Source organism: Bos javanicus, chromosome 15 (assembly GCF_032452875.1).
Source record: "Bos javanicus breed banteng chromosome 15, ARS-OSU_banteng_1.0, whole genome shotgun sequence".
Lineage (NCBI taxonomy): Eukaryota > Metazoa > Chordata > Mammalia > Artiodactyla > Bovidae > Bos > Bos javanicus.
The window spans coordinates 55,235,885-55,296,832 of NC_083882.1; the positions used below are offsets into that span (position 1 = coordinate 55,235,885).

General features: G+C 45.2%; 4 pseudogenes; 2 read left to right on the top strand and 2 right to left on the bottom strand.

Annotated features, from left to right (window-relative positions):
- Positions 1-663, bottom strand: part of LOC133261391 (lysosomal enzyme trafficking factor-like) — a 1,200-nt pseudogene extending 537 nt beyond the window's left edge.
- Positions 1-1,650, top strand: part of LOC133226873 (2-acylglycerol O-acyltransferase 2-like) — a 15,634-nt pseudogene extending 13,984 nt beyond the window's left edge.
- Positions 1,651-13,634: 11,984 nt separating this feature from the next.
- On the top strand, positions 13,635-32,011 carry LOC133226872 (2-acylglycerol O-acyltransferase 2-like; annotated as a pseudogene).
- A 21,927-nt stretch (positions 32,012-53,938) lies between these two features.
- On the bottom strand, positions 53,939-56,358 carry LOC133226868 (serine/threonine-protein kinase MARK1-like; annotated as a pseudogene).
- Between the last annotated feature and the right edge of the window lie 4,590 nt (positions 56,359-60,948).

Below are 60,948 nucleotides of genomic sequence, written 5' to 3' on the forward strand. Positions count from 1 at the left end.
GGAAAAAATGATGACGGATTTTATGTGTCAATCAGTTGTAGTCTGCTGATCTGATTAGACCCCTTGACAAATGCTTGGTGGCGATTGCATATAACTGCCAAGCATATGGGAATAATACAGTAGCCCACCATTTTGGGCTTGTACAAGAGTAAAGGAATAAAAACATCTGTAAGTAAGGTATCAGAAAAACAACTGTCCAGAACCAAAAAGGCAGGGAGAGCAACCGAGTTTTCAAGGAGTGTGTCCACGTGGTTCCTTCAAGGGGCTCCTCTGGGTGCTGTTGAATGTGTTCCAAGGCCAGCCTGTTGTAAGTCTCATTGATTTCAAAAACGTAGTAAAATGCTGCTGCACTTGCTAATAGATACAGTCCCACTCCGATCCATCCCATCCGCTGACGGAAATTCATCATTCTCCATGCTCTGTGCAGTGGTCCCGAAAATCTTCCTGTTCCCACGGCAAGCATTAAAGAGTCACTCAGTTCTGAATAATCGGGTGGCTTTGGCATTTCAGAGAAAAAGCCACTATAAAAGAAATCCCCCGGGGTCACCGGCTGGGAGAATGGTGAGCACGGCCAGCCTGGAGCAAAGACTGAGTGTGATTAAGCACAGCGTGACTGCAGCCGGTCACGCGGGGGGCTGGCCCCCGTCGCTGCTGCCCGAGCCCCAGCCTGTGTCGGTCGGCCCAGCCGGCAGGCTTCCCCCGACACCTGGGCCTTCCCTGCAGCCGGCCCCGCCCCCGGTCGCGCAGCAGGGACGGCAGGCCGCGACCAGGGCTGCGCAGGCGGCTCCAGACCCGGGCCTCTCCGCCTTGCAGCGCCGAGAGCCCAGTGCCGGGCAGCGGCCACCGGCCGAGGCTGCAGAGCTGGGCAGGTCCCGGGTCTCATCTCCCGTCCCATGAGGAAGGGTTTTAAGGAAGGTGGCCAACTGTTCTGTACTTCTTTCAAGTGAATGTGTAGTAGACAAGGAGATGAGACCCAAAGAAGCATTTCCCACAGGTCTGTGCTTAGTGATGTGCTTGGTGGGAGAATTGGGAAAAGGGAGTTCCCTGTTGGCAGGAGAGTCGGGTAGAGCCCAGGCAACATAGTCCTGAACCGTGCTTGCCGCCTTCACTCTGCAGGTGACCACCTTCCTCTCTCCCCAGGGCTGGTCTCATCAGACAAGGAGAGCACTGCTCACATCCTGAGCAGGAAAGGAGGCAGCAACCTGCTGTCCATTGTTGTTGGAGGCGTCTAGGAGTCACTGAATGCCACGCCTGGAGCCTACAAGCTGGTGCTGCAGAACCGCAAGGGCTTCATCAGGCTCGCCCTGATGCATGGGTATTGGGGAGAGGGCTCTGGGTTCAACTGGAGATTGGCAAGGATTGTAGTTTGGAGGGAAGACTGCAGAGACAAATGCAGATCCTATTTTGGCAGGGAGAATCTCAATCCATTGACAATGAAGATTGTATGTTGATGATAGATGCACTGTCTCAGGCCCAAATACCCAGAGAAAATTCTAGAAAGAAGATTTTGTGACTAAAGGGATTAAGTCTCAAAGGTCATATTGCTGAAAGCTTGCATTACATCTGAGACCCAGAGAATCTGGGTGAATGGAATTTGGGGCACGCTGAAATGTGAAGTCAAGTGGTCCTTAGAAAGCATCACTACAAACAAAGCTAGTGAGGTGATGGAATTCCAGTGGAGCTATTTCAAATCCTGAAAGATGATGCTGTGAAAGTGCTGCACTCAATATGCCAGCAAATTTGGAAAACTCAGGAATGGCCACAGGACTGGAAAAGGTCAGTTTTCATTCCAATCCCAAAGAAAGGCAATGCCAAAGAATACTCAAAGTACCACACAATTGCACTCATCTCACACACTAGTAAAATAATGCTCAAAATTCTCCAAACCAGGCTTCAGCAATACATGAACCATGAACTTCCAGATGTTCAAGCTGGTTTTAGAAAAGACAGAGGAACCAGAGATCAAATTGCCAACATCTGCTGGATCATGGAAAAAGCAAGAGAGTTCCAGAAAAACATCTATTTCTGCTTTATTGACTATGCCAAAGCCTTTGACTGTGTGGATCACAATAAACTGTGGAAAATTCTGAAAGAGATGGGAATACCAGACCACCTGACCTGCCTCTTGAGAAATTTGTATGCAGGTCAGGAAGCAACAGTTAGAACTGGACATGGCACAACAGACTGGTTCCAAATAGGAAAAGGAGTACGTCAAGGCTGTATATTGTCACCCTGCTTATTTAACTTATATGCAGAGTACATCATGAGAAACGCTGGACTGGAAGAAACACAAGCTGGAATCAAGATTGCTGGGAGAAATATCAATAACCTCAGACATGCAGATGACACCACCCTTATGGCAGAAGGTGAAGAGGAACTCAAAAGCCTCTTGATTAAAGTGAAAGTGGAGAGTGAAAAAGTTGGCTTAAAGCTCAACATTCAGAAAACGAAGATCATGGCATCCAGTCCCATCACTTCATGGCAAATAGATGGGGAAACAGTGGAAACAGTGTCAGACTTTATTTTTTGGGCTCCAAAATCATTGCAGATGGTGACTGCAGCCATGAAATTAAAAGACACTTACTCCTTGGAAGGAAAGTTATGACCAACCTAGATAGCATATTCAAAAGCAGAGACATTACTTTGCCAACAAAGGTTCATCTAGTCAAGGCTATGGTTTTTCCTGTGGTCATGTATGGATGTGAGAGTTGGACTGTGAAGAAGGCTGAGCACCGAAGAATTGATGCCTTTGAACTGTGGTGTTGGAGAAGACTCTTGAGAGTCCCTTGGACTGCAAGGAGATCCGAACAGTCCATTCTGAAGGAGATCAGCCCTGGGATTTCTTTGGAAGGAATGATGCTAAAGCTGAAACTCCAGTACTTTGGCCAGCTCATGAGAAGAGTTGACTCATTGGAAAAGACTCTGATGCTGGGAGGGATTGGGGGCAGGAGGAGAAGGGGACGACAGAGGATGAGATGGCTGGATGGCATCACTGATTCGATGGACGTGAGTCTGGGTTTACTCCGGGAGTTGGTGATGGACAGGGAGGCCTGGTGTGCTGCGATTCATGGGGTCGCAAAGAGTTGGACACGAATGAGCAACTGAATTGAACTGAACTGAGAGAGCTATTCTCCTATCTTTAAATATCTGTGAAAAATACAAGCAAGCCAGGGCAGAAGAGATTTTGCTAGAAACTCTGCTGATGTTTCAAATCTGGGAGGACTTTCACCAGTATTGTGGTCTCCCTCTCATGATCCTGTAAACTGAAAGGGTTAATTCTGAATTTATAATGAATCTACTTCTTTAATTTGCTACTTCTTGTTAGTGTAGTAATATACATAATGATCTGCCTAAGGGAGATAACCAGAGTTAAAGGAGTTTTGGGGCCTAGAAAAGAAAACAACAATCTCAAAGGCTCTTGCTGAATTATCTAACTTCAGAGAAAACAAAACCGAACTTTAGGTCCCGCCCTGACCTGATGCTCCAGGCCGGTTGTATCTATCTGGGACTTATCACCCCGTGTCCAGAAACCTTCCACCCCATACACCTGCCAGATACTTATCACTCCCTGCCCAGAAGACTTATCACCCCCTGCCCAACTACAAATGCCATCTCAACTAAAGAATACCCAAAACATCCCGCCTGACTAACGTTTCCCTTATGGCTTCCACAAATCTCCCTTTAAATATGAAGCCTCCCTGATCCCTCTTGGGCTCAGCCTGGCTGTTAGGCCGACTGTTGCCCCTCCTTGCCTGAATAAAGGTAACCTACTTCCGTTGAGGTCATCTCTCCTTTTCTGCCTCGGGGGAAACTATACCTTATATTCTTGGTGCAGAACCCCGGAGAGGGCGAAGCGCTCGTCTCACTCTCTCTCTCTCTCTCTCTCTCACTGTCCCTCCCTCTCATTGTTTTCCCTTTTCCAGGAGTCTGGGAGCATGAACACCCCAGAAAGTTCACTTTCTGCTGGGGCTTGTAAGTTCCCCTTGGGGACGCTAGTGCCTTCGTGAGCAGTACAAGCCTTGTGCTAAGGCTTTATTGGTGCTTCGAGTACCCCCAGGCCTTGGCTCTACCCCCTTCCTCTCTCTCGGACGACCTCTGGAATAGGGAACTCTTGCCATTCAACCACTCTACATGCAACACTCCTCTCAAGCAGGCCCCTAGATTAAGGTAAGATCTGGACAGTGCTCTAGAGGCGCCTAGAACTCAATCCTCTCAGGGTGCCGGGAACCCCCAGCCTAGGGCCACTCTGTAGGTGACGGTGGGGGACGCTCCATCTAGCACAGAGCTCCCTTCTCATAACTCCTACTGCGACTACGAATAGGACCCTTGCTTGCCTTCAATAGGCTCCAATAGGAGCCTCTGCTTGCCTTTCAATTATGGGGTCTGGCCAATCTGTCCCAAAAGATTCCCCTCTGGCCTGTGTTCTCAAAAATCTCAAATCGCTCTTACTCACTGAACTCAAAGCTAACCACTTAAAACAACTCTGTATACAGATCTGGCCTCAATACCAATTTGACAATCAAGACTGCTGGCCTGAAGTTGGCACATTTGACTTTAACATTCTTCAAAATCTCACCGACTTCCTTAAATGGAATGGCAAGTGGTTGGAGGCCCCATATGCCCAAGCCTTTTGGGCCCTTTGGAGCAGGCCCTCCCTATGCAAGGCCTGCTCCACCCACGAGGTCCTTCTATGCACCTTGCCTCCCAAGCAAAAGGGCTCTTCTTCCTCAACTAACAGCTGACCTTGACCTTCCACGCCCCTGGAGTTTGACCCCACGGACGAGCCCCCTCCCTACCCACCACCCCACCAACCCTCTCCTTCCCCCTCACCCAACTCACCTACTGACCCCAAAACCTCTCCTGACTCCCCCTCGACCCCACTACCCCATCTCCCCGACTCCCCCTTCCCCCTTCCCTCCCCCACTGCCACACAGGTCATGTACCCAACACGTGTTTCCTCTGAGAGAGGTGGCAGGACCAGAGGGCCCCACCCGAGTCCATGTGCCATTTTCATTGTCAGACATGAGCAAAATAGAAGAAAAGTTAGGATCATTTTCTGAAAATCCTACCGGATACAGAAAAGAATTCCTGAGACTCTCCCAGGCCTATAACCTCGCGTGGAGTGACGTCTATTATATCCTAAATGCCACTCTCACCCCAGATGAAGAAGACCATATCTGGCAAGCAGCGAAAGCCCATGCTGATCATTTACATAACCAAGACCAGGATAGCCCAGTTGCTGATGAGGTGGTGCCTCAGTTAGATCCTCACTGGACTTACCAGCTTGGTGACCCAGGTATCAGGAGACTCAATCATATGATTACCTGCATTCTAGAACAGAAAAATACTCATATCCATGTCAATTATGATAAAGTCAGGGAAATCACCCAAGGGGCAGATGAAAATCCAGCCTTACTCTTGGCACGCCTCACAGAGGCAGTCCAGAACTATACCAACGTAGATATCATCACCCCTGCTGGGTTACTCTACCTTCATGTTCAATTCATCAGCCAGTCTGCCCCTGACATCAGACACAAGCTTCAACAACTAGAAAAGGGGCCCTGAGACCCCCAAAGAGACCTTCTAGAAGTAGCCTTCAAGGTGTTCAATAATATAGAGGAGGAGGCTAACAGAAAAAAAAAGACCGTGGACTGGTTGGATCTCCTTGCAGTCCAAGGGACTCTCAAGAGTCTTCTCCAACACCACAGTCCAAAAGCATCAATTCTTTGGTGCTGAGCCTTCTTCACAGTCCAACTCTCACATTCATACATGACCACAGGAAAAATCATAGCCTTGACTAGACAAATCTTTGTTGGCAAAGTAATGTCTCTGCTTCTGAATATACTATCTAGGTTGGTCATAACTTTCCTTCCAAGGAGTAAGCGTCTTTTAATTTCATGGCTGCAATCACCATCTGCAGTGGTTTTGGAGCCCCCCAAAATAAAGTCTAACACTGTTTCCACTGTTTCCCCATCTATTTGCCATGAAGTGATGGGACCAGATGCCATGATCTTAGTTTTCTGAATGTTGAGCTTTAAGCCATCTTTTTCACTCTCCTCTTTCACATTAATCAAGAGGCTTTTGAGTTCCTCTTCACTTTCTGCCATAAGGGTGGTGTCATCTGCATATCTGAGGTTATTTCTTGCCGGGAGCCGGCATATTGCATATTGAGTGCATATTGCATATTGAGTGCAGCACTTTCCACAGCATCATCTTTCAGGATCTGGAATAGCTCAACTAGAATCCTATCACTGCCGGGAGCCAGCGTGAGGAGCTCCACCCATGACAAAGGTCATGAGGAAGGAGGCTCGGCATACGCAAAGGCGGGATCGAGCCTCAGGAGTCCCCCTGGAAATTCTCGAACATCTACCCCCAAAACCAGAGTCTGCCTACTTTCTGCTTTGTGCTTTCACCTACACCTCTGACTTTACGGAGGGCTGTCCCCCACTACCTCTCTGAAAAAGAGTTAGCTTACAGCTCCAGTTAATAATTCCTGAGTGTGACAGTGTTTCAACCTACAAACTCCTTTGGAAATCCTCTAGCCTGCCTGAATAGGTTTTTCCGGCCACATGTGATTGTTCAGAGCCTCCCAACTGTGAGAGGAGGGAGATGATCTAAACTGTCTAAATACAGATTCCTTTGAGCAGTTAAAAGATTGATTAGAAATTGTATTGGTGAAGGGTTTTTCACTTGTTGGGCCAATGTTTGCTGCTAAGTTTCCATATCCCTTACCTGCTGTGTCCCTGGCAGTATATTGATTAATATAATTGGTGTAAGTAGTAGCTTTAATGTTTGTAACCTGGGACCCTTGAGTTAATTCTTTTTCTTGTTATAGCCCACCACACCTTTGCTCTGTAGGAATGCAACTTTATCTAATGCTTTTGGAGGGTGGCTCCTGACCAAGCACCTTTAGAGAAAAATAAGTTTTCTGAAGAAAGGGTCTTAAAATGTTAACAGGCCTCCGGGCCAGAAGATGATGCAAATCACCTAAGCTTTTGCATATGATAAGTTTGCAGGAAGAAAGCCTGGCTTGCTGCATGACTCTACCCCCTCCCCCATTATCCTCTATGCATAACTTAAGGTATAAAAACTACTTTGGAAAATAAAGTGTGGGGCTTGTTCACCGAAACTTGGTCTCCCCATGTCGTTCTTTCTCTCACCTTCTGGCTGAATTATTCAGCCTCTTGTCTCCACTGAATTTCCTCACTGAGCTATCCTTATTTCAGCCTCTTTTCTTCATGGAATTTTCCTACTGAGCTATCCTTATTCTATTACTCTTTATATACTTAATTAACGTTTAATTAAGCAGTTGTTTCCTGATCCTTGCCGACGCCGTCCCCGCTTCGAATTCCCTGGATCCACCGGGGCTGGACCCCAGCAATTTCTCCCAGCAATCTTGATTCCACCTTGTGTGTCTTCCAGCCCAGCATTTCTCATGATGTACTCTGCATATAAGTTAAATAAGCAGGGTGACAATATACAGCCTTGACGTACTCCTTTTCCTATTTGGAACCAGTCTGTTGTGCCATGTCCAGTTCTAACTGTTGCTTCCTGACCTGCATATAGGTTTCTCAAGAGGCAGGTCAGGTGGTCTGGTATTCCCATCTCTTTCAGAATTTTCCACAGTTTATTGTGATCCACACAGTCAAAGGCTATGACATAGTCAATAAAGCAGAAATAGATGTTTTTCTGGAACTCTCTTGCTTTTTCCATGATCCAGCAGATGTTGGCAATTTGATCTCTGGTTCCTCTGTCTTTTCTAAAACCAGCTTGAACATCTGGAAGTTCATGGTTCATGTATTGCTGAAGCCTGGTTTGGAGAATTTTGAGCATTATTTTACTAGCATGTGAGATGAGTGCAATTGTGTGGTAGTTTGAGCATTCTTTGGCATTGCCTTTCTTTGAGATTGGAATGAAAACTGACCTTTTCCAGTCCTGTGGCCACTCCTGAGTTTTCCAAATTTGCTGGCATATTGAGTGCAGCACTTTCACAGCATCATCTTTCAGGATTTGAAATAGCTCCACTGGAATTCCATCACCTCCACCAGCTTTGTTCATAAGTGATGCTTTCTAAGGCCCACTTGACTTCACATCCCAGGATTCTGGCTCTAGGTCAGTGATCACACCATCATGATTATCTTGGTCATGAAGATCCTTTTTGTATAGTCCTTCTGTGTATTCTTGCCACCTTTTCTTAATATTTTCTGCTTCTGTTAGGTCCATACCATTTCTGTCCTTTATCGAGCCCATCTTTGCATGAAATGTTCCCTTGGTATCTCTAATTTTCTTGACGAGATCTCTAGTCTTCCCCATTCTGTTGTTTTCCTCTATTTCTTTGCATTGATTGCTGAGGAAGGCTTTCTTATCTCTTCTTGCTATTCTTTGGAACTCTGCATTCAGATGCTTATATCTTTCCTTTTCTCCTTTGCTTTTTGCTTCTCTTCTTTTCACAGCTATTTGTAAGGCCTCCCCAGACAGCCATTTTGCTTTTTGCATTTCTTTTCCATGGGGATGGTCTTGATCTCTGTCTCCTGTACAATGTCATGAACCTCATTCCATAGTTCATCAGGCACTCTATCAGATCTAGTCCCTTAAATGTATTTCTCACTTCCACTGTATAATCATAAGGGATTTATTTAGGTCATACCTGAATGGTCTAGTGGTTTTTCCTACTTTCTTCAATTTATGAATTTGGCAGTAAGCAGTTCATGATCTGAGCCACAGTCAGCTCCCGGTCTTGTTTTTGTTGACTGTATAGAGCTTCTCCATCTTTGGCTGCAAAGAATATAATCAATCTGATTTTGGTGTTGACCATATGGTGATGTCCATGTGTAGATTCTTCTCTTGTGTTGTTGGAAGAGGGTGTTTGCTATGACCAGGGCGTTCTCTTGGCAAAACTATATTAGCCTTTGCCCCGCTTCATTTCGTATTCCAAGGCCAAAGTTATCTGTTATTCCAGGTGTTTCTTGACTTCCTACTTTTGCATTCCAGTCCCATATCATGAAAAGGACATCTTTTTTGGGTGTTAGTTCTAAAAGGTCTTGTAGGTCTTCATAGAACCGTTCAACTTCAGCTTCTTCAGCGTTACTGGTTGGGGCATGGACTTGGATTACTGCAATATTGAATGGTTTGCCTTGGAAACGAACAGAGATCATTCTGTGGTTTTTGAGATTGCATCCAAGTACTGAATTTTGGACTCTTTTGTTGACCATGATGGCTACTCCATTTCTTCTAAGGGATTCCTGCCCGCAGTAGTAGATATAATGGTTACCTGAGTTAAATTCACCCATTCCGGTCCATTTTAGTTTACTGATTCCCAGAATGTCGATGTTCACTCTTGCCATCTCCTGTTTGACCACTTCCCATTTGCCTTGATTCATGGACCTAACATTCCAGGTTCCTATGCAATATTGCTCTTTATAGCATCAGACCTTGCTTCTATCACCAGTCACATTCACAACTGGGTATTATTTTTGCTTTGGTTCCATCCCTTCATTCTTTCTGGAGTTATTTCTCCACTGATCTCCAGCAGCATATTGGGCACCTCCCGACCTGGGGAGTTCCTCTTTCAGTATCCTATCATTTTGCCTTTTCATGCTGTTCATGGGGTTCTCAAGGCAAGAATAATGAAGTGGTTTGTCATTCCCTTCTCCAGTGGACCACATTCTGTCAGACCTCTCCATTGTGACCCGCCCATCTTGGGTGGCCCCACATGGCATGGCTTAGTTTTATTGAGTTAGACAAGACTGTGGTCCTAGTGTGATTAGATTGACTAGTTTTTTGTGATTATGGTTTCAGTATATCTGCCCTCTGATACCCTCTTGCAACACCTACCATCTTACTTGGGTTTCTCTTACCTTGAACGTGGGATATCTCTTCACCGCTGCTCCAGCAAAATTCAGCCACTGCTTCTTACCTTGGACGAGGGGTATCTCCTCACCACCACCCCTTCTGACTTTGAACATGGAGTAGCTCCTCTCGGCCCTCCTGCGCCCATGCAGCCAGTGCTCCTTTGAAGTGGGGTTGCTCCTCCTGGCCGCTGCCGCTGACCTTGGACGTGGGGTAGCTCTTCTCGGCTGCTCCAGCGCTGTCACAGCCTGGCACTCTTGGCCAGCGCCCCTAACCTCGACATGGGGTAGCTCCTCTTGGCTGCGCTTGTGCGCCATCGCAGCAGCGATAAGAAAGCCTTCCTCAGAGATCAATGCAAAGAAACAGAGGAAAACAACAGAATGGGGAAGACTAGAGATCTCTTTAAGAAAATTAGAGATACCAAGGGAACATTTCATGCAAAGATGAGCTCGATAAAGGACAGAAATGGCATGGACCTAACAGAAGCAGAAGATATTAAGAAGAGGTGGCAAGAATACACAGAACTGCTGGGAGCCAATGTGAGGAGCTCCGCCCATGGCAAAGGTCATGAAGAAGGAGGCTCGACATATGCAAAGGCGGGATTGAGCCTCAGGAGTCCCCCTGGAAATTCTCGAGCATCTACCCCCAAAACCAGAGTCTGCCTACTTTACTGCTTTGTGCTCTTACCTACACCTCTGACTTTACAGGGGGCTGTCCTCCACAAGCTCTCTCTGAAAAAGAGTTAACTTACAGCTCCAGTTAATAATAATTCCTGGGCGTGACAGGAGTGTTCCAACTTACAAACTCCTCTAAAGGTTCTCTAGCCTGACTGACAGGCTTGTCTGGCCACATATAATTGTTCACAGCCTCCTAACCATGAGAGGCACGAGATGCTTTAAACCTTTTAAAAACAGATTCTTTTGAGAAGTTAGAAAATTATTAGTGTAGTATATTCACTAATTGTATTGGTGAAGAGTTTTTCATTTGTTGAGCCAATGTTTACTGCTAAGTCTCCACATCCCCTGCCCTTATACACATTAATGAATATACAGAAGAAATAAGTATTAACCTTTGAAATTAATCACATTAGACCTTAGGCTAAGCAAATTCTTTCCTTAATTAAAACCCACTACACCCTCACCCTATAGAAATGTAACTTTATCTGGTACCTTTGGAAGGTGGAGTCTGTTTCAAAAATAATCACCCCTGGAGAAATAAGTGTTCTGGTTGACTGACCGCTGTCACAAGGAGAGGGTCATAAATTGTCAGCAGGCCCCCCTGGCCAGAAGATGATGTAACACCCCTAAGACCTCTGTATACATTTGTATGAAGCACCTGACTTTAATAAAAGTCAGGACTGCTGTCCCTGCGTGACTTTTGTATAACATCTCAGTGTATAAAAACAGACCCTGAAAAATAAAGAATGGGGTCAGTTCCTCGAAAGACTGGTCTCCCCATGTCGTTCTTTCTCTCACCTTCTGGCTGAACCCCCATCTGGAACGTAGAGGCTCATCAAGCCTACTAATTGTGCCTGGGCTTCTAAGATCTGACTGGGGAGGCCTTAGTGTCTCCTTTCCTTCGGGAGAACGGAAGGATGCCTGCGGCGTACGTAGGTGATGTAAATTCCTTGCCTTGGAATTTTACTAGCTTTCCACGTAAACCAAGTTATTCAGCTTCTTTTCTCCACTGAATTTTCCTACTGAGCTATCCTCATTCTATTACTCTTTATATCTCTAATTAATATTTAATTAAAGCTATCGTATCCTGATCGCTGAAGCCATCTCCCCTTCAATTTCCCTGAATCCACCGGGGCTGGACCCCGACAAAGAACTGTACAAAAAAGATCTTCATGACCAAGATAATCACGATGGTGTGATCACTCACCTAGAGCCAGATATCCTGGAATGTGAAGTCAAGTGGGCCTTAGAAAGCATCACTACGAACAAAGCTAGTGGAGGTGATGGAATTCCAGTGGAGCTATTTCAAATCCTAAAAGATCATGCTGTGAAAGTGCTGCACTCAATATGTCAACAAATTTGGAAAACTCAGGAGTGGCCACAGGACTGGAAAAGGTCAGTTTTCATTCCAATCCCAAAGAAAGGCAATGCCAAAGAATACTCAAAGTACCGCACAATTGCACTCATCTCACACACTTTCAAAATAATGCTTAAAATTCTCCAGGCCAGATTTCAACAGTACATGAACTGTGAACTGCCAGATGTTCAAGTTTGATTTAGAAAAGGCAGAGGAACCAGAGATCAAATTTCCAACATCTGTTGGATCTCAAAAAAGCAAGAAAGTTCCAGAGAAACACCTACTTCTGCTTTATTGACTATGCCAAAGCCTTTGACTGTGTGGATCACAGCAAACTGTGGAAAATTCTCCAAGAGATGGGAATACCAGACCTCCTGACCTGTATGCAGGTCAAGAAGCAACAATTAGAACTGGAGATGGAACAACAGATTGCTTGAAAATCAGGAAAGGAGTATGTCAAGGCTGTTTATTATTTAACTTACATGCAGAGTACATCATGAGAAACGCTGGAGTGGATGAAGCACAAGCTGGAATCAAGATTGTTGGGAGAAATATCAATAACCTCAGATATGCAGATGACACCACCCTTATGGCAGAAAGCAAAGAAGAACTAAAGAGTCTCTTGATGAAAGTGAAAGAAGAGAGTAAAAAAGTTGGCTTAAAGCTCAATATTCAGAAAACTAAGATCATGGCATCAGGTCCCATCACTTCATGGCAAATAGATAGTGAAGCAATGGAAACAGTGACAGACTTTATTTTGGGGGGTTCCAGAATCACTGCAGATGGTGACTACAGCCATGAAATTAAAAGACACTTGCTCCTTGGAAGAAAAGCTGTGACCACTTAGACAGCATATTAAAAAGCAAAGACATTACTTTGCCAACAGAGGTCCATCTAGTCAAAGCTTTGGTTTTCCCAGTAGTCATGTATGGATGTGAGAATTGGACTATAAAGAAAGCTGAGTGCTGAAGAATTGATGCTTTTGAACTGTGGTGTTAGAGAAGACTCTTGAGAGTCCCTTGGACAGCAAGGAGATCCAACCAGTCCATCCTAAATGAAATCAGTCCTGAATATTCATTGGAAGGACTGATGCTGAAGCTGAAATTCCAATACTTTGGCCACCTGATGTGAAGAGCTGACTCATTTGAGAAGACCCTGATACTGGAAAGATTGAAGGCAGGAGGAGAAGAAGACAACAGAGGATGAGATGTTTGGATGGCATCATCGACTCAATGGACATGAGTTTGTGTAGGCTTTGAGAGTTGGTGTTGGACAGGGAAGCGTGGCATCCTACAGTCCATGGGGTCACGAAGAGTTGGACACGACTGAGCAACTGAACTGAACTGAACTGTGTATTTATAAATGAGAACCATGGATTTGGCAGGTGAAAGAAGACAATTACTGCAGCAAAGTAATACGGTAGGTGAAAAGAGGGCAGGATTGCTCTTTACTTGCTGCTTCCCTTGCCAAGTAATGGGCAAGATTTGAGCAAAGGTAACCTGGTATTGCCTGAGGAGTCCACGGTACTTCTCTTGCTCTGTAACAAGTTTACTCCAGGCCAGGTAACTTTAAAGATTTTATCTAAGATACTGTTCATGGCCAGGTTGTTGCAATGAGACCCTAGGGCTGGATGGACACCCACCCCCAGCCCTCACAAATGTTTAGCAACCTCTGTCAGGAACAAAAACCGGCAGGTATCTCAGACCACAGCCGAGCTCAGAGAAGCCTCCTGAGCAAGCAGAGGAATCAACATGGTGGAGTTTGCACCTTTGTTTGTGCCCCTGGAACACAGGTTGCAGACCTTAGCGGTCTGCTTGGTCTTGCGTAAGGAAAGCTGAGATGGGACTGGGGGGCCATGTGCACCTGCCACTTCAGGTGCTCTTGGTACACTGATGGGGGAAAGATACAGGTTCCAAGGTGGGTGCTGAACCTAGTGCCTGGGGGTCACCTGGGATGAGGGACATTGTGCTCTCATGGCCTTGGGGAATTTTTGCCAACAGGAGTGTCTCTGACTGTCCATGCCCATGTCAGCCCAGCCTGGGACCTGGGAGTGTCTGGAGGAGGACAGAGAGTCAACTAACCCTGGGCCTGGTGCTGAAAGTGGGAAGAGGGAACCCTGGGCCTGGTGCTAGAAAGAGGGAAGCTGAAAAAAGGCATCTGGACCCTTTGATGCTAGGAACAGATGCTTGTCCTTTATCCCAAGGCAAAGGGGATCCCCAAGACGGCTTTAGGAACAGGAGGTCAAGTCTGTGGGAGACAAGCTGTAATTTAGGGATCTTCTGTGTTGGGGTGCTGGGGGAGAGGGATGACAGGGAGCAGTTGTTACCAAATCAAATTTGCGCCTGCTGTGGGAACACAGTAAAGCCCCTCTACTGACTCTGGGTTGTGGTGAAACAAACTGCAGGTTTTAATACAGGATCCAAGCAAGGAGTCCAGAGAGTTAAGGCTCAAAATGCCTGAAACCCCTCTCATTACCAGGGAATGGTGTGTAGAGACTGGGTGAGGTAGAGATGCTGGGTGCATGATCAGCTCCTAGAGAATCGTCTTATTGCTTGGTGGTGAGGTAACTGGGTGTCACCATCATCAACTTTCTGGTTTCCCCTGGTCTGAGGTCTATGGGCTGGTGAGCAACTTCCTCCACATGCTGGGGGTTCAGTATCTGCAAAACCATTCAAATATGAGTCTCAATATTATCTATGGCTCCTGGGAACAAGCTAACAGTCTGAAATTTGTGGAATGGTTAAACTGTTGTTTATTTTCTTGCTTGACTGTTTTATTTTCTTTTTGTCTTTATTTATGAAATTTGGTGAAGGTTTAGGAAGCTGAAGATTTTCTACAAATAAGAGGTAGGCAGAGGACATGAGGGATATTTTCCAGGAAGACTGCATAGGTCCTGCTTGATTACAAGGTTACAGTCTATAATAGTGATCACTACGTAGACTCATGGGTGAAAACCAGCCCCCTGATTTTTTTTGTATTTGTACAGCCCATGAGCAAAGAATGGCTTTTACATTTTAAATGCTTGCATTTTAAATGATTTTGTGTCTATGTAATATCCTCCAAGTTGCCTCTTGAGCCCCAATATCTGAAATATTTGCAATTCAGCCCTTTCGGAAAGGATTACTTATTTCTGCCTAGGTAGACTGGGAGTGGGTGGAGAGAAGGAGCTCTTTTTCACTGATATTAGGAGGTGAGTCTACAGGGCAGAATGTACAAAATGGCACAAAAGTAGGGGTTTCCAGGGAGCCAGTAAATGCTGCACATATAGTAAACAGATGGTTCATGCTGGGCATAGAGCAGGTGTTTGGGGAGGGGCGAAGAAGTGGCCAGAAAGGTCAACAAAGACCCGTCACTGAAGACTCAGGCCTCAGAAAAAAATACTTTCCAGTGGGTTACTTGTTTAATCTATTTCCTCTGCTCTGTAATTCACATACTCACACAGGAAGGTAAGCTCCTTTCAAATTGTTGGTCTTGTTTTCATCTGCATCTCCATCTCCTAGAAGAGTTGATGTTGCTAAATGTCTGTTGAATGAATGAATGTTGGGATCATGATACGGACATGATAGTAGAATTGAAACCACCACTCATCCCACTAGCTTTCTGTGTGAGGTTAGCCAACCTGAACACCCTCTCTGGGTCTCAGTAAAGTGGTGTTTTGCATCTTTTCTTCTTGGTGTTGTGAGGGGAAAGAAGGTGTTTCCTTTCTTCAGGGACTGAAAATACACCCAAGTTAGGATTTTGCCCGCTGACAGGAATTAAAGGGTGACCCAGAGTGAGAGAGAGTTTAGATGGGGGTGTTGTTTCTGATCAAGTAGAAATGCCTCCATTTTTAAATTCTCTTTTTCCAACTGAAAAACAAATACATGCTATTTTAACACATTGAAACAAAATGTGTGTTCTAAAAGTCAAAGACTTCTCCCAAATCCTACCCTATAAGGACCTGCTATTAACAACTTGGTTCTATTCTCTCAACCTGGATAGTTCTTGTTTCATGGGTACAGAGGTTCAGTTTAGGAAGATGACAAGAGTTCTGAGATAAAGGCTGGTATTGTTACATGACAGTGTGAATTAATCCAATGCCTCCAGATTGACTCTCAAAAACCATTCCAAGTGTATGCCCAGGAGTGGGAATGGTGGATACCATGGTTGTTCTATCTTAGTTTTATAAGAAATCTCTGTACTTTTCTCCGTAAGACCTCTCTCATGAGCCCATAATTTGAAAAGATACAAGCACCCCAATGTTTATAACTTCACATTTACAATAGCTAGGACATGGAAGCCACCTAAATATCTATTAGAATAATGGATAAAGAATATGTGGTAATATAGGTAATGGAATATTGCTCAGTCATAAAAAGGGACAAATTAAGGCATTTTCAGTAACATGTAGAGACATAGAGTTTGCAAAACTGAGTGAAGATAGCCAAAGAAAGACAAATATCTCTTACATACAGAATCAAAAAAGAGGTACAAATGTACATATTTACAAAACAGAAGAAGAAAAAAAAACTTATGGTTACCAGGGGATAAGGGGGAAGGATGAATTGGGAGATTTGGATTGACAAATAACACTACTGTATGTACAATAGATAACAGAAAAACCTGCTGTATATCACAGGGATCTCTACTCAGTGCTCTGTAATTATCTATATGGGGAAAGAATAAAACGAAAAATCAGAGTGGATATATTTATGCGTATAACAGATTTTTTCCCTATACACCTGAAACTATTACAACATTATAAATGAACTATATTTTAATGAAAACTTAAAAAGAAAGTACTGAAGAGTCATTTTGATGATAAGTATTGTGTTAAATCGGAGAAGGCAATGGCACTCCACTCCAGTACTCCTGCCTGGAAAATCCCATGGATGGAGGGGCCTGGTAGGCTGCAGTCCATGGGGTCGCTGAGGGCTGGACACCACTGAGCGACTTCACTTTCACTTTTCACTTTCATGCATTGGAGAAGGAAATGGCAAGCCACTCCAGTGTTCTTGCCTGGAGAATCCCAGGGACGGGGGAGCCTGGCGGGCTGCCATCTATGGGGTCGCACAGAATCAGACACGACTGAAGCAACTTAGCAGCAGCATTGTGTTAAATATATTTTACCACCATAAAAATTAAATAGCCAAACAAAGTACCCCAAACACAACACTGAAGTCAGCACCATGAGGGCAGGAATTCCTGTCCATTGTTCACAGCTATACCACCACCACTTGGCACATTGTAGGTACTCTGTAGAAAGCGAGCCTCTGTGAGCCCCAAACTACTTTGATTTAAGCATTTTCCTACTGCTCAGATTGGGCTTCCCTGGTGGCTCAGCAGTAAAGAATCTTCCTGCAGTGCAGTAGCTACAGGAAATGTGAGTTCAATCCCTGGGTCTCAAAGATCTCCTAGAGGAGGGCATGACAACTCACTCTAGTCTTGCCTGGAGAATCCTCTGGACAGAAGAGCCTGGTGGGCTACAGCCCATAGGGTTGCAAAGAGTCAGACACAACTGAAGCAACTTAGTGCACCTTCAAGTACTATACAGACTGGGTCAAAAGTCTCCTCTGGGAACTTGGCCATGAATGATAGGCCCAGTTTACCCTACTTTCAAATAGACTACAAGTGGAGGGTGACCTTCTTTAAGAGTATGAGCACATGGTGTTTAGTGTAGGGAATGGAATGGAAAAATTCAGTATTCTCTAACAGTGAGGCTCCATTGGCATCAAATTAAAGACAGCCCCACAGACCACCTCACCCTGAGTCAAAGCCGAGATTAGCCTGTGAAAAGGACTCAGAATCTTAAGTCTGAGAGGAATTCCTCACTGCAACTGCTCCTAGAACTGCTGCACTCCTGATGATCAGGCCAGGCATAAGCAGCCCTCTTCCTCCCTCCCTCCTTCACCAGGACAGGGCCTGACAACAGAGGAAATAGTTCAGCAAAAGTTAAAGAGCTCAGGGAGTTGTATCCACACGGAGCAGATTAGTGTGGCCAGAATATGGGCTGCAGGTGGGTGAGTGAGGCTGGAGTAAGAGGAGTCTGACCAGCAGTAGGGAGCTTGAGGCCAGGCTGAGCTGCTTGAGCTGAGCCTCAAAGTTATGAGAAGTCATGAGTGGACTTTAACTAAAGGGGGGATATACATTTCCCTGTGGCTCAGATAGTAAAGGGTCTGCCTACAATGTGGGAGACTCAGGTTCAATCCCTGCGTCAGGAAGATCTCCTGGAGAAGAAAATGGCAATCCACTCCAGTATTCTTGCCTGGACAATCCCATGGACAGAGGAGCCTGGTAGGTTACAGTCCATGGGGTCACAAAGAGTTGGATGTGACTTCACTTTCACTTTCATGGTGGAATTATCTGTGGAAAGATGGGCTGGGGTTAGCCAGGAAGTATACTGGCTAGAAAGAATGGATACCAGAAAGAGTTCATCCTGTTACATTTCCAGCAGGCACTTATTGAGCACCTGGTGAATACGAGAGCGAGGTGGAGAGGCAAGACCAAGTGAGAAAGCAGTCTGCTGCAGTGGGAAAATGTGAGTTTGAATTTGGGCCAACTACAGGCTCTCAATGTGACACTGGTGTTGTTGACTGCATTCTCTCCTTCTTGAAGCCTTGGGAAGCTGATCTCTTCCTCCTAGGGTGAGGACTGGACAGGACAGTGCAGGCTGGGCATAAAAGAGAGCTCGTTCCTTCACACCACTGACCACTAATGGTTCCTGCTTCCCTTCCCAGACTTGGTCTGCTGCGTGGTCTTCATTGGCCTCCTGTTCACAAGATTCTGGATGATCAGTATTCTGTATGCGATCTGGTGGTACCTGGATTAAGACACGCCACAGCAGGGGGACAGGCAGAGTGCTTTCATAAAGCACTGGACCTTATGGAAGTACATGAAGGACGGTTTCCCCATCTCGGTGAGTAAGGGGCTGACTAGGGAGTGGTCAGGACCATCGTCCCCACGTGTCCATGTGGAAGTGTGACCCTGTGTGCAGTGAGCAGAATACTGGGCTGGGAGACAGGTGATGGGCTGTCACCACTATGTGGCTAGAGGAAGAGTCAGTTTCTGTCTGATTATAGTTGTCCGACTTCAGTGAGGTGAGGCCACTATGAGGACTGATGAATGAACAGGATTTGAGGAACCTTGTAGGCCATGTAGTGCAGCACACTTAAGTATCTTACAGGTGTAAAACCTTCAGTAGTCCAAGTTTGGAGTGAAGGAATCTGTAATAAACATACATTTTAAGACAGCATCTAGACCACACTTTATCAGATGATGAGTCTGACATCCAGAGATGGAGGAAGATGTGAGCAAGGATATAGAGCAGGTTCTTTTACTGCTTTTAACGTTTGTGTATTAGCTTTGAGGATAGAAGCAGAACAGACAGCCCTCAGGATATATCCTGCCCCAACTCTGATATGCTGTGTTTCTTTGGACAGAGCTTTGCCCAATCTGAATCTCAGTTTTCCCATGGATCCACAAAACAGTCTGATTACTCCTCTTCTGCCTATCTCTTAATCTCTGATCTCTGACTCTGGGTACCTCATGTTTTTATTTCCAATATTCTGGGAGGTGGGTCATAGAGGATCCTGCTGTGATGTATGTCGGAGAGTGTTTTGCCTATGTTCTCCTCTAGGAGTTTTATAGTTTCTGGTCTTACGTTTAGATTTTTAATCCATTTTGAGTTTATTTTTGTGTATGGTGTTAGAAAGTGTTCTAGTTTCATTCTTTTACAAGTGGTTGACCAGTTTTCCCAGCACCACTTGTTAAAGAGATTGTCTTTAATCCATTGTATATTCTTGCCTCCTTTGTCAAAGATAAGGTGTCCATATGTGCATGGATTTATCTCTGGGCTTTCTATTTTGTTCCATTGATCTATATTTCTGTCTTTGTGCCAGTACCATACTGTCTTTGTATGGTACTGTGGCTTTGTAGTAGAGCCTGAAGTCAGGTAGGTTGATTCCTCCAGTTCCATTCTTCTTTCTCAAGATAGCTTTGGCTATTCGAGGTTTTTTGCATTTCCATACAAATTGTGAAATTATTTGTTCTAGCTCTGTGAAGAATACTGTTGGTGGCTTGATAGGGATTGCATTGAATCTATAAATTGCTTTGGGTAGTATACTCATTTTCACTATATTGATTCTTCCAATCCATGAACATGGTATATTTCTCCATCTATTAGTGTCCTCTTTGATTTCTTTCACCAGTGTTTTATAGTTTTCTACATATAGGTCTTTAGTTTCTTTAGGTAGATATATTCCTAAGTATTTTATTCTTTCTGTTGCAATGGTGAATGGAATTGTTTCCTTAATTTCTCTTTCTGTTTTCTCATTATTAGTGTATAAGAATGCAAGGGATTTCTGTGTGTTGATTTTATATCCTGCAACTTTACTATAATCATTGATTATTTCTAGTAATTTTCTGGTGGAGTCTTTAGGGTTTTCTATGTAGAGGATCATATCATCTGCAAATAGTGAGAGTTTTACTTCTTCTTTTCCAATTTGGATTCCTTTTATTTCTTTTTCTGCTCTGATTGCTGTGGCCAAAACTTCCAAAACTATGTTGAATAGTAGTGGTGAGAGTGGGCACCCTTGTCTTGTTCCTGACTTTAGAGGAAATGCTTTCAATTTTTCACCATTGAGAATAATGTTTGCTGTGGGTTTGTCATATATAGCTTTTATTATGTTGAGGTACTTTCCTTCTATTCCTGCTTTCTGGAGGGTTTTTTTTTTTTTTTTATCATAAATGGATGTTGAATTTTGTCAAAGGCTTTCTCTGCATCTATTGAGATAATCATATGGTTTTTATTTTTCAATTTGTTAATGTGGTGTATTACATTTGATTGATTTGTGGATATTGAAGAATCCTTGCATCCCTGGGATAAAGCCCACTTGGTCATGGTGTATGATCTTTTTAATGTGTTGTTGGATTCTGATTGCTAGAATTTTGTTAAGGATTTTTGCATCTATGTTCATCAGTGATATTGGCCTGTAGTTTTCTTTTTTTGTGGGATCAGGTTTTGGTATTAGGGTAATGGTGGCCTCATAGAATGAGTTTGGAAGTTTACCCTCCTCTGCAATTTTCTGGAAGAGTTTGAGCAGGATAGGTGTTAGCTCTTCTCTAAATTTTTGGTAGAATTCAGCTGTGAAGCCGTCTGGACCTGGGCTTTTGTTTGCTGGAAGATTTTTGATTAGAGTTTCAATTTCCGTGCTTGTGATGGGTCTGTTAAGACTTTCTATTTCTTCCTGGTCCAGTTTTGTAAAGTTGTACTTTTCTAAGAATTTGTCCATTTCTTCCACGTTGTCCATTTTATTGGCATATAATTGTTGATAGTAGTCTCTTATGATCCTTTGTATCTCTGTATTGTCTGTTGTGATCTCTCCATTTTCATTTCTAATTTTTTGATTTGACTTTTCTCCCTTTTGTTTCTTGATGAGTCTGGCCAATGGTTTGTCAATTTTATTTATCCTTTCAAAGAACCAGCTTTTGGCTTTGTTGATTTTTGCTATGGTCTCTTTTGTTTCTTTTGCATTTATTTCTGCCCTAATTTTTATGATTTCTTTCCTTCTACTAACCCTGGGGTTCTTCATTTCTTCCTTTTCTAGTTGCTTTAGGTGTAGAGTTAGGTTATTTATTTGACTTTTTTCTTGTTTCTTGAGGTATGCCTGTATTGCTATGAACTTTCCCCTTAGGACTGCTTTTACAGTGTCCCACAGGTTTTGGGTTGTTGTGTTTTCATTTTCATTCATTTCTATGCAAATTTTGATTTCTTCTGTGATTTGTTGGTTATTCAGCAGCGTGTTGTTCAGCCTCCATATGTTGGAATTTTTAATAGTTTTTCTCCTGTAATTGAGATCTAATCTTACTGCATTGTGGTCAGAAAAGATGCTTGGAATGATTTCTATTTTTTTGAATTTACCAAGGCTAGATTTATGGCCCAGGATGTGACCTATCCTGGAGAAGGTTCCATGTGCGCTTGAGAAAAAGGTGAAATTCATTGTTTTGGAATGAAATGTCCTATAGATATCAATTAGATCTAACTGGTCTATTGTATCGTTTAAAGTTTGTGTTTCCTTGTTAATTTTCTGTTTAGTTGATCTATCCATAGGTGTGAGTGGGGTATTAAAGTCTCCTACTATTATTGTGTTATTGTTAATTTCTCTTTTCATACTTGTTAGCATTTGTCTTACATATTGCGGTGCTCCCGTGTTGGGTGCATATATATTTATAATTGTTATATCTTCTTGGATTGATCCTTTGATCATTATGTAGTGACCATCTTTGTCTCTTTTCACAGCCTTTGTTTTTAAAGTCTATTTTATCTGATATGAGTATTGCTACTCCTGCTTTCTTTTGGTCCCTATTTGCATGGAAAATCTTTTTCCAGCCCTTCACTTTCAGTCTGTATGTGTCCCCTGTTTTGAGGTGGGTCTCTTGTAGACAACGTATGTAGGGGTCTTGTTTTTGTATCCATTCAGCCAGTCTTTGTCTTTTGGTTGGGGCATTCAACCCATTTACGTTTAAGGTAATTACTGATAAGTATGATCCCGTTGCCATTTACTTTATGGTTTTGGGTTCGAATTTATACACCATTTTTGTGTTTCCTGTCTAGAGAATATCCTTTAGTATTTGTTGGAGAGCTGGTTTGGTGGTGCAGAATTCTCTAAGCTTTTGCTCGTCTGAAAAGCTTTTGATTTCTCCTTCATATTTGAATGAGATCCTTGCTGGGTACAATAATCTGGGCTGTAGGTTATTTTCTTTCATCATTTTAAGTATGTCTTGCCATTCCCTCCTGGCTTGAAGAGTTTCTATTGAAAGATCAGCTGTTATCCTTATGGGAATTCCCTTGTGTGTTATTTGTTGTTTTTCCCTTGCTGCTTTTAATATTTGTTCTTTGTGTTTGATCTTTGTTAATTTGATTAATATGTGTCTTGGGGTGTTTTGCCTTGGGTTTATCCTGTTTGGGACTCTCTGGGTTTCTTGGACTTGGGTGATTATTTCCTTCCCCATTTTAGGGAAGTTTTCAACTATTATCTCCTCAAGTATTTTCTCATGATCTTTCTTTTTGTCTTCTTCTTCTGGGACCCCTATGATTCGAATGTTGTAGCGTTTAATATTGTCCTGGAGGTCTCTGAGATTGTCCTCATTTCTTTTAATTCGTTTTTCTTTTATCCTCTCTGATTCATTTATTTCTACCATTCTATCTTCTAATCCACTAATCCTATCTTCTGCCTCTGTTATTCTACTATTTGTTGCCTCCAGAGTGTTTTTAATTTCATTTATTGCATTATTCATTATATATTGACTCTCTTTTATTTCTTCTAGGTGCTTGTTAAACCTTTCTTGCATCTTCTCAATCCTTGTCTCCAGGCTATTTATCTGTGATTCCATTTTGATTTCAAGATTTTGGATCAATGTCACTATCATTATTCAGAATTCTTTATCAGGTAGATTCCCTATCTCTTCCTCTTTGGTTTGGTGGGCATTTATCCTGTTCCTTTATCTGCTGGGTATTCCTCTGTCTCTTTATCTTGTTTAAATTGCTGAGTTTGGAGTGTCCTTTCTGTATTCTGGCAGTTTGTGGAGTTCTCTTTATTGTGGCGTTTCCTTGCTGTGTGTGGATTTGTACAGGTGGCTTGTCAAGGTTTCCTGGTTAGGGAAGCTTGTGTCGGTGTTCTGGTGGGTGGAGCTGTATTTCTTCTCTCTGGAGTGCAATGAAGTGTCCAGTAATGAGTTATGAGATGTCTATGGTTTTGGGGTGACTTTGGGCAGCCTGTGTCTTGAAGCTCAGGGCTGTGTTCCTTTGTTGCTGGAGAATTTGCTTGGTATGTCTTGCCCTGGAACTTGTTGGCCCTTGTGTGGTGCTTGGTTTCAGTGTAGGTATGGAGGCATTTGATGGGTCAATTAATGTTCCTTGGAGTCAGGAGTTTCCTGGAGTTAGGGTTTGGACTTAAGCCTCCTGCTTCCAGTTATCGGTCTTATTTTTACAGTAGTTTCAAAACTTCTCCTTCTATACAGCACCATTGATAAAACATCTACGTTAAAGATGAAAAGTTTCTCTACCGTGAGGGTCACCCAGAGAGGTTCACAGTATTACATGGAGAAGAGAAGAGGGAGGAGGGAGTTAGAGGTGACCCGAATGAGATAAGGTGGAATCAATAGAAGAGAGAGTGGGCTAGCCAGTAATCACTTCCTTATGTGCACTCCACAAATGGACCACTCAGAGATGTTCACAGAGTTATACAGAGAAGAGAAGAAGGAGGAAGGAGACAGAGGTGGCCAGGAGGATAAAAGGGGGGAATGAAATGGAGGGAGACAGATCCAGCCAGTAATCAGTTCCCTAAGTGTTCTCCACCGTCTGGAACACACAGAAATTCAGAGTTGGGTAGAGTACAGAGGGGTTAGGGAGGAGACAGAGGTGACCTGGTGTCTTAGGAGAGTCCAAAGGGAGAGAGAGCAGTCAAGCCAGTAATCTCGCTCCCTAGTGAAAAATGGGTACTGAAGATTGGGTTCTTAAAGGTACAAAATTGGTAACAGATACATAAAAGCAAAAATTAAAAATCTAGAGTAGAGTTTGGAATTTCAAAAATACGATGTTAAAGATAAGAAGATGAAGGAAATGGCAACCCACTCCAGTATTCTTGCCTGGGAAATCCCATGGACAGAGGAACCTGGTGGGCTACAGTCCATGGGGTTGCAAAGAGTCGGACACGACTGAGCAACTTCACTTTCAAGAAATAAATAAATGTATTTATATTGCCCTAAAAAAAAAAAAAATAAGAAGAAGGAAAAGAAAGAGAGAAAAAATGAACAGACAAAAACAAACAAGGTCACGAAAATTATAAAGAAAATATAGGTACAAAATTGATACCTAATACCAAAAAGCAAAAGTTAAAAATCTAGAGTAGAGTTTGGAATTTCAAAAATACAATGTTAAAAAAAAAGGAGAAGAAAAAGAAAGAGAGAAAAACAAACAAACAAAAACAAACAAAGTCGCAAAAATTATAAAGAAAATACAGGTACAAAATTGATAACAAATACCAAAAAGCATAAATTAAAAATCTAGGGTAGAGTTTGGAATTTCAGATATACAATGTTATATAAAAGAAGAAAAGAAAGAAACAGAGGGGGAAAAAAGTCACAGAATTTATTAAAAAAAACTATAGGTACAAAATTGATAACAAATACCAAAAAGCTAAAATTAAAAATATAGAGTAGTTTGGAATTTCAAAAATACAATGTTAAAGAAAAGAAGAAGAAGAAGAAAAAAAACAAGGTCAAAAAAATTATTAAAAATGTATATATGAAGTTTGCATTAAAAAAAAATAGGGTCTCTCTTTTTTTGCAAAGTAATAGGTTATAAAAGTGAAAATTAAAGGGATAATAGAGGATGTAAAAAATTTTTTTTTAATTAAAAAAGAAAGAAAGAAAGAATGATCGTAAAAATAGTAAAAATATATCTAGGACTTTCTCTGGTTTTGTTGTGAGTATTGTGGGTTCAGTTCATTTTTGGCTAGTTCCTTGGTCCGACATATTTCTCAAGATCTATAGGCCCCTTCCTATGTAGTTGGTACTAACCACAGGGTTTTAATCTATTGCCTGTAGCTTCCAAGGTGGTTCCCTCTGTTATAGCTTCTTCTGTTTGCTGGTCTCTTCAGTGTCTGGTTTCCGCCCTGACACAAAGGAGACGTTGGAGGACACTTTTTTTTTTTTTTTTTTAGGCTCACTTGTTCAGTTGCGCTGTGGGGAGGGAGGGAGGGATGCTGCAAACAAATAACACTGGCGTGTGCTCGCAGTGCCTCAGCCACATTGGGTCTGCCCCCGCTCACTGCGCGTGCAGCCTCCCTGCCCACACTGCTCAGGCTCTAGGTTGCTCCACCGGGAACCATCTGTGGCCGGCCCTGGGCTGCCTGCATCTCCCAGGTCCAAGCCGCTCAGGTTCTGGCACTCGGGTAGTCCTCAGAGGTGCAGACTTGGTTGGGCCTGCGTTTTGTGCCCTTCCCAGGTCCGAGCAGCTCAGGTGATGAGGTGTTTGGCGAGCACGATTGCTGCGACTTATCGCCTCCCCGCCGCTCGGTTATCTAGGTGTACAACCGGCGCACCTTCTCAGGCAGATGTTGACCATCCAGACCCCCAAGAAGTTTTAGTTAGCAAAGGAGCCTGCTTACAGTTTTATAGATAATGTCTCTCTGGGGCTGCGATTGCCCCCTTCCAGCTCTGGCTGCCTGTCACCGGAGGGGGATGGTCTGCAGCCGGCTATCTCTGTTCAGTCCTTTGTTCCATGCACGGACCTGGCGGTGTCTTAGGTTAGGGCTGGCTTTTCGCGTGGTAGATATCCCACAGTCTGGTTTGCTAGCCCAAACTATTTCGCTCAGATAGCTCTCGGGGTATTCAGGCCAGATTCTTGCGATGCAACCCACGCTGCGCCTCCCTGCCCAGCCCCCGCTTGCTAATGGCAGATGCAGGTGTCTGCGCTGCTTCTCCACTGGGGGAGTTACCGTAGGGCTCGCAATCTGTGGGTTTTAATTGTTTATTTATTTTTCCTCCCTGTTATGTTGCCCTCTGTGCTTCCAAGGCTCTGCACAGATTTGGCAGTGAGAAGGTTTCCTGGTATTTGGAAACTTCTCTCTTTTAAGACTCCCTTCCCGGGATGGAACTCCGTCCCTCCCTCTTTTGTCTCTTTTTTTGTCTTTTATATTTTTTCCTACCTCCTTTCGAAGTCTTGGGTTGCTTTTCTGGGTGCCTGATGTCCTCTGCCGGCATTCAGAAGTTGTTTTGTGGAATTTACTCAGCATTTAAATGTTCTTCTGATGAATTTGTGGGGGAGAAAGTGTTCTCCCCGTCCTACTCCTCCGCCATCTTAGCTCCTCCTGGGTACCTCATGTTGATTTTTGATACTTACTCTGGCCCCATGTATCAGTCCTTAGTGATACAGCCCCTGAATTTGAGTGAACAGATCTTTGGTTCCTTTCCTAAATCTCAGACAGACTAAACCCTTGGATGTAAGCAGCTGTGATGGTTAATTGTCCAGTGGGGACAGGAAGGGGAGTGCATTTGGGACACAGAGAAGTGCCAGGCAGGGACAAGTGGCTTTCCTTAGGACACAGGAGAGAAGAATGTATAGTCTTCTGCGTATTTGATGTCTGAAGACGCGTATTCGATGTCTGAAGGTGGACATCAAAGGTTCTAATACAGGGTCTGCAACATGCCAGCTGTATGACTTTAGGTGAGTTACACATGCTCTCTGAGCCTCGATTTCTTCATGTGTAAAGTGGGAATGCTGCCACATACATCATTGGGTTGTGTGGATTCCATAAGACATCAGGTGATCCTGGGGCTTCTAAGGACAGCATCTGGCTCTCTTTTCACACTTGGAGCTGCTCTCTGGCTCTATTTCACACCTGGAGCTGCTGTCAACTGCATCTCTGGCAGAAAAATTGTGTGGCATGGCTCTGTGTCTGTCTCATCTACATCTCTTCTGTCCCTCCTCTAGCTAGGTATCTATCTCCCCTGGAGGTTTTGTCAGTTGGGCACTACTGAAATTTTGGGAAAATGAACCTGATTTGCAACAATTCCACCTGCACAGTGTTTGGGATTGTTGGCCAGTGCAGGCCTTTGGCATCAGCACCTGCAGAAGGCAGAGAAAACAGAGGGAGAGATGACATGTAATTTGATGCCTCTGTCCTGGACTGAGGTCTGCAGGTGGCACTGTGACTGGTAAAGAAGTCCCAAGTCATCCACATACCTGAAGAACAGGCCTTGCAGAAATCTTAAGGTGGCAGGAGGTAGGGGGCCAGGGAGTCTCTGCTGTCTACTGAAAAGATATGCACAACCTAAAAGTTATGAGGGGCTTTGTTCTGAGACCTTACTAAGGACAGTAGTCAGGAGATAGCCTCTCAGTAATCTCTGAGGAGCTGTTCCAAAAGGTAAGGGAGAAGTCAGGATTTACAGGTTTTTGCTGAGGAAAAAAAAAGCATGTAGTTAATCATCAGAAGATTAATGCCAGTCAAAGAGCAAACTCAGTAATGATACTAATGGTTTTCTACACATGGAGAGATGCAAAATCTGGGCTCACTGCAATTGTTCCTTTGATGTGCATCCTCACTGTCTATGACCAGTATCCTATCTTCCTCCATCCTGAATTCCTTTCAAGCCCCATTGTCAGTGGCAGCTACAGTGGCTGCTGGCTTGAACGCAGCAAGCGACATTCCTTGTCCTAACAACTCTACTGCAGCTACTCCACATCACAAGTCTTTGCACTCTATGACTCTTACTCTAGAGCTGCCACCTAATGGTAGTTTCTAGTGAAATTAAGAGACTATGTCTGAGCATTGGAGCTTGCTAAACACACCCTATGGGCTTCCTGAGCAGCTAATGGTGGAGAATCAGGTAATATTTTCCCCAGGAAAAGCTGCCTCCACCTCATGCTGAAGTTCAGTCCAGGAGCTGGGTTTCTATGGGAAGATTTCATATCCTGGAGCAGCAGTATCTACCCAGACCAAAGCCTGAGCAGGGATGCAGTGCTGCGGGCAGGCTGTGACCAGGTGTTAGGAAGTGCTGCAGACTTGGCAGGATACCTCCCTGAGCCCTCCCCTCCCATCACTAGGGACTTGTGCCCCACTTCTCTGCCCCCACTTCACAGCACACTGGGGTCTCTTACACTGAGTCACAGGGATTCAGGTGTCAGCCCTCTACCCAGGACTGAACTCCAGCTGCCACTGTTCTTGGAGAGATGCTCACCCCCTCCTGCGATGGTTCCTTCATTCTGTGCGGGCTCTGCCTGGGATAAAGTCTCCCTTCATGTGGCACAGGGGTTTGTGTCCCCGTCACCCTCCCAGGAGTCTTGCCTCTGCCTTGTGCAGGGGCTCTTCCTCCCCTTGTAGGCTGTATCAGCTTCATCCATTCATGGGTCCATTCTCTCCCTCTTCATTCCATGTTCTCCCAGAGCATCTCCTCTGCTCCAGGCCTGCAACAGGAACAAGGATATTCAGACAGGCTGTCCCTAATCTCAGGGCACTCACATTGGGGTGAGAAAGCACTTGGGCACAGGGAGCACATAAAAGAGGTCAGCACAGAAAGTCAGCAGGTGGACCAGCAAGGGCACAAGATGAAGCTCTGATTCACCAGATTGCTGTTCCTTCAGCTGGTCAAGACCACTGAGCTGGACCCCTCCCAGAACTACCTCACTGGCTTCCACCCTCATGGAATGGGGGTGATTGGAGCTTTTACCAACTTGTGCACGGAGGGCATGGGCTTCTCAGTTTTCCCAGGCATCTGCTCACATTTGATGATGCTGAACATGTGGTTCTGGTTCCCTTTCTTCAGGGATTACATCATGTCAGTGGGTGGGTCCTCCTACTCCAGGTATCCCAGGAATTTTGTGAGGGCTGAAGGCATGACGAGGGATTTTAAGGAGGGTGGTCAAATGTTCTGTATTTCTTCCAAGTGAATGTGTGGTAGACAAGGAGATAAGACCCAAAGAAGCATTTCCCACAGTTCTGTGCTCAGTGATGACCGTGGCGAGAGAGTTGGGCAAAGGGATAACACTCAGTGCCTGTCATCAGGGAGCTCCCAGCTGAGGTCTAGAGTAGAACCCAGGCCACATACTCCTGAACCATCCTTGCCTCCTTTACACTGTATGTGACTATCTTCCTTTCTCCCCAGGGCTGGTCTCAGCAGACAAGGAGAGTGCTGCTCACATTCTGAGCAGGAAAGGAGGTGGCAACCTGCTGTTCATCATTGTTGGGGGCATCAAGTAAGCACTGAATGGCAGGCCTGGAGCCTACAAGCTGGTCCTGCGGAACCGCAAAGGCTTCATCAGGCTCGCCCTGATACATGGGTATCAGGAAGAGGGTTCAGAGTTTAGCTGGAGATTGGCAAGGATTGTATTTTGGAGGCAAGACTGCCGAGGCAAATGCAGATTCTATTTTGGCAAGGAGAGTCTCAATCCACTGACAATGAAGAGTCTGTCTTGGTGACCGATGTACTGTTTCATGCTCAAATACCCAGAGATGATTCTAGAAGAAAGATTTTGTGACTAAAGCATTAAGTCTCATGGATTATATTGCTGAAAGCTTGTGTTACATTTGAGACCTAGGGAATTTGGGGAATGGAGTTTGGGGCATAGCTTAGAGCTGTCTCTCATCTTGAAACATCTGTGAAGAATAGAAACAAGCCAGAGCCGAAGATATTTTTCCAGAAATTTTGCAGTTGTTTTATACCTGTGATGTTTCTCGGCAGTATTCTGGTCTCCCTGTCATGTAACTGGGAAGGGTTAATTTTGAATTTATGCTGGATCTGCTTCTGTGCCTTAGACCCTCATCTTGCAGCTTTTGTTGGTGTTCAGTTAAGTCACTCAGTTGTGTTCAACCCTTTGCGATCCCATGGGTTGCAGCAAGCCAGGCTTCCCTGTCTATCACAAACTCCCAGAGCTTGTTCAAACTCATGTCCATCAAGTCAGCGTGCCATCCATCCTCTAGCTAGCATTACTTTGCTAGTGTGTGAGATGAGTGCAATTGTGTGGTAGTTTTAACATTCCTTGGCATTGCCTTTCTTTGGGATTGGAATGAAAACTACACTTTGTTAGTGTAGGCCCACATAATGGCCTGCCTAAGGGAGATAACCTGGGCCACCCACCTGTGAAGGATTGCAAGCAAGTGAAGCTAACACATTCCCCTACCTGAAATTTACCATTCTAGGGGATGTTTGCAAGGATCAAATAGTATTTCTACTTTGTTTCCTCACCTCCTCCCCATCTCTGATCCATAAAAGAACCTGGCAACCAGGCCCTGACAAGATGGTTATTTTGAGGTGCTAGCCTGCCATCTTCTCAGTCAGCCAGCTCCTGAAAAAGTCGATTCCTCATCCCAACAGTACATCTCAGATTCATTGGCCTATCTTTCAGCAAGCAGAGCTTGTACTCAGTAACAATCCCACTGCCAGTTGGTGGCCCTGAGAGGAGCCATGACCTGCCTGAAATCATAAACCATGGCAGGTCTGGGAGACACCTGAGGCCTCCTACTTTTGGTCCAGGGCTCTGTCCTGTGCTTGAGTTTCTGTTCATAGGTCCCTGAGGGAAGTTGGGTGACCAGCTTGTGCCTTCTTGCCCCTCCACACACCCTCTCTCCTGTCTCCCTCTAGGGCAGCTCTGGTGCCGATCTTCTCCTTTGGGGAGAATGACATATTTGACCAGGTTGAGAATTCTCCTGGCTCCTGGCTGCACTGGTTCCAGGACCAACTTCTAAAGACCACGAGATTCTCCATCCCGCTCTTCTATGGCCGTGGAGTCTTCCAGTACAGCTTTGGTTTTATGCCCTACCGCCGGCCCATCACCACCGTTGGTGAGCCTAGACCTGGGCTGGGAGGGGAAGGGCTGCACAACAAGGGGCTTGGGCTTGTGCTTCAAAGGGATGTGGACAAAGGCCAGACACATTCTTGATCTCATGGAACTCATGTTCTAGATTGAGAAACAGACACACAGGTCAATGTAAAGCAGTCTGGGGAGGGAACTCTAACTAAGATAAACAGACCATTCTCCACTGCTGATTTCTGAGCACCTACTGTGTGGCAGGGACTGCACTGGCTCCTTACAAGCAACTGCTCAGTTTTCCCAACAACTTTGGAGGCAGGGACTATCATCCCCATTTTATCGATGGTGAATGTAGACTCAGAGAAAGTAAATCACTTCCAAAAGATCACCCTGCCCTTGAGTAAGGATGTTGAAACTTGAATCAGAATCTACTTGACTTTTATTATGCCAGAGAGGAGGGTTTGATTCTGAAAGGAGAATCGGAGAAGGTGAATACAAGAGAAGGGAATTCCAAGTCTGTTAGTATTGTGCATAAAATAGCAATCAGCAGGCTGTGAATGAGAGCCTGAGGAATTTTCCTTTAAATAATGGGCATGGGCTTTAGTGCATGGACTTAGCAGGATCTCTTCAGCTATTCAGACATTTCTCCTTGCTCTGGGCCACCACTCAGCTCTGTGTCTTGCAGTGGGGAAGCCCATCGAAGTGCAGAAGACACCACATCCCTCCCAGGAGGAGGTGGACAGGCTGCACCAGCGCTACATGAAGGAGCTGAGCAACCTCTTCGAAGCCCACAAGCTCAAGTACAATGTCCCAAAAGACCAACATTTGGAGTTATGCTGAGTACCTCTCCAGAGGAGGGGCTGCCCCAAAGGGCAGGGCTGGCATTAGGGAGGATGGAGGGAGGTGCTGTGATCCCAGAAGGTTTCCTGGAGGTGTCTGTTGAACACATCTCCAGAGCCTTCACTGATTCTTGCATCTCCACCCCATGCCAGGCCCTGGGTCACAGCTAGTTCTGTGGCAAAGGAGACCAGACTCTGGCATCAGTGATTTGCTCTCCTGCACTGACTCCTCTGTAGTGGGCCCTCTCCTTGGTTCTGCCCACTTGAGAAATGGAAGAGATGCTTGGAGAGAATGATGTCTATTTCTCCGTCCTCTGTGGTCCTGTCACTCAATGGGCAGGACAAGAGCAGCTCCATTTGGCAGGTTTCTTTTCCTTTGCCTTGAGTGACAGCACAGAAGCAGCCCCCAGCTGCAATTCTTTCTTATACAAGCGCCTCCATCCTGCAACCTGCCTGTCTCAGCTCCTCCCTCCCTGAGATGAAGAGGAGGGTGAGGCCACACCCCCCTGACTTATCCTTGCACTTTTGAGTTTCTGAATCCTCTGAGCCCGAGTGCCAGCCATAAGGGCCAGGAAGTAGGGAAAGAGGCTTGAGCTCTGTCACTGGATGAGTGACCAGGGGCAGACCTCTTCACCCTCTGTCTGAGCCTCAGTTTCCCCAAGGGACTGTGATGACCTCTGACCTCAACTGTGATGTCACATGGGCTGAGAGCTCCATGATGTGGCCACTACTCCTCATTTGTAACTTCAGCCTTAACCTTGACATAGAAAGGAGCTCCATAAATGTCAATTCATCAATGAAAGGATTGATTCAGTCTTCTTTTCCTCCACCCTAATCCCCAACTGGGAGCACTGGTCAAAGCCTCCCATTTAATCCCAGTCTGGCCCTGCAGCCCTGCTGCCCTGTGTCCCCTTCCCAGATGGTGGCTCAGATGGGCCAGAGAGTGGCATGTTACCTATTCCTCCCTGACCAGTCAGCTCCAACTTACCACCTCTGCCCTGTTCTGTGGGAGACAAGGGGGAGGCTATGTGCAGACACAGGGCAGACCAGCCAGAGAAGGAACATGAGGAATGAATGTTCTGTGACCGCAAGCAGGGCAGACAGTGACATGCCTCTGATGAGACGAATTCTGGGTCACTGGGTCTGCGACACACATCATGAGTGAGGGACAGGATGGTAGGGTAGGGCCAGTACTGTAAACTCTCACGTCTAGAGTAGGAAAGCAAGTTCTTTTCCTTCCAGAAGCTAATCACGCCAATATGTACAAATGGAGGTGGGATTATTTTATGAATGTAAATTTGGGTCTAAGCCTGGGCCAGCCCTTTTCAGTGACTTTGCAAGTCAGATCCTTTTTAAACCTCAGTTTTGTTTTCAGAGAAAAAAGCATCACAATTCATAGCTTGGATTTATGCGTGGGAAAAATAATATTTTGAGATCATTGATCATTCTATGGCCTGTGAGGAGTGATGGGGAGTAGATGTAATTAGATTCTGGTTGTAAATGTGCCCAACATCTCATGATGACATCTTCTGACCCTAAAAGGTGGGTGCTATAGGGTCTCAAGAGAGGCAGAAATCAAGAGCAGTGTGGTTGAGAGGGGGAGTGATGGTTTCCACCAAGGAAGAGGGAGGAAGTGGCAAGTGGGCAGGACCATGAAGGATGGGCAAGATTTGCCAAGAGAGAAGTACCTGCCCACTGCAGTTTTCTAGTACTGGGTATTGAACTGGTGCAGACATTAGTGGCTAAAGAGGGCAAGGATTTGTTATGTCCACATCTCTGTGGATGGTAGGATAGTTATTCTCAGAGTTCCTGCTCTCCCACCTGCAGTGTCCTGGGAACTGCTGATCTCTTTCTTTTGACTCCTTATCTCCTCAATTTGGCCAATCAAAGGTCACCTCCTGGGACTTTTCTGGAGGTCCAGTGATTAAGATTTCATGTTTCTAATGCAGGGATGTAGGGAACTGGGATTATATCCTTGGTCAGGGATCTAAGGGCCTTCCCAGGTGGTGCTAGTGGTAGAGAACCCACCTGCCAATGTAGGAGAAGCAAGAGACGGGTTCAATCTCTGGGTCAGAAAGATCCCCTGGCTGAGGGCATGTAACCCACTCCAGTATTCTTATATCCTGGAGAACCCCATGGACAGAGGAGCCTGGCAGGCTACAACCCACAGCATCACAAGGAATCAAAGTTGACTGAAGCGACTTGGTACATGTGCATGCAGGGAAATAAGATCCCATATACTGCATGACATGGCCAAAATATATAACTGAAGTCCACTTATTGTCAGATGTCAGTGCACTTCCCTTAACCTGAAAACCTGCTCTCCCAGCCCAGTGTCCTATATCACATTTCAGTTCATTTTAGTCTCTCAGTCGTGTCTGACTCTTTGCAACCCCATGGACTGCAGCATACCAGGCTTCCCTGTCCATCATCAACTCCCAGAGCTTACTCAAACTCATGTCCATTGAGTCTGTGATGCCATCCAACCAGTTAGTTACTCATATTGTAGGCTAGCTTGGAGTGAAGAAGCCAAGACAGTAAGTAGGTGAGTCGTCAACTATGTCCCCAGGGAACTGGAAGCACCTGAAGGTTCCAATTCAGTTCACCCAGGAGGAGGCTGTCAACCTGCTCCAGGAGGGGACAGTTGCAGAGCTTAGAGTGGGGCTGGAGGATCCACTCCCAAGCTCTTCCATGCAGTTGCTGGCAGAAGGCTTCAGAGCCCGGCATGTGGGCCTCTCCAACACACTGCCCAGTGCTACTCACCAGGATTCTCCAGAGCAAGCCAGTCACAAAGTAGATAGAGCAAGAGTACTAGAAGGAGACTAACACACGCGCGCACACACACACACAGAAACCACATACCTTCTACAACCTAGTCTCTGAGTCACTCGCCATGAATTCTACCTCACTTTATCAGTTCCATGCAAGGCCCTAAGTCCAGCTCACACTCCATAGGATGGCGTGACACCTGGAGTGAAGTAACTCAGGGTGTATTGCAGGCACTACCACAGCAACAGCCCACGAGCCCTCAGGGATTGAACTAGGCAACCCCAGTGCTGTGGGTGTTGCAGGAGGTTGTCTGCCTGGAGGACACAGGCTGAGATGCCCACACAGCAAGGCCCTGGTGGGTCAAAGGTGTGAGCATGTTTACATTTTACATTTTTAAATGGTCATGTGTTTATGTGATATTCTCCAAGTTGCCTCTTTATTGTCATAGTATAAATATCTTTAAGCAGGATCTTTAAGAAAAGATTACTTCCCCTGGAATAGGGAGACTGGCACTTTGGACAGAAGGTGCCCCTTTCCTGAGAAAGTTAGGAGATGCGTCCACAAGATAGGACTTTTAGGCTACAGGAGACTAAGGGCTTCCAGTGCAGAAGCTAACAGAATACATACATTAAACAGCTGGTTCACACTGGACATAGAGCAGGCATTTAGGGGAGAGGAAAAGAAGTGGCTGGAAAAGTCAACTAAGACTGTCACCAAGGACTCAGGGCCCAGAAACAAATACTTTCCAGTGGGTTATTTTTTGTTTACTGTTTCCTTTCCTCTCCTTTATAATTTACACACTCACACAGGAAGGTAAGCTCCTTTCAAATAGTTGGTCTTGTTCTCAGTTGCATCTCCAGCTCCTAGAAGATTGGTGTTGATAAATGTTTATTGAATAAATTTATGTTTAATGCACAATGGAGCCAAAATAGTAGAATTGAATGCCAGGTTCCATCCTACTAGCTTGCTGTGTGAGTTTAGCCAACCTGCATACCCTCTCTGGGCCTCTGTAAGGGAAAGTTTTACATTTTTCCCCTTTGGTGTTATGAGATAAAAGAAGTGGGTCTCCCTTCCTCAGGACTGAAAGACTCCCAAGTTAGGATTTTGCCTGCTGACAGGAGTTAAAGGGTGAGCCCAGTGTGAGGGCAAGTTTGGGGCAGGGGACCGGGGGTCTTCTGGTCAAGGGGGAATGCCCTGCATGTGGGTGTTTCCTAACATTTTTTTTTTCTAAATAAAAAACTAACACATGCTCTTGTAACACATCTAAACAAAATGTTTGTCCTAAAACTGAAAGTTTTCCCCATTATTAACAACTTGGTTTTATTCTCTAGAGCTGGTTTTCTGAAAGTGGGAGTGGCCCACACAGACTTGATTTTGCCTAAGGGCAGAGACCTAACAAGGCTCTTTATCTTGGGCTTCCCTTGTGGCTCAGTTGGTAAAGAATCTATCTGTGATGTGGGAGACCTGGGTTTGATCCCTGGGTTGGAAAGACTCCCTGGAGAAGGGAAAGGCTACCCACTCCAGTATTCTGGCCTGGAGAATTCCATGGACTATACATGGGTCCCAAAGAGTCAGACATGACTGAGTGACTTTGACTTTTCTCACTGTGGTGACAAAATAAATAAATACAATTCATGTCAAAAGCTGCACATTTTGTCTCCAGTGACATTTTACCTCCTTCCTCCAGATTTGTGGGAGTCAGCTTGAGAAGGCCAGGAATTTCTGCCCATCTACAGTTGCACCACCAGCACCTGATGCATCGTAGGAGCTCTGTGTAAAGTGAGCATCTGTGAGCTTCAGCCTACTTTGTCTGGCTTATGAATCTTACTACTATTTAAATTGAGTCAAACGTCCCCTCTTCCTGGAAGCCTACCAGGAATGACAGCACAGTCTGTTCTACTTTCAGATGGTGTAAAAGTGGAAACTGACCTTCTTTAAGAGTATGAGTGTATGGTGTTGAGTGGAGTGAGTGGGTTTAAGGGGGAGCAATGTTCCCTGAGAATGAGGTTCCACCGACATCAAATTAGTTTCAGCCCCACAGATCCCCCACCTGTGAGAGGAAGCTGGGATTAGCCTGTGGTAGGGACCCAGAGTCATAGGTCAAAGGGAAATTCCTCACTGGGCCTGATTGTAGCCCTGCTTCAGTCCTGGCTACAGGCCAGTGACAGGTTGGTTTCTTTCTCTTTCCCTCATTCAGCAGGAAAGGGCAGGGCAGGCAGAGGAAAGTGCAGAAGCAAATACTAAGAGGTTGAAGGAGCTCAGGGTGTTGTAGGAACACTGAGTAGCTTAGTGTGGCCAAGAGTCCAGGGTGCATGTGGGTCAGTAAGGCTGGAGCAAGAGGGATTCAGGCCAGCTGTGAGGAGCCTGAACGCCAGGCTGAGCTGCTTGGATTGTGCTTCAAAGTTATGAGAAGTTGAATTAGAGGGGAGATCTGGTGGGATTTATCTATGGAAAGATGGACTGAGGGTAGGTAGAAAGGGGCTGGGCAGAAAGAATGTTTCCTTTTTTCTGAGATCCCAACAGTGGAAACTAGAAACAATTAATCCAATCACAACTCCCCTAGTCATTTATTAAGCATCTGGTGAATATAGATTACTTAACTAGACAGAGTGAGATGGAAGGGAAGACTGGAGTGAATAAGCAGCCTTGTGCAGTAGAAACAAGTGAGTTTGAAATTAGATCTACGTGGCTTCAAATCCAGGTTCCCAATGTGACGCTGCCCAGGCTGTGTTCCCTCTTCCTTGAAGTCAAAAGAGTCTGATTCCTTCCTCCTGGGGTGAGGGCTGGGCAGGACAGTGCTGTTGGTGCTGGCATATGGGGAGAGCTAGTTCCTTCACACCGCTAACCACTAATGCTCCTGCTTCCCTTCCCAGCCATTCTCTGCAGTGTGGTCTTCATAGCCCTTCTGTTCACAAGATTCTGGATATCAGTACCCTGTATGCCATCTGGTGGTACCTGGATTGAGCCAAGCTGAGGCAGGGGGGCAGGTACATCAAAAGCGTAAGGTGCTAGGTCATATGGAAGTACATGAAGGACTATTTCCCCATCTCGGTAAGTATGGGGCTGGCTAGGGAGTGGTCAGGACCATAGTCCTCATGAGTCCATGGGGATGTTTGACCCCATGAGCAGTGAGCAGAATACTGGGCCGGGGGCAGGAGACAGGCTTCTACGACTATGTGGCTAGGAGACAAGTCAGCTTCTGTCTGGCTGTGGTTCTCCAACTTCAGTGAGGTGAGACCACTATGAGGACTGATGAAGGAACAGGATTTGAGGAAATGTGTAGGCCATGTAGTGCAGCACACTTAACATATCTTAGAGGTATAAAACCTTCAGCAGCCATGCTTGGAGGTGCAGGTATCAAGTCTTGTCCTTAGAAAACATCTAGCCCAACACTTCTTCAGTAAGAAGACTGTCACCAGGAGAGGGACAAAGGTGTGACCAAAGACACATAGCAAGTTTTTTTAGTGGTTTTAAAGTTTGTACATTAGCTTTGTATAAGGCAGTAAAGCAGAAAGCCCTGAACTGGTTCTCAGGATGGATCTTACCCCAAATTCCAGGATGCTATGTGCCCTTGGACAGAGTCTTTCCCCATTCAGAATCTCAATTTCCCCATGTATCCAGTAAGCATACTGCTCCCTCCTACTCTGAGTATCTGTTAACCTCTGACTCTCTGATTAAGGAAACTTCATGGCCATTGTGGAAAACTGACCATAGACTCAAAGGTCAGTCCTAATTGAAGAAAACAATAATTTTAGTGAATTTAACTCCTTTCTAGTATTACAAAAAGACTAAATCTTTGTATGTAAGCCCCTCGGCAAGAATGGCTTATTGTCAAAATATGATAGAAAGGCAGTAAGGACACAGAAGTGTGCCAGACAGGGGCGTGCTGAAGGACAAGAGTGACTGTGGAGACCCAGGGACAGCCAGGGGGGCAGGAGGGAAACCAGGAGAGTGTGGTGTTCACAGGCCAAGTGATTGCAAGAAGAAGAAAGGAACCAACTGTGTCTGAGGCTGCTGAGAAGTCAAGATAAGAGCTGAGAATTGACCACTGGATTCAGCAGCATGGAGGCCACTGGTGAACTTGTTAAGGGTGGTTCCATGGAACAGTGATGTCTGAAGTCTGGAGAAGGGAGGGCAGAATGGGAGTGAAGGATGTAGAATGCAGACGGCTTATCCATTGGGCATAGGAGGGGAGGTGGAGGAGATAGTGGGGACAAGGGATTTTTAGACGGAGGTTGTTACTGCATATTTATGGAGGAGAACACTGGACATGGATGGTGTTGGAGACAATTATTACAGCCAAGATTAATAGCTGGGAATGTGTGAAGAAGACAGGGTTTCTCTACACTTAGTGCTTCACTTGCCAAGTGATGGTGAGAGTCAAGCAGATAAAGAAAGATGCTCTGGCTTATAAAGCATTACCTGAGGAGACAAATGTCCTTCTCTTCCTCCATCTTTACCTGGATCCAAAAGTCTGGACTCAGGTCAGTTCAAAAATTTCTCCTAGGAAAGAGGCCCCCATCCTAAGGGCAGGGCACACTGGGGCTGGTTTGAGTTGGACACCCACCCACCAGCCCTCACAAATGCTTAGATAACCTCTAGAGCAACAAAATCCAGCAGGTGTTTCCAACCACAGCAGAGCTCAGAGAATCCTCTGGAGCGGGGAGCTGAGAAAAGAGATGTGGGCCAATTGGTGCCAGGAGCAGGAGTTTGTGCATCGTCCCTTATCTTGGGGACAAAGAGGAGCCCAGGAGGGCTTTAAGTACTGGAGGGACGTGGTCCAATCTGTGTGGTACATGTCCTATGGTTGAAGCCGAGAGATTCGTTGTGTTTGGGGTGTGGGAGGTAGACAGATGACAGGGAGCAGTAACAGTCTATATCAAGGGTCCCTAAGTATTGTTCCATGGTCAAAATCCAGCTCATTGGCCATTTTCATATCTATATACTCCATGAGCCATTTTAAATGATTTTCACATTTTAAATGATCACGTGTCTGTATAAAATTCTCCAAGTTGCCTCTTTAGCCTCAAAGTATAAATATTCACAATCAGGCTCTTTAAGAAAAGATTACTTACCCTGGTCTAGAGTGGCTGGCGGGGATGGAGAGAAGTGCCCCTTTTCAGGGATGGTTAGAATGGTCCATATGGTAAGGTTTAAAGGCTGGAAGGAGAGTAAGGGCTTCCAGTAGTGGAGTAAAGACCATGTATTTAGGGAGGAGCTGATTCATGCTGGACATAGAGCTGGTGTCCATGAATGTTTGTTGAATGAATGAATGCTGGGAGAAAGATGTAGCCAAAATATTAGAACTGAATACCAGGTCCCATCCTACTCTCGTATACCCTCTTTGAGCTTCTGTAAAGTGGGGCTTTACATTTTTTCCCCTTTGTGTTATGAGGTGGAAGAAAGGGTCTCCTTCCCTCAGGAACTGAAAAGACTCCCTAGCAAGGATTTAGCCTGCTGACAGGAGTTAAAGGGTGAGCCCAGAGAGGGTATTCAGGTTTCATTCATTCAACACATTCATTCACTTGCCTTCATTCATTCAACAAACATTCATGGACACCAGGGTGAGCCTAAGTAGGGGGCTTCCCTGGTAGCTCAGCTGGTAAAGAATCTACCTGCAATGCGGGAAACCTGGGTTCGATCCCTGGGTTGGGAAGATCTGCTGGAGAAAGGAAAGGCTACTCACTCCAGTATTCTGGCCTGGAGAATCCCATGGACTATACAGGTCACAAAGAGTTGGACACGACTGAGCAACTTTCACTTTCACTTCAGGGTGAGGGCGTGGTGGGATGTGGGGAGGTCTCTTGGTCAAGAGGATGCCTCATGTGTGAGTTCCTTCCTAACATTTTTTTTCTAATTACAAAACTAGTTCACCATATTATAACACATCCAAAGAAAATTTGTATGGAATGTGAAAGATTTCCCTTAATCCTGCCCTCCAGGAACCACTATTAACAATTCAGTTTTATTCTCTAGAGCTGGTTTTCTAAAAGTAGGAATGGCCCACACAGACTTCGATTTTGCCCAAGGGCAGAGACCTAGCTGGGCTCTTGTTCTTCACAATGTAATGACAAAAACATAAATAAATAAAATTTAAAACAAAATCTTAGACATCTTGTTTCTGCTGGCATCCTGTCTCCTTCCTCCAGATTTATGGCAGTCAGCATGAGAAAGCCAGGAATTTTTGTTAGTTCACAGTTGTACCACTGGCACTGACATATCATAGGAGCTCTATGTAAAGGGAGCATCTGTGCACCCCGACTTACTTTGTTCGGCTTGTGAAAATTAGGGACAAAGGTGTGACCAAGGACACACAGCAAATTCTTTTAGTGGTTTTAAAGTTTGTGCATTAACTTTGGGTAAGAAGTAAGGCAGAAAAACAGGCACAAACTGCTTTTCAGGATGTATCCCGCCCCAAATTCCAGATGCTGTGTGTCCTTGGTCAGAGCCTTGCTCAGTTAGTTCCTTAGTGTCCTCTTGTATCTAGTAAGCACACTGCACCCTCCTACTCTGAGTGCCTCCTAATTTCTGACTGTCTCAGGGCACCTCACGGCCATTGTGGAAACCTGACCGTGGTCTCAAGGATCAGTCGTCTCATTGAAGCAGACTTAACGATCTGAGTGAATTTAACTCCTTCCCAATATTACAAAAGACTAAATCTTTGGATGTAAGCCCCTCAGCAAGAATGGTTTATTGTCCAGATAAGATGGAAAGGCAGTCAAGACACAGCAGGACATCAGGCAGGGGCAGGTGACTACCCTCTGGAAACAAGAGAGAAGAATTATATACAGTGTGACCTATGGAGCTAGAGGGATTAATTTCTAATACCAGGTCTGCAACATACCACTGTGTGATGTTGGATGAGTTACACAGTCTCTCTGAGCCTCCATTTCTTCATACGTAGGGTGGAAATGATGTCATATACACAATTGGGTTGTATGGATTCCATGAGACATCAAGTCACCCTAGGGCCTTGAAAAAGCAGTGTATGGCTCTCTTTGCACCTGGAGCTGCTGACAGTTGTCCATGGCAGATAAATAGTGCTGAGGAGCTCTGTGCTTGTCTTATCCAGAGCCCTCCTGTCCTTCCTACACTGAGGAAACTCTCAAGGAAGGTTTCTCAACCCAGGCACTATCGACACAGGTAGGACACTGGACTTCATTTGAAGAAAACCTACGTGCACAGTGTTTGAAATTATTGCCCACTGCAGGCCTGTGACAAAACAAGAAGCAATGGGCCAAGTGACCTGCAGAGAACAAGATGACATACATTTTGATTCACCTGACCACGAGTGGGAGGCTTCAGGAGCAGCCCTCTTACCTGCAGATTCTGTTGTTGTTCGGTTGCCAAGTTGTATCTGACTCTTCGCAACCCCAAGGACTGCAGCAGCATGCCAGGTTTTGCTGTCCCTCATAATCTTCCAGAGTTTGTCCAAGTTCATGTCCTGAGTCAGTGATGCCATCCAACCATCTCATCCTCTGTCATCCTCTTTTCCTTCCACCTTCAGTCTTTCCCAACATCAGGGTCTTTTCCAATGAGTCAGTTCTTCGCATCAGGTGGCCAAAGTATTGGAGCTTCAGCTTCAGCATCAGTCCTTCCAGTGAGTATTCAGGGTTGATTTCCTTTAAGATTGACTGGTTTGATCTCCTCACGATCCAAGGGACTCTAAAGAGTCTTCTCCAGCACCACAGTTCAAAAGCATAAACCAAATCCCTGGATACCACCCATACCTACAGTCTGAAGGGAGACATGGCCCTGCCCTCAGGGAACCCCCCTCCCAGTCTGAAGGGAGACACAACCATGCCTGAGGAACCTATTCTAGAAGACTCATATCCCTGCCTTAGGAAGCTACAGTCTGAGGGGGAAATACAACCCTGCCTAAGGGAGCCAAACTATGAGAGTGGACACAGTCTTGCCTAACAGAGTCCAAATCTGAGGGCAAACACAGCCTTGCATCAAGGAGCCATCCTGAGAGGAGACACAGCCCTCTGCTCAGAGCTCCAGTCTAAAGGAAACAGAGCCCTGCCTCAGGAAGTAGAGTGTGAGAGTAGACACTGACTTTCCTCAGGCAGATCTTGTCTAATGGGAGAAGGTTTGTCTCAGGGAGCCTGATAAAGAGGAGTTACGTGCCCCACAGGGAGCCCATATCATTGGAGACACAATCTTGCCCCCAAGGACCCCAAAATGAGGGGGTACACAGCCATACCTCAGGGAGGAGCAGTATCATGAGAGCAATACCCTGTTTCAGGAATTTCCAGTCTGAAGGGAGACACAACCCTTCCTCAGAGAGCTCTCATTTTAGGGGAGACACAGCCTCCTCAGGGGGGACACAACTCTGGCTCAAGGTTGTGCAGTCCAGGGGATAAACAACACTGCCTCTGGCACCCCCAGTCTTTGGGGAGACATAGCCCTGCCTTCAGGAGGGCCTGTCTGAGGGGAGACAGTCCTGCCTCAAGGAGACCTAGTCTGAGTGGAAACCCAGCCTTGTCACAGGGAGCCCCACCATGAGAGGAGACACAACCCTCCTCTCAGAGAGTCCCAATTTAAATGAGATACAATCCTGCCTCAGGAAGCTGAAGTGTGAGAGTGGACAAGCTCTGCCTCAGGTAGCCTAGCTCTGCAGGGAGAAATAGCCTTTCCTCAACTAGATCTAGTCAAATGGGAAACACAGACCAACCTCAGGGAGCCTGAATCTGAGGAGAGACTGGCCTTCCACCAGGAGCACCATCTGAAGGGACACACAACCTTGCTGCAGCAATTCCACACTGAAGGAGTACACAGGCCAGGGTAGGTCAAGTTGAGGGAAACATAGACATACCCTCAGGGATCCCCAATCTAAAGGGAGACACAGCCCGGCCTCAGGGAGCCCCACTCTGAGGAGAAGCATAGTCCTACTTCAGGGATTTCCAGTCTCAAGGGAGAACAACCTTGTCTCGGGGTGCCAAATTGTTAGCATAGACATATTGTGCCTCAGGTAGCCTCATCTGAGGATAGACACAGCCTTTCCTCAGTGAGACCTAGTTTAAGGGGAGGAACAGCCCTGTTTCAGGGAGACTGAATCTGAGGAGGACAACACTGCTAATGGGAAGCCTCATCTGAGGGGAGATACAAGTCTGTCTCAGGGAGATCCAGTGAGGTGAGACACAACCTTTCCTCAGCAAGGGCAAGTCTGAGGAGAGACATATGCCTGTACCAGGAATTCCCAGTCTAAGAGGAGACACATCCCTGCCTCAGGGAGTTCCACTTTGAGAGGAGACACATCTATCCCCTCAGAGAAGAAAGAATGTGTTAGTGGCTAAGTTGTGTCTGACTCTTTCCAACCCCATGGACTGTAGCCGCCAGGCTTCTCTGTCCATGGAATTCTTCAGGCAAGAATACTGGAGTGGGCTGCCATGCCCTTCTCCAGGGGATATTCCCAACCCAGGGATCGAATCCAGGTCTACATTGCAGTCAGATTCTTTACCTTCTGAGCCACCAGGGAAGCCCCTCCCATGGGAAATCCCCAGTCCAGATGAGACACAGTCTTGCCTCAGGAAGTTAAAGGGCAAGAGTATACACAGCCCTGCCTCAGGAAGATCTAGACAGAGGGATTTGCCATTTCAGGACAGACATAGCCCTGTGTGAGGAAATTTCAGTCTGATAGGATGTGCAGCCTTGCTCTCAGGGATCCCTAGTCTGAGGGGAGATACACCCCTGCCTCAGGGAGCACCAGTCTGAGAAGATTCACAGTCTTACCCTCAGGGAAACTCAGCCTGAGGGTAGACACTGACCTTTCCCAGGAAGATCCAGTCTGAGGAGAAGGACAGCCTTCCCTCAGGGAACTGCAACTGAGGGAGGCACAGCCCTGCCCTCAGACAGACTCACTCTAAAGAAGACAAAGCCGTGCTTCAGGAGTACACATAGCCCTACCTTGGAAAGACCTAGTCTGAGGGGAAACACAACCCTGCCTCAAGGATCCCCAGTCTCAAGAAGACACATTTCTGCCCTCTGGGACTTCTTATTTAAGGGAAGACATAACCCTGCTTCAGGGAGGTCTTGTCTGAGGGGAGACAGAGCCCAGCCTCATGGAGCCTCAATTTGAAGAGCTGCTCGGCCTCAGGTCACCCCAGTCTGAGGGGACATAACCTTTCCTCAGGGAGCTTGGATCTGTGAAGAGACAGCTTCACCAACAGGAAGTCTCTTCTGAGGGGATAAATAACCCTGCCCTAGGAATCCTCAAATTGAGGAGGTACATGGTCCTGCCTCAGGGAGCAGCAGTGTGAGGTGAAACCTCCTTCAGGGATTTCCAGTCTCTGGGTGACAGAGCCCTGCCTCAGGATCTCCTGTCTAAGGTGCAATACAGCACAGTGTGAGAGTAGACACAACCCTGCCTTAAGGAACCTCAATCTGAGGGGACACATAGCCTTGCTTGAAGAAGATTCATTCTGAGTGGAGATACAAACAGAATTGTCTTTAGTTTAATAGAAACTCTCAACTCCTCTCTAGAATGGGGGGGCTCTGCAGGTCAGCTGAAGGGAGAAGAGGGGAGAAGGGCACTTAGACTGTGGGACCGCCTCCTACAGACATTGAAACTCTTCTAGTCATGCCATCTGAGATTCTCTGAAAACTTGTGCTAGAGGTTAAGATCACATCTCCAGGGTTTTATACCTGGCACTGATTCTTCTTGGCAGTATGACCTTGAACAAGTTACCTAACTTCCCTGAGCCTCACTGCCTCACCTGTAACATGAATATGATAGCAATTTCTAACTCCAAAGGATTGTTAGGAGGATTATAGGAGATATTACATTAAAGTAACTAACACAGTGCATGACAGTTGGCAATGCAAGCCGGGGTATTTTTATTATTTCAGAATCTTGGAGTGGCCTAACTTCTTAGAACCCATCATCCAATAAGGGTGAAAGGGAGGCAGTAAGAGCACTTACCTGCAGGTATGACCATGGGCATGGGTACCTGCCCTTAGGCAGGGCTGTGTCCTCCTGAGACTGGAAATCCCTGAAGCAGAGAATGTCTCCCCTCATACTGCTGCTCCCTGAGATACGGCCATGTGCCCCCTCATTTGGGGATCCTTTGCATTCAAATACCAGCTCTCTCAGCAGCCTGCAATGTTACCTCACAGATTATATCCATATGTGGAATATTTTGCATTTCCAAGAAACTCACATATGTTAGTCTTCCCTGGGAGAGGGCTGAGCAAGGAGTTCTCAGATCCATGTTACCATGAGATGTTAGGATTACAGAACTTCTTATAGGAAGGATGGTTTTCTCTGACTCACTGAAAGAAGTGCCTTCTCTCAAAGGATGGCAGCCTGGTGGAGGTCCTTTGTGCAGCAGGGAGAGGAGACTCCCCTTCTTTCTCAACTGCTTCCACCAGTCCCACTGCCAGAGTCAGTAAACTATAACCAGTATCTGAACAACCTGTAAGATAAGAATAACTTGTACAGATGAACATTTGCCATCACTTGATGGTATGAACGTTGACTGAGACTCAACTAGATGAAAAGTCAGTCTCCCCAAATTCTGCCATTCTCCTGAGTTGACCAGTAATATAAAAAGCTATATTCAACTTTTTACTTTCAATGTTGTCTATTGAAATTTCTTCCTCTCCTGTTACAGAAGTACATTCATAACACCCTTCCAATTGCCTTCCAGAAATCAGCTGCCCTACATTCCACTCAAATCAGTCTCAAGCCATCCCCATATCCACCCTGCACTTTGGAGCCAGAAGGACCTCCCAGAGTAGGCCTGACACCATCAGTCCCCTGATGAAAACTGCCTGGTGGATTCTCTTTGTCCTCAGGGTGCCTCTAACCCTTTGGCTGGCTTACTGCCCTTTTCAGTATGGGCTCTGCCTTCCTCACCAGCTACTTCCTACCCTCCTCCAGCTTTGTTGAGCTTCCTCCAATTCCCTAGGCCATCGTGCTTCCCTTTGTGCCGGCATTTTGCAGAGACTGTTCCCTCTGCCTGAAAGCCCTTTTACCCAAATCCCATTCCTATTGGCCTTTTAGGAGCCCTTTCAGACTCTATCTCCTCAGAAATACTTCCCTGATAGCACCCGCTCCGGGCTGTCATGTGTCTCCTCTGGGCTTCCACAGTCCTTGGCTTCTGTCTACTCAGCATTCACCAAGTTTTTAAAAATAACTGTGACCTCTCTTAGCCTGGAAGCCCCTCAGAGCCAGGAGCAATTTGATTCTGAACTGAAAACCCTTGGTTCCCACTGGCCATGTTTGTGCTGGCTCCTGACACTTGGGGAGGATGCAGGCTACCTGTCAGGGGCTGCAACTCAGGGTCCCCATTTCATTCCTCTTATGACTGCAGGTCCTCATCTGTGCACTGCGGGCAGGGGTACCCCGGTTCTAGACAGACGAAGGCCTAGATCAAAGGTGGGTGTGGAACTGTGGGGACATGGGTGGGGTAGATGGGGCAGGAGGCAGCAACTGAGCTTCCAGATGCTTTTATCATTGCTTCACAAGCAACACCAGACTTTGCATGATCTGAGCAATTCCAGCCAAAGGTCACTTTTCTGAGAAAGCTGTAATCAGCCTGGCCCTGGACACTTCCCAACTCTCTACCTCTTCTTCCAGGAATGAAAGGGACTTGAAAGGCGATGCTTCACATGTGAGCTCAGGACCATGCACATACAATGGCTTGTGAAAGGCTATGGATACATTTCTGTCCCAGGATCTGTGTGTGCATTTGGGTTCATATCACTGCCTGCACACGCCCCAGCACGAGTCTCTGTTAGCACATTTTGTGACCAGTGCCTGACCTCCACACCATCACCCAAGTGTATTCCTGGCTTTTGGGTCTGAATACTTAGCTGTGTACATGTCTCATGAACATGCAAAGCAGGAGTTCAGAAGCTGCAGGAGAGTCAAGCCCCTCAGTCCCTCCAGACTGTGACATCCTGCTCCCTGGGGCTCCCCTGATGCTGTACCCTGAAATCTCACTCCAAAGCTCCACCTCACCTGCAGCTTCAGGCTCCCAGATGATCAGTGTCCTCACCCTGCTGCTGTCCATCCAGGGCTGTTGGGGGAGACCTGGGGTCCTGAAACATGAGGATGAATCTTAAGGGCGGTGAGGGAACATTATTGGTGCTCCACCAGATTCCTTTCCCCATGACTTTGAACGCCATTCTGGGCTAGTGTCAACCTTGCTAACACCTGTCCCTGCACCTCTCCTGGGCTTCCTGACTCCACTGAGGACACAGTCCCAGGAGCAGAGTAGGTGAACATAGCAAGTTTACAGCACACCCTCCTGCTTCACCCAAGGGCCCCTCGGCCCAGACTGACTGGGGAAGCCCAGCTCCTTGCTCTAAGCAGTAACACACTTGGGACATCATGTTTGCTGTCCTGCAGGATGGGCTGAAGCTGCTTCTGGTATGGGTCACACCCTGCTTATCTGCTTCCCCTTCTTCATTCTGCTGCCTCAGCTTCTGTTTTAGTTTCTCCCGTGGGCATTTCCTCAACAAACCAAACTCACTGGACTCCTGTCCTATGCCAGGATCTGCTTCTGGGGAATTTGAACTAAAAACGAAGAGCTAGAGTTAGAAACCACTGACCCCCAACTACCTCTACACAACCTGGCTGAACAAAGAGCACGATGAGTCCACAAGGGGATGGGTGTCTCCAGAAGCTCCTCTCGGCCTATGATGTCCTACCTTCCTTCTTATTGTCCCCCAACTCTCTCTACCTTTACTGAAGGCCCCAGGCCCTCTCTGAAGCACCACCACAGTCCTGGGTAAGAAGGTTTCTCAGCCTCCTGGCTCCCTGTTCCTGAAGGTGTCTCCTTAAACCATCAGCTCCCCTTGGAGAATGAAGCGGTCACAGACAGAAAGCAGGAAAAGAGTTATCCTTCCAAGTGGAGTCAGCAAGGCAAGAGTTGCTCTGTCAACACCCTCCACATGCTGACTTCAAGGTGGTGCAACTGGGAGCACATGGGGGTCCAGGGGACAATACTAGACCTTCTGTTCCTCAGAGGGGGCCTCTTATGGTAGAAAGGGCTCCATTCTGGAATACGGGATTCTTCATCCCAATGGCACCTCTGTCATCGTCTGGCTGAGTAACTTCAGGGAGTCAGCTGATCCTTAGAAGGTCTCAATATCCTCATCTGTGAAGCCAGAAATGGAACACAGTAAATATGATATTCAGAGCACAGGATTCAAGCTTCAAACCTATGCATGTGACACTCTCTCAGAATGAAGGAACCAGCTGCTCATTTCCTCAGCAGTTCCATTTCCTCTTGTGTCACTGGAGATGCCCAACCTCAGGCTTGTGAGGGTGACAGGAGATAACCACAGAGCCCTATGCAGTCCTTCATGGAATCAGCTTTGGGTGCTAGTAGCTATTTTTCCTAGTGTTATACGGAAATCCTAAAATATGATGCTGTTCAAGTGTTGCACTCAATATGTCAGCAAAGTTGGAAAACTCAGTAGTGGCCACAGGACTAGGAAAGATCAGTTTTGATTCAATCCTAAAGAAGGGCATACTGTTCATGGGGTTCTCAAGGCAAGAATACTGAAGTGGTTTGCCATTCCCTTCTCCAGTGAACCACATTCTGTCAGACCTCTCCACCATGACCTGGCCGTCTTGGGTGGCCCCACATGATGCTGGGAAAGATTGAGGGCAGGAGGAGAAGGGGACAACAGAGGATGAGATGGTTGGATGGCATCACTGACTTTATGGACATGGGTTTGGGTGGACTCTGGGAGTTTGTGATGGACAGGGAGGCCTTATGTGCTGCGGTTCATGGGGTTGCAAAGAGTTGGACACGACTGAGTGACTGAACTGAACTGAAAGAAGGGCAATGCCAAAAAATGTTCAGTTGAGCTCATTTTACATGCTGAGTAAATTTTACATTTTACATTTACATTTTACCTATTGAATAAGGTTATGCTCAAAATCTTTCAAACTAGGCTTCAGCAGTACTTGAACCGAGAACTTCCAGATGTACAGGCTGGGTTTAGAAATGGCAGAGAAACCAGAGATCAAACTGCCAACATTCATTGGATCATAGTAAAAGCGAGGGAATTCCAGAAAAACATCTACTTCTGCTTCATTGACTACGTGAAAGACTTTGACTGTGTGGATCACAACAAACTGTGGAAAATTCTTCAAGAGATAGGAATACCAGAATGCCTTACCCATCTCCTGAAAAACTTGTATGCGGGTCAAGAAGCAACAGTTGGAACTGGACATGGAACTATGAACTGGTTCAAAATTGGGAAAGTAGTATGTCAAGGTTGTATATTGTCACCCTACTTATTTAACTTCTATGCAGAGTACATCATGTGAAATGCCAGACTGAATAACTCACAAGCTGGAATCAAGATTGCTGGGAGAGATATCAACAACCTCAGATATGCAGATGATACTACCCTAATGGCAGAAAGTGAAGAGGAACTAAAGAGCCTTTTGATGAGGACAAAAGAGGAAAGTGAAAAAGTTGGCTTAAAACTCAACATTCAAAAAATGAAGATCATGGCATCTGGTTCCATCATTTCATAGCAAATAAAAGGGGAAAAAGTGGAAACAGTGATAGATTTTATTTTCTTCAGCTCCAAAATCACTGTGCGTGGTGACTGCAGCCATGAAATTAAAACAGGCTTGCTCCTTGGAAGGAAAGCTATGACAAACCTAGACAGTGTATTAAAAAGCAGAGACATCACTTTGCTGACAAAGGTCCATATAAGTCAAAGCTATGGTTTCTCCAGTAGTTGTGTGGGGATATGAGATTTGAACCATAAAGAAGGCTGAGTGCTTAAAAATTGTTGCTTTTGAATTGAGGTGCTGGAGATGACTCTTGAAAGTCCCTTGGACTGCAAGGTGATCAAACCAGTCAACCCTAAAGGAAATCAACCTTGAATATTCATTGGAAGGACTGATGCTGAAGCTGAAGCTCCAATACTTTGGCCATCTGATGTGAAAAGCCGATTTATTGGAAAAGACCCTGATGCTGGGAAAAAACAAGGCAAAAAGAGAAGAGGGCAGCAGAGGATGACAGCATCACTGACTCAATGGACATGAATCTGAGCAAACTCCGAGAGACAGGGAAGGACAGGGAAGCCTGGTGGACAGGGTTGCAGAGTCAACAAGGACACACCTTAGTGACCGAACAACAACAACAAATGGGAAGATAGAGACCAAGATAGAGGAACCTACCTTGGGTGACCTCCTACGACTCCCAGCAGCCTCGCAGCACTTGCCTGCTTCTGCACTGTCATGTGAGAAAGAAATACTCTTCTCTTTTGTTTGTACAACTGCTCTGGGATGTTTATTTAGTCTTTTAGTGGTTCTGGCCATGCTTGAACTAATTTGAGGTAAATGAAATCGTGTGGAACTAAGATACAGGAAAATAAAGTTGGGTAACATGGGAGGACATGATCAGAGTTAAAGTATTCCAAAGTCCTTTGTTGTTTGTGAGAAGAATAGACATATTCATCAACTTAGCAATCTAAAAAGTATATTAACTTAAAACACTCACTGAACAAAGAAATGGGAATATTGACAGTTTTATTAATGCCAGAAAAGAGGGAGAAAATGCATAGATAAAAAACATGGCAAAGAGGAAATAGAGTATAAGATGGTAAGAATATTGCAAATATGTCAGTGATGGGGTCAATGGTTCAGATGGTGAAGAATCTTCCTGCAATGCAGGAGACCTGGGTTCGATCCTTGGGTCAGGAAGATCCCCTGGAGAAGGAAATGGCAACCCACTCCAGTATTTTTGCCTGGGAAATCCTATGGACAGAGGAGCTTTGTGGGCTACAGTCCATGGGGTTGCAAAGAGTCAGATACGACTGAGCAACTAACACTTTCAATTCACGCTTCAAATGTAAATTATCTAAACTTTCCAGTTAAAAGATAGAGTATGTCAGAGGTAGAAAAATAACAACTAAAATAAAATACAGCTATACATTGTTTGTAGAAGACATATTTAAACACAATGCACATAAGCATGTAATAAAGTGATGGAAACTGTGTAGTGGGCAAATGCTAACACGATACTGGATGCCTGGGGCTGGTACACTGGGATGACCCAAAGGGATGGTACGGGGAGGGAGGAGGGTTGAGGATGGGGAACACGTGTATACCTGTGGTGGATGCATGTTGACATATGGCAAAACCAACACAATATTGTAAAGTTAAAAAATAAAATTAAATTAAATTAAAAAAAAAAAAAAGGAAGGTCCTATCACTATGTTAATATCAGACAGAACTGACTTTAAAACAAAAGGCATTACTGAGGATAAAAAATGGTCACTATATAAAAATAAATGAAACAATTTACCAGAAATATAGATAATAGTTTGCATCTCATAATATAACTTCAAAATGAATGGAGCAAAACATTGCAGAATCAGAAAAGTGCACAAAATCCATCATCATCATTATCATCATCATCAGAGAGAGATTTTTTTTAAAAACACATCTAAGTAACTGGTAAAACATACGCATAAATGTTGCTAGGAATGTAGAAGATTTTAAAAATTAAAGATCCTGCACCCAAGAACTAGATTCAGACAGTACTAGATTCCAGTACTTTTGCCTAGAAAATCTAGATTGGTAGGCTGCAGTCCATGGGGTTGCTAGAGTCGGACATGACAGAGCAACTTCACTTTCACTTTTCACTTTCATGCATTGGAGAAGGAAATGGCAACCCATTCCAGTGTTCTTGCCTGGAGAATCCCAGGGACGGGGAAGCCTGCTGGGCTGCCGGCTATGGGGTCGCACAGAGTTGGACACGACTAAAGCGACTTAGCAGCAGCAGCAGCATTATTATTTGAAATGCTAAGTTAAGGGTAATTTTCATTTTAAACACACTCAATGTGTGTATGGATTTTCAAATTTTTAGAGCAGTTATAGATTCACAGAAAAATTGAGCCTAAAGTACAGAGTTCTCATATATGCCATTCTCCACATCCATACAGCCTCCCCAGCTACCAACATCTGGCACCAGAGCAATTCATTTATTATGATCAATGAGCCTACATTGACACACTGTCACTCAAAACTCAGTCTACATTAGGGTTCACTCTTCCTGTTTTACTCTCTGTGGGTTTTGACAAATGTATAATAACATGTATCCACCAGCATAGTATCCCACAGGATAATTTCACTGCCTTAAGAATCCTCTGGGCTCTGTGGATTCACCTGTCCCTCCCCATTAACCCCTGACAACCACTGATCTTTTTACTGTCTCCACGGTTTTGTCTTTTCCAGAATATCATACAATGGGCATCATATATTACATAACCATTTCAGATTGGCTTCTTTCACTTACTAATATACATTTAAGCTTCTTCCATGTTTTTCATGGCTACATTTTAACAGTAAATAATAATTCATTGTTTGGATATGCCACAGTTTATTTGTCCATTCACCTACTGAATGATATCAACATTGCCTGCCTCCATACTTAGCAAGTATAAATGAAACTGCTATAACTTTATGTGCAAGTTTTAGAATGCACATATGTTTTCAACTCATTTGAACCAATATAAAAGAGCATGATTACTGCACTATACGATGAGTAGGTTTCATTTCTTAAACTGCCAACTGTCTTCCACAGTTGACTGTACCATTTTGCATTGACACCAGCAGCCAATGGGAGTCCCTGTTGCTTCACATGAACCTCACCTGCATTTGGTGATGTCAACATCCTGGAGGATACTCAGGCAAACTCAGTTACAAATAATGAGGAACTGAGGCCTCCTACTATCAGCCATATGAGTGACCCAAATTAGAAGTGCATCCTCCAGCTCCAGTCAACTAGGTGTGCAATGGTATGCCATTGTTTGAATTTGCATTTCCCTAATGAGATATGATGTGGAGCATCTTTCCATATGCTGATTTGCCATCTATACATCGTCTCCTGGGAAGTGTCTGCTTAGGTCTTTTGCCTGTTTTTTTTTTTTTTTTTTTTTTTAAGCAATCATCTGTTTTATTATACAACTCTATAAACAGAAGATGAACAGAAATACACAATATACTTACTTGTACATGTGAACCTACTTTTTTAGCTACAGATATTTATTATAGTTTATACTGACTTTAATTTTATAGGTCATAACTATGTATAACCTTATTGCAATAAGGGCAAATTCTACATGGGGAGATTCACAGGCCAATCACATTAGGCATCACCAGTACATTCAAAAACTGTACCTCATATAGGGGTGTATCTTCCCTGATCCTGTAAATTCGAGTGTCTTTACAGCTTAAGCTCATTTGCTATATTAGATGCAATGTTTTTAAAGGCAATAGACGTCCCGGATATTCGCTTGAAGCGGACCCGTTGAGGGACAGTCGTGGCAACTTGCAGACTTCCATCTCCCACTGCACGAGGCTATCCTGCCTGGCATCACCATGGACGCAGAAAAGCAAAAACCTCTCTTTCTGTTCATAATCACAGTTATTTGCATCTAACACTTTGCGGATTTCTCTCATCATGTCTTTGGGGTCCATTGAACTAGTTAGTGGTCTTCATGCTCCACGTGAACCGCAGAGAACGTGGCTTGGAATCTTTACCCTCCTCCTTTTCTCTTTTGGTTCCCCTGTTGTACTTCTTGAGGTATCGGCTCTGCCACTGGCTTCGCCTTCACTTGGATCCCTGCGGATAAATTTGGATGTTATTTTGCTTATTATACCAGTGGACGTGCCCCTCCTGGCGTGCGCGAAGGCCCCAGTCTCGTGGGACCGGGAGGCGGGCGGCCGGTTGTAGGCCGCGCTGCGGCGCTCGCGCAGCTGCTCCCCGTGGAAGGTGCTGCGGCTGGAGGTGCCGCAGGGGAAGCAGGTGCGGTCGGGCGTCGAGGCGCTAATACTGTGAGCAGATGGCGACGCAGCGGGCACGCGCTGGCTTGTGCCAGGCCTGTAAGCTTCAGAGCTGTCTTTAATGGTTGGCAGTGTGACTTTAATAGGATGGCCGGAAGCGGACATGGACTTCTGGTGGCGGGGTCGTGCTGAGGGCACAGCGGAGGCCACGGCGGAGCCTGCAGAGGACATGCTGCTCGAGGACATCTCTGTAAGGCTGCTGTCTTTTCCGTTTTGCAACGCTGTGTATCGATCTGTGGTTCTTTCACAGACATACGTATTCCTTCTTGCCATGCTACCTCCAGGATACACATTGTTACTTGGAATAGTTGAAGACTTTTTTCTTTCTGGCCCTACAAGAGGGCTTGCAGTCATTTCACTTTTTGATCCAACTGTTGTGCTGCCAAGTTTATGAGCCACATCTTTGTCCCAATCCTCTTTCTGTTCACTTTCCACGCTGTTAGCCTGAGGCCTTTTGGTATATGATACAGCAGGAGGAATGGATGGACCAGCATGATCACTAAAGCGTCGCTGCTTCTGGTTTGCCGAGATGCTCCGCTGGACCTTCAGGTGAGCAGGGGACTTCAGGGTGCTGTTGTTTAAGTCACTGCTGGGCCGGGACCTCTGACACAAGTTTCCACTGGATAACGATTCACCCCCGTCAAATTCAGGTGGTTTTCTACCTAGAAGAATATAAGTAGCCATGACTTCATCATATTTCTGATTTATTAAGGCATCGTTTATCTCATCTCGTACAAAACCCATGGTGATCATGATATCTATTCTTTTTGTGTCATTGAAATCTGGTTCAGGCTCAGCATGTGGCTTTAGTTCTTCTTCTTCATGACCAACATTCATCCACCGATCTTTCATTATTTGTTCTAAGCTGCCCTCTTAATTGGATTCAGCACTAATAATTTCTTCAAAAGGTTTTCACAGTCTGTGGACATATAGAAGGGAATACGGTACTTCCCTCGTAAGACCCGCTCCCGCAGTTCCTTTAAATTCTGGCCGTCAAAAGGCAAGGAGCCACTGACTAACGTGTAGAGAATGACGCCGAGGCTCCACACATCCACTTCAGGCCCGTCGTACTTCTTCCCTTGGAAAAGCTCAAGAGCGGCATAAGGTGGGCTTCCACAAAATGTGTCCAACTTGTTCCCGACTGTAAATTCATTACTTAAGATCACGGTGAACAATACACTTTTGATGACAATACTGTACAGCAGATACAATCTGCCTAAATTTTGCACGGGCCTCTTTTTCTTTCATTCTTCCATGGGCAACTAAGTAATCAAATACTTCACCCCCACTCGCGTATTCCATGACTAAATAGTCTTCCTGTTTCAATAACTTCAAACAATTTTACTATGTTAGGGTGATTCAATATCTTCATTATTCGTACTTCTCGAAACAACTTTTGTAGACTGGTAGGATTTATTTGAGTTTTGTCTATTATTTTCACAGCAACCTCTCTACCGGTTAGAACATGCCTTGCCAAATTCACTTTGGCAAAATTTCCCTTCCCTATTGTCTTTTGTAAACGGTAATTTCCAGTGTGAGGCTGTTCGTCTGTTGCTGACATAATGGAGTTTCTTTCTACACCGAGGGATGTTCTGTCTGCTACTTGATTTGGTTGGCTGGATATAGGGTTCAGTATATCCATCCACAGATGTATGGTTCTCCGTGTCCCGCTCGTTCACCGTCGGCAGTGGCGTCCGGGCCGACATTTTGTGCGGGCGGCGGGGTCGGGCCGGGGTCTCACGGGCCGGGCCCGGGCTCGCTGCGGGCCCCGGGGGCGAGAGGCAGGGGCTGCGGCCGCTTTGCGCGAAGCCGGGGCCGGGCCGGGGAGAGCGGCTCCCGCAGGCCGCGGGCGGTGCAACAAGCGGCCGCGGCGGGGGAACGCGGGGGACAGAGGACGCGGAGGAAGAGGATGGGGAGCCGCTTCCCGGGGCGGCGCCGCCGGGGGGACGCGGGCCGGAGCGAGGGAGGGCTCCGGGCGAGGGCGGTTGCCCGGCGCGGGCTGGGCGGCGAGGCCGGCGGGACGCGACGCCGAGGCTGGGAGGCGGGGCGGGAGCCGGAGAGGGGCGGTGAGTTGGGGGTCGGGATCCGGGCCCCGCTAGGCTCTCCGGGCCATGGCCGAAAGCGAAGCGGCGCCGCAAATCACTGCCTGGCTGGTCCCGCCGAGCGCGGCCAGGAGCCGCGGCCCTGACAGCACTGCCCGCGTCGCGCCCCCACGCCCCGCCTCAGGTGAGCGGCGCCGCCGGGCCGAGCCGCAGCTACGCGCCCGGGGCCCAGCGCGGCGGCGCCCCCGCGCCCTGGGCGCGCCAGCCCAGACTCAGAGTCCCGCGCGGTCTCCGCCGCCGCCGCCCTTGCCTATTTTTTTTAATCAGATTGTTGCTTTTCTTACTGTTGAGTGTTCAAAGTTCTTTGCACATTTGGGGTAACAGTCATTTAACATATTTGCCTTTTGCAAATATTTTCTCCCAGTTTGTGGCTTGTCCTCTCATTCGTTTGACAGTGTGTTTTGAAGAGCTGAAGAGTTTAATTTAATTAAATTCACCTTATCTCTTTTTCACGATTGTGCCTGTGATTTTGTATGCAAAGAGCCATTGCCATTCTCAGGTTCTCCTAGATTTTCTCCTGCTTTATCTAGGAGTTGCAGGTTTTTGCATTTTAACTTTAGTTCTATGATCTATTTTCAGTTAAATTTTGTGAAGGGTATGAAGTCTGTCTGGATTCATGAACTTTTTATTTTTTTGGTATGTAAATATCCAGTTGATCCAGCACCATTTGCTGGAAAGACTATCTTTTCTCCAGTGTGTTCCTTTTCTTCCTTTGCCAAAGATCAGTCGATGATCTGTATGGGGGCTTTGGGGGTTCTCTATTATGTTGCATTGATCTGTTTGTCCCTTCTTTCAACAATACCATCCTGTCTTATTTTTAGTCATACCAGAGTATTCAAGACTTATGGTAAAGTAACAAACAATCTAATATTAATGTAACTGAAATCTAGAAACAGAGATAACAGAGCAGAAGAAATGTTTAGGCATGATGAGATGGCTGGATGGCATCACTGACTCGATGGACGTCAGTCTGAACTGGAGTTGGTGATGGACAGGGAGGCCTGGCGTGCTGCGATTCATGGGGTCGCAAAGAGTCGGACACGACTGAGCGACTGATCTGATCTGAACATTTTCTAAAATAATTAAACATATGAGACCATAGACCTAGGAACATAGAGATTCTCAATGGGATTTTTTTTTTTTTAAACCTAGATACATTATAGTAAAGCTGCTAAAAACCAAGAGAGTCTGCAAGGCAGTCAGATCAAAAGGTGCATTTAATACAGAGAAACAAAGATAAGAACTATATCTTTGAAGAGCTGAAAGGAAAAATAATTGTCAACCAAAATTTATCTGCCCTGTGAAAATCTCTTTCAAAATATAAGGCAAAAATCAGATATTTTCAGGCAAACAAAAGCCAAGAGAATTAATTCCTAATGGGCTTGTGCTATAAAGAGCTTTAAGGAAATTTCTTCAAGCAGAAGGATTATGATACCAAATAAAAACCTGGGTTTACACCAAGCAATGAACAACTCCAGAAATGATAAAAACAAACAACAAAAAAACCCCAACAATAATACTTTTAGACCTTTCCAAGTACACAATCATATCAACTGCAAGGGATTGATTGACTCCTTTTCTTCCCCATCTGGGATCTCTTACTGATTTCTCTTTTCTTAATGCTTTCCCTAATGTGTCCAGTACATGTTGAATAGCACAGGGCTTCTTCGGTTTACTGTTGCTCTTAGTGGAAATGCCCCAAGAGTTTCCCCATTAAAGTAGATTTTTAGCTTTAGGAATGAAGTATATATATTTTATCATACGAAGAAGCCATTAATCAATTTCACTCTACAGTAATTTTGGTCAAGAGCTTTTTAGCATCTATGGAAATAATCATGATTTTCATCTTAAGTCTATTTATCTGATGTACTATGGTGATGTTTTCCCTAAACCAATATTTTCATAGTATTTGATAGTGTGAAGTTTGTTTTTTAATATTTTCTAACAGAACATTTTAATATTTATTAATATATTTTGTCTTAATACTCAGCAATTCAGTAATTGCTTAATTGCTTCTTTTTTTGTGCTTCTTTCTGGAAAATTGAGTTTAAATATCAACGTGCTACTTGCTATAGGAAGAAGAAATTGGAAGTTTTTCTTCATTTTATAAACTTTCAAACAATTCATGGAGCAGTGGGTCTTAACAGATTTGGTGAAATTATTACATGAAACCGTCCTGGCCTGGTGCTGTTTTGTGGGGAAATTCTTCTGTTTCTTCTATGCACATTGTTCTGTTTTACCTATCTAACCTTAACTGGATCCGTTTGGTAAATTGAATTTCCCTTCAACCTATGAATTTCATCTAAGTATGAAAATTTATTTAAATGGAAGTTTGCCAAGTAGTTTTCTGGAATTTTAACGTTTCTCTGTTTCAGTTATATCTCCATTATCTTTCTTATTTTGTATACATGTGATTTGTCCCTTTATTTTTTTAAAATAATTTTTAAATTTGTTAATGGCTGGACTGGGTCCTCATTGCTATGTGCGGGCTCTAAGCGCACAGGCTTCTCCTTGTCGTGGCTTCTCTTGTTGCGGAGCACAGGCTCTAAGGCTCACATGTGGGCTCAGTGGTTGTGGAACACTGGCTTAGTTGCCCTTCGGCACATGGAATCCTCCTGGACCAAGAATTGAACCCCTATCCCCTGCATTGGTGTGCATACTCCTAACCACTGAACCACCTGGGATGTCCTTTTTTCTTCTTGATTATATTACTTATTTAAACTGTTTAGAAACCAAAATTTAATTCATTAATTAGATTTATTCTTTTTTAAAATCTCTGTCTCATTAATATCTGATTTTTTATCTTTAATATTTTCCTCCTTGTGTTTTCTTTTGGGCTTCTTTGTTACACTTTTGCTAGATTTTAAGGCCTGGAAATCTAACTCATCTATTCTTTCTCTTTTATTCACATACACATTTCCTCAAAATGATCTCTGAATTCAACAGTCTTTGAATGTAACATTCCAAGAAGAATTACTAGAATTTTAAAAGATGACCCTAAAACACACTTGGAAAAATAAATTGCTAATTAAACCTTGGAAATGTTTTTTTTTCCTTTTTAAATATTTATTTATTTATTTGGCGGCACTGAGTCCTAGCTGTGGACTTACGGGATCGTCAGTCTTCACTGGGGCATGAGAGCTTTAGGTGCCTCGAGTGAACTCCTACTTGTGGCGTGTGGGATCTAGTTCCCTGACCAGGGATGGAACCCAGGCCACCTGCTTTGGAAGCAAAGAGCCTTAGTCACTAGATCCCAGGGAAGCCTCTTATCTTGGACATGTCTAAGATAGAAAAACCAGGAAGCTTGCCCTCCCACATATTAGAACTAAATAATTAAGGGGGTGTGACATTGGCCTAGATACATAAATTGACCAATGAAAGAGAATAAAAGCCCTGACCTAGCCCAGGTAGTGTTGGATTCTTTTGTACAGCAAAGGTGGCACAGTATATCACTGGGGACGGGAGAGGTATTTAACAAATAGGACTGTGTAGAAAGGTCCCTAACGTGAAAGGAGAAGTGAAAACTAACGCATACTATATAATTACATAAACATCCAGATGATTAAATATTTATGTATGAAAAGCAGTATTAAATTCTCAATGGAGAAGTTGTTTTTTCTGAGAAAAAAGCGTTTTGGAGTTTCTTTTTCACACATCTTTTAATGCCATATTCTTTGTTTTCATTTAAAAGGGAAATAAAGCATGAAAAAACTTAGTATAGGGGCTCAGTATGGGAACTTACCTGGATTGAAACACCAAGATATTACTGTGGGCTTAAAGAAAAGAACTTAGAAAAGAATTCTCAATGTCTTTTAGGTAGGTTTGGTTTAGTTGCTCTGTTGTGTCCGACTCCTTGCAACCCCAAAGATTGCAGCAAGCCACGCTTCCCTGTCCATCACCAACTTGTGGAGCTTGCTCAAACTCATGTCTGTTGAGTCAGTGATGCCATCCAACCATCTCATCCTCTGTTCTCCCCTTCTCCTCTTACCTTCAATCTTTCCTAGCATCAGGGTCTTTTCAATGAATTGGTTCTTCACATTAAGTGGCCAAAAAATTGGAGCTTCAGTTTCAGCATCAGTCTTTCCAATGGACTGATTTCCTTTAGGATTGATTAGTTGGATCTTCTTGCAGTCTAAGGGACTCTCAAGAGTCTTCTCCACCACCACAGTTCAAAAGCAGCAATTCTTTGGCCCTCAGCTTTCTTTATGGCCCAACTCTCACACCCATACATGACCA